The following is a 72,089-nucleotide window of genomic DNA, read 5'->3' as shown; positions in this document are numbered from 1 at the left end:
GCGCAGAAAAAAAAAAGTTCTTCGAACTCCCTTATTAGTCCTAGTAAGATCTCAGCAGGTAATCTCATGGAGTTTAGTTATATGATGGGGTTACGGTTTCCCTCTTCCAAGGAAAATCGTAATGAAACGTTTAGTGGTGTGGCGAAAAATCAAAAGGGTTTTACCATGTAAGAGGTTGATGAAAATCCTACTTAAATGTAGCTTGCATTCTTGATTTAGTTCGTAAGTAATTTGGTTGCTTGGTTTCTAAGGTTTGTCTGGAGGCCTTTGTTGCTTTCAGTATATTCCTGGAACTTTTTGCTTTGGTAGGGGTTGTTTTCCCTTTATTTTGGTGTATTCGCTTGAGCACTACTTGTATGCTTCTTAATACAATTCCTTTTGATCGAACAAAATCCTACTTAAATGTAGCTTCCACTCTTGATTTAGTTCGCAAATAATTTGGTTGCTTGGTTTCTAAGGTTTTTCTAGAGGCCTTTGTTGCTTTATCTACATTCCTGGAAATTTTTGCTTTGGTTGGGGTTGTTTTCCCCTTATTTTGGTGTACTCGCCTGCGCACTACTTGTGTGCTTCTTAATAGCACCTCAAAGGATCCTACTTCTTAGGTATACAAGCCTTAAAATACCTGGCAAAATTGGGGTATACTCAGATTAATTGGAGTATATCCATTTTGTTCCCATCCAAGATAGTGTGTTAAGGGGTATCTAAAAGATGCTAAAAGACCAAACCGTCCTTACTATTTTCAGCCAATGTTAAACCTTGCGGACTAAAACTAAAACCTATCAAAAAAAAATTTCAAAATCTCTTTAAAACTCTCATCTCTTTAAAACTCTAAATGATGAAATTAAAAAAAAGAAAAAAAAAATGAAAAAAAAAACATACTCGGTTTGAGATTGGGTACAAAATCATAACCAATCTCAAATCCTTTATGATTCAACATTTTTACCAAACATCGACATGGTATTTTTTGTAGACCTTGCCGACTAGTATTAGTCTGCAGGGTAATTTTTTGTCGATCTTGCCGACTAGTATTAGTCGTTATCTTCCTAGGTTGAATACCATGACGATTTTTCATCTCTGAAATTAGCATTTACAGGGTCGGCATGGTATTCATCCTTATACCTTGCGGACTATAATTTAGTCTGCAGATTATGGAATTAATACCTTGCCGACTAATCATGCATTTGTAACACCTTTTTATGTATGTCAAAAATCCTATAGTCGGCAGGGTATCTTTTTGTCGGCCTTGCCGACTATAAGTTAGCCGGCAAGGTAAGAAATCAATAAGATGCCGACTAGTAGAGCATTTACAACAGTCTCATGTGTGTCAAAAATAATAAAGTCGGCATCCTCTTCATTCGTCGACCCTGCCGACTAAAGTCAGTCGGCATGTTCTTCATTCGTCGACTTTGCCGACTTTTCATAATTTCAGAATTGAAAGTGTTGATTTCTTCTTTAATTTTGAGTATGTTTTCATACAACAGCTTTGCAATCCCCTTTTTAGAAATGTTTGGGTAGTGTGTTTTCATTTCCATTGCAAAAGATATTCTCAAAACAAAAATTTTTCATCAAAAATCTTCCCACTTAAGTTCAATTAAAAAACAAAATTTCATAACTTAAATTCATAAGTTTTAATCTACTCAATTAATCAATCTAAACTCATCAATTAATTAAGCTAATCAGATTTTTTTTAGTATTAATTAAACAAGGATATATTAAACATTTAGAAAATACATGGTTAAAGGATGACTTCTCTCACTTCAAAATGACCTAGTTTTTGTCTCATTAGGTACAACCCAATTAATGTGAGTATACCCCTATTCGGACGGGTTTAAATATTCATCTTTCCTTAAATTAATCAATTATTTGAAGTATCCAAGACGAAAGATACTTTAGTACATGACAGAAAATAAATTGCTTAAAACCCATCCTCATGAAAGTATAATATTTTAAGCTACGTAAGAAACAGACAATGATACAGACAAAAAAGCTTCAACTGCCTTAACAAAATCCCTAAACTTCAGAGTATCAAGAAACAGAGGTACTTATATTCCTTCCTTTCTTTAATAAATGATGAGATGCTCTGAACAAGATATCTAGATCCAAAAACATCCCATAAACTAATATAACGGTGATTCGCAACACGACACATCTTTGTGTTCAATCGTTTTTGAGATGCGCAAGATCCAAGGGGTTAGAGATCCGTTAAGGGTGAACCGGAAGATCGCACACAGATTTGGCCACAACGAAAGTAGCGAGCAACAACGCTGTAAACTCATGTGTTTTTCAAGGTTTTTGAAGCCAAAATGTGAAGGATAATGTGGGTTGGGGACAATTGTACCACACATAAAAGTTTGAAATGTACTTTCAAGGGAATAACAATTTTTGCGCTTCCTCGGCACTTGAATTTTAATATATCTTCAAAATAAAACACAACTGTGACACACGCACTGTACTTCAACCATCAACCACATAGCCATAGACTCCGAACTGTTTTGAAATGACGAAAACACCCTTTATGTTTCTGAAAGAAACAAACAAATGGAGTTCGAAAGATGTCAAGAATCCCAAGCGTTGGTACAGTTTCACGAGAGTGATACAGTTAATCATGCAGAAAACTTGACCGTCCATGTTTCTTACATCCTCAGGCAGAGTCAGGCTTTTAGTACTTCATTGCTTTTACTCGGTTTGAGTGGCAGAGCCAGCTTTTAATATTGAAGGGGGATAAAAAAGAAATTGTAAACATTAGGTGGACTAAACTCTAAGAATTTTAGAAATAGGTAGACTAAATCTTATAACCTAGAGGATTAAACATAAATTATTAATAATATTAAGGGTGAAATATGGATTTTACAAATTTTAGTGGGGGCTAGAGATAGGATTAGTCGACCCTTTCCCCCTGCTCCGTATGACTGACGGAACTCAGTCGCCGACATAGTTATACAACTAGCTCAAAGAAGATCATTAACAAACGACCAAAATTTACAAATGAAACTGAACAATGCATTTAAATGTATACATGAAAGTTTCGTGATGAAACTGAACCATTAAGATGGGTACATAGCTTAGCTGGTCATCCCCGTTTTCCAAAGTTTCATGTGTTTCAGGAGGTCCCAGGTTCGAAACTCCAATAGCGTAATATTGCAGAAATTAACATGAAAGGTAGAGTTAGTTGTCCCCTTGTGACACAATCTCAGCCCCATCCGCTTCGGCTTCCTTGGTTAGGTTACCCATGAGGCTCCTTGGTAAGCTAGCACGACAACCTGTTCAATTAATATAATAGTATGTTGTTGGAGCTTAGCTTGTTAGGCTTCCAACTAGTTAATGTAATACTATTTATTCAAGAAAATAAAATATTTAAGTGTTATGATTTCATCACTTTTATGACTTTGAGTGGGCCACAAAGTTGGGCCTAACGTTTAGAGATTGGGAAAATTAGGCGCAGGCCCAAAAAAAACAATATTTTCATTGTCAGGCCTAAAATTAATTTTTGGTTCCGTGACACCCATAATTATATGAAATTACTAAAAATGTCTGCATGACGGATTATGCATCCGATGACGAGTTATGCATTAGGGGTATAATTGGCAACATAACTTGGATATAACATATCTAAAAATACGCACTTTGGAATTTTACAAATTTTATATCGTTGGAAATCTTTTTAAGAGAGCTACGCAACGAGTACACACAAGAATATAAAATTTTTGTTTTTCACGAAAAAATCGGAGGTGATCATCATTTTAGGCAAAATTTTCGAAAATTTGATACATAACCATTATGCAGCCACCAAAGAAGATGCATAACACATTCTGCAGACGCATAACGAATTATGCAACCATTTTCTCCACTGCATAACAAAGTTATGTAGCCATTTTATTACGCATATATTGATGCATAATGCATTACGCATATATTTTCTCGATGCATAAAAGATTGTGCAACAATTTTCTCGTTGCATAATGCACTATGCAGCCATATTTTCGGATGCATAACAGGTCATGCAGATATTATTGTAGGTGCATGACAATTTATGCAGTCTTTGTTTTTGTTGGTTTTAATAGTGACAAAAAACTTGTTACATAACGTGTTATACAACCGTTTTCTGGACTCCATAACAAGTTATGCAACAAATTTTGTAGATGCATAATATGTCATTCATCCATTTTCTCGAGTCCACATGACATTTGATCTACTTATAAGGCATATGAAAATGACATTGATCTACTTCTTCCTGTTGGGGAGAATATCACGAACTGAGAACCTCACAAACCATTACCCCATCCATTATTGATGCCACCTCTCCATTTCCCAACCATCCACTTCCATCTTCAGGATGACTTAAACTTCCTAATTTAGAAAGGCCACCCCGACCCAAAATCATTCCCAGCATCATGAATCCATGATTTCTTCTCAGCATCGACTATTACAGCGAGGAGCATATCCAAAGTTCCTTGAAGCTTTCTCAGGTCATCTTTCACACTCCAACCAAAACTAATCTGTTCAGGAACAACAAAAGTTAACTTCTTTAGAATTCCCGTTGCATGAGAATTCTAAAGAAGTAGTATGTTAGCGGTTCTGCACTAATTGTAAATAGATAGATAACATGTCTTTGAAAGTTTGACTTACCATTTGAGATCGAATAGTGTTAGCCGTTTCCTATGAACCCTATCTTTCTATTAAGAAGAAATCGTGGAAGAAGAGGAACACCGATCTGGATTGCAGTCATAATCATACTTGCAGATACGTTCAAGGGTACGTAAGAATCTCGGAGAACCAATATTTTTACTAATTTAATTTTGATCAACTCACCAGTAGATCTAGCTTTTTCAAGTTTTGATTTTTTTCCTGAATTGAGAATATGGGTCTTCTAGTTCTCGGCCTCTTTCTGTGAAAATTGCAATGAAACGATTGCCAATTATCTAGGGTCTCACGAAAAAAAACTTATTAGATCTGGGGTTGTTCTCAATTTTGGATGGTATGAAACGTGAATTTGTAATTCTCATTCTGCTTGTGAAGATTACTGTAAAAAGGTACGAGCTTTGGCAAACTCTTGTGGTTGTAAACAAAGAATCAATAGAGAAGAAAATCACAGTAGAGAAGAAGAAAAGAGAAGGAATAAAAGAAGAAATTATGCGGCTTGTGAAGAAACATAATTTCCGAAATTATGGGTTTGGGAGATATTTTCTCGTAAAAAATAGGTACACGCCTGAGTTTTTCTCGGCATGGGTTTCTTAGTGTAAAAAATCTGAAAAATGGGTGTGTCAGTAGTTTTCACTTAGATTTTATGCTTGAACCTACCTTAAGTTACTTATTAGTTAGTACGTGGACCAAGGGCGCGTTTGGCCATGATTCCGTGGATTGAATTCGGATAAATCATATTTTTGCGGATGGGTGTCCAAAATATTCACTAATGAACTAGATACATATACAATTTTTGACGTCCAACGGATTTTGGGTTGGATGCGGAAATTTGTTGGACATCAGCACCCATTAAATTAAAAAATATGTAGTATTTTATAAAATATTTCGTTAGTTTAGTATTTTGAATAATCCATTATATAAAAAGTTTATTTCCTCATCATTTTCTTTCAACAAAAGATCAGGACATGAGATTGAGATTAAAATTCACTTTTTTTTTTTCTATTTGATCATTGTATCCAGTCATTTTTCTTAAACTTCTAAAATTCATTATAAAACGTATCCGGCAGATTATGCGCATCCAATCCGTCCACCATGCTTCCACTGATGCGAATGCCAAATTAAAAATTCTAAAGAATTAGGTTGGATGGCGATAAAATTAAAACCTGCCATATCGGCCCATGCTAACCCCTACCTGGACCGGGGTGAGAAAAATTGTAGCACCCCCACTAATCCAAGAAATTATACTACAATTTGAGGCATTGAGGATCTAAATCATCTATTTAAGAATTAATTTATAAGTTCTAATCAAAGATTAACCCAAATCTAAATCCTCTCTGAAATAAATACAAGAACTCCTCTCAGATGATACATATTCAATAGTAAGTTGGTTTGCAAATAGAATTTACGTAAATACAAAATAAACATAGCGGAATCTAACCAACTAAACGGACTCAACTCCTTGGAGCTTCCAAAACTTGAACGACCATCACTAAATGTACAACTTGATATTTCTTTGAAACTGAAAGTGGGAATTGAGTGAGCACATCATCCTCTAAGGGGTGCCCAGTAGAAATAACAACTAACTTTCAAGTAATCACTAACATGATTTGAAAATAATGCAGGCTTTGCTTAAAACCGATAAAATGCGTAAAACAGAAAAAACATATTAAAATAATAAATTGTACGAAAAATATAAAGTTCTACCAACCAATCATCCGGCACACATTCACAACAATGATAATAGTTAAGAGACGTAATCATTCGGAGTAGCAAGGGTGACTCTTGCGGATTCTTCAATGGTCGTAAAAGCTCCCTTAGGTTTTCATCTTCGTAGTCAGATAATATTTGGTCCTTACTAGTACTTCATTATACGTGCACTCTGCATAGAAAGTACTCAAATAAACTAACAGTGAAAATATTATATCCGAAAAAAAGAACCTAATCAAGGAGATCCCTATCCGCCCAAAAATTAAATCGAACAATCAAATAGCTTTTTCAAATTAATTTAAAACAATAATAAACATCCATGTATGAGACATGAGTTGCCCTATTAAGATATATAGATAATATTATGTACCCTCCAAGCACCTATTTCTTGCATAAATATAGATATAATTGGGACACACATCTCATACCAATCAAAAGGAAACCTTCTTCCTTTGATGCTAACAACAAGTAAAGTTTGTAACCACTTTCCAGTCAATGAAAAGAATCACATTTTGAAGATAAGTAATGACTCCTAAAATACATATATTAGTTGTTTCTAAAGATCTAATTCCTTCCCAAAATGTAAAAGAAAACTAGTTTGTAGTACATTAATATATACATGCTTACACATATATCATATAGTAGCAAAGATAAGCATGGACTTCACAAAAGATAGATTTGCAAAACAATAATGAAGACGAGAGTTCGTTATCGATTCCCACCTTTTATGATGACAAGACTCTCATACCTCGGTATCCATAATATACCGCTTCATCCTTTGAATCGATCGTTATTAATAAAGAGTAACTGTTAATCGCACAAGCACTCTAAGAATTTAGCCAATAGGTTCATAATAAGTCTATCTAATGGTTCTAAACCCATCTATGGTAACTCATTCTCTACTCTTAGTAGTATAACTAAGAGTTTACTAATCCAATTAGGTTGATTCTATATGCTTATGAATATCTACAACTTTGTGGAAGGAACCAAAGGATAGTTCGGACCATAAAGGTCCAAATCATCAAAATAGGAAAATAAGGTCCATCATAGTCAACTAACAGTCACTAATGGTTAAATTGACGGTCAAAGGTCCACTAACGGTCCACATCCGTCAATAAACAAGACGAGTCCTGGTCAAAGTTGGGTCCCCTGGTCAAGGTCAACAAATCAAGATCCAAGTCAGTGGTCAAGTCAAAGTCTGGTTAACAGACAAGGTTAGGTTAGGTCAACTGGTCAACGAGTCAAACATGAATCGGTCTGTATCAACTCAGTCAACAAGACTGATTCAGCTAAGTCAGATTCACATTTGACTCAAGTCAGATAAACTGAGTCAGCTAAGTCAGAAAACTAACTGGGATGACTAGGTACAGGCCATTACAGTGTCCAAAATTCTAATGCACAAGCGAAAATACAAAAGAAAACACATAATCTATATCAACCTATTTCCCATGATTGAATCAAAATCCAGCCATTCTTTCTACAAAATCATCAAAACTTCACCAAATTACATCTATAATCCTCTTCATTACAAAGATACAATCAATTCATGTAAACTTCATAACTTATTCTCAACAATTAACTCAGCTTGCCTGCAATTGCAGTTGTAAGCCTGCACTGGAAGCACTAACTAATCCTACAACCCTCATTAACAACCCTTTCTTCATTTTATCAATTCAAAGACACATACATCATTGTTAACAACTTCCAGTTCTTAAAACTCAATCCCTGCATCATCTCCCTTGTACCAATTCCTTGTAATTCAATCACACACCTTGTTTTACAACTACGACTACATTATTTATTCCATTGCCACTTCTTTCTCATCCACACACTGTAACACCATCTAATTTATTACATCAACATCCAACAATTCGCTTCACCAATATTTTCATTATATACCTACAACATTTATTCGCAAGTACTAAATTCTCATCCAAACTTAATTCATCCCTTCTTAATTACATCAACAACATCATCGACACCTTCATTAAACTCATCACATTCTTCAACTATATCATATTACACACAAACACCAAATCATACCCGCGATATATCTCAATTTCATGTACCATTCCAACAAATAGTAGTTTTTTTGTAAATTAACACAAACCTAATTACATCTATTAATCCATCAAAGGAATTAAATCACTATATTAATTTGCTGAGAAGAATAATTACCTTAAATTGATCTTGTTGAATAAATTGAAATCAAACTCTTCTTTACCATGATTTAAATAGGCAAATCATCACAAGCTTATCAATTATCCAACACTTTAACTGAAACCCTAACTCTTAAATCGAATCAATCTTCGCTGATAGCACAACCAGCTTGAATCAATAGTCTAATCCACGTCAAACCCATCTGTGATCACTTCCTTAGACCCTAAATTTCATCGTCTCATTCTCTTATGCGATTCTCATGAAACTCTAATTCAAATCTCTTCAATGATTCGCCACTGAACCAAGTTCAAAGATTCAATTAAACATCTACCCATGATTCTTCATCTAAAAATAACTTCATAATTCATCTTCTAAATCTTCAGAACATCAATCAACTCTATAAACCCTAATTTTGCTTATAACAACATCAACTCCTTCTTTTCCCGAAATCAATAGACATCATTTCACCACCACCAAAAATCATCTCTTAACATATCTCCTACGATGATCGATCTCAACGACTCGGAACTCTCCCAGAATCACCAAAAGCGAAGAATAAAAAAAGAGAAAAGAAAGTAGAAGAAGAATGAAGAGAAAGAGAAATGAGAGTTTATCTTCTCGATCTGGGGATAAGGCCAACAAGATTTATTAAGGCACCCAAAAACTTAGATATGGGCTGCCAAGTCTGTTAGACTGCAAAAAAACGATTTTCCCTTCATACCACTCTAATGATATCTTCTTCGTCTGGTATGCCCGATTGACACGTTCGAGTAGTCTATTTCGCGTAAGTTTCCGAGATCTATCCAATGGTACTAGTTAATATCTAAATTATTGTTAAATTAATTTTTATTAATTAAAATCTACATTAACTAATCGAGTCATTCGCGGGTAAATCTTCTCTTTATCATCTCTAGATCGTCTCTTTACCGGTCTAATATCGTTTACGAGATCGAGGGTCCTTAAAAAAATACCCAAATATTCGGATTTTATCCGACCTAATATGCATTTTGGGGGATGGATACCCGATCCATCTTTGGCACACCGAAAGTAGGCGGATTGTTGAAACCCGTAATTTTCACTGATTGGACGCTGATGGAATATCATCCATCCGTTGGACAACTGACCCTAAGGAAAATATTAGTATTACTCATATATATTTAAGTTATTATAGGAAATTGGTAGGTAATATATATAGTTTCCTATTGATTGGGGTTTCAACTTTTCTCTTCAGAGAATTTTGTTCCCCAACTCCCCTTTTAAGCGATTCCCTCCCTTGTTCTCCCTTGGTAGCTAATACAGTAGAAATTCTTTAAATTAATAGCATTCAGACCAGAGAAATTTATTAATTTAGAGAGATTATTAATTTAACGAGTTAAATTTTAGCTTGTGCAAGCCTAATTAGGATCATCAAATTTGATTATTTTAAAGAAATAATTAACTTAACGAGTATTAATTTAAAGAGTTTCTACTGTATATATATAGTTTCCCTAATTATTATTAGGGTTTAATCTTTATATCCTTGAATATTTTAATTTTGCATCGTTGTAGAAGTCTTTAAATATCTTACATATGTTGTAACTACGTAAATTTCATTAGTCTAAGTACTAAAACAAGTTGCATTACCTCTTATTAAACATTTTATTTTATTTTTATTTTTTAAATACATTATGTCACCAGAATCCAATCCGCTCATCCGCCCACTAGAAGATGTCAAACCCAACAGGTAATGGACTAGATTTGATTAAAAATTTCAAGTGTTCAATTTAAATGGATTGGATGCTGGTGGTAAAAAATTCACATCTATTTATCGTACAAAAACATAGATTTTCATCTTTTACTTGAGTTTATCTTAACCTGTAAATTGTATTTCAGAATGCCAGACTATCAACTTCTTCTACATGCTTTCTTAATTATTTAGATTAGGATAAAAGGATTTTATGTTATCTCTAAATTTGTGATTAATTAGCTAGCTTGCTCCACAATGCATTCTCCTCATTCTCATTCCTCCATATCCACTTTGCATGTAATGCTTTGTTCACTAATATTATTTTATTAATGTCAACTCCTCCTTTTACAAACTTTTGGGTGTTTTACAAAAAAAGGCCTTTTTTTTATGGTTTACAAAACTAGGCCTCTTTTTTTATTTCTTACAAAACTAGGCAACTTTTAACCAAAATACATGGATGGAAAGTTACCACCGTTAAGAGGAAGGAAAAAGACTTATTAGTCCTTTGAATCGACAATTTAAGCCTGTATTGCTGATTTCACTCGGGTAAGTCAAGATAGACTGTGTACATGTGGACTTGGATATGCACTGTGGAGTGCTTACATGGGAATCAAGTGGGAATTATTCCATGGAAAAGTTTTGTACATGTCACCATTCACAGTTCCATAATCCACAACAACTTATCATATAATTCCACCATTACTCAAATCTCAGCTAAACTTTCAATACCAGCAGCAGCAAAATCCTATTTCATCACCGTATGCTGAAGAAAATGTAGTATGATGATGCAATTATGGTGGTGGCATGTAGACATAATTAGTACAATGATCAAAACAAATCCAAGGTCATACGTACCCATCCTACTACCATCTCCATTTCCCTGAAATTCAACAACATTCATCTATTTCGGCAACCAAATCAGTTCAAGTACCACCATTGAAGCATAAATTCCTTCTATGTATTGCTTCATTATATGAAGTCAACAACATCACCAGACTCTAGCCAACACCCCATTTCTCTGTAATTAATAACAACTGCTGATAGACACATTTATGTGTCTAATATGTCTCAATTGTATGTATTGTTAGTACTCGATTTTCTATTTATTTTGTTATTTTATGTCTTTATAGGTATTTTTAGAGAAATAAGCTCTTGCGGCAAAAATTGGCTCAAAAAGTGGTGTTTTATACCCTAGGATGAAGTACTAAAGACACTCCATAAATGCACCGGAAGAACCCCAGAAATGTCTCCTGGAGGAACCCCAGAAAAATTACTGTTTCAGCCCCAAAAATTACTATTTCCACCCCAATTGCTAAAGGGACCCCAGGAATGGATTAGGGGGAGGTCATTTTCTTCCCAGAATTTGAAAATATTTTTGGCGGGAAAATTATTTCATACACTGGCAGATTTTACGGGCATGATTTGAAAGGGTTATGAGTAGACTAAAGAGCTGAAATTCAAGGGATAGACTCCTTATGGGTATATGAATATATTTTGAGTGTTGGAATGGCTTGAGTTGGGCCCAATCGCTGGATATTTTTCAGAACAGTTAAAAAAGGAAAATAGGGTTTCAAGTTGATTTATGGAAATTAAAGGAGACTAAAGGCAAGAAAAATAATTCTGAGGATTCATATACATATTTAGAAGATATTGGAATGATCGAAACATTTCAGAAACGCGTGGAGAAAGAAAATATAGAAATTATTGCCCGTGGAAAATATTTGTGTTCAATGAAGATTATTTGGAGTTATGACGAGATTCAATGCGTGATATGGGTATACATAGTCTCTTAGGGTGATGTAGAAGCGGCGTCGAGAGTTGGGAGGAGAAGAGAGGAAGCTGCAGAGGAAGAATCACGAATTCTCTCTGTTGCTGCTGTTCATGATGAAGATGAAGAACGGACCTGCACCAGCAGTCGTTTATCAACAGTGAAACAGACTCACAGCCGTGGGTCGTAGGTGTGGGTCTTAGAGCTACAGTAACAATAACACTTCTTCTTTGTCGTTCATTTTGGACGCTTTCTGTGGGTCGCACATTCACTGTTTTATTATTTCATATCCATTTTCATCCTTGTAAACACCCTTTGAGCAATAAATAAATATTTTGAGCGTGTTTTTATCATGATGAGCTAAACCCAACACTGGGACGACGGAGGAGGTCGAACTTCATCCATGTGGTAATTTCATTAATTCTTTTATTTACTTTTTGCACTAATTTTAATTGAATTAAGATTTTAAATTAATTACTTGTGATTTCATTTGATGGAGTATACTTAGTCCTAGGTATTTTTGATATGCCATGCTTAAGAAATACAAGTAATATTTTATAAAATCTATCTTGGCAATAAACTAGAGTTAATATTTGTTTTGTTTTGAACTATAATCGCCTAGAATTAAATTCTGAACCACTTGAAAATGAAAAATGGCCGAATCTTTAGTCCCAGTTTCTCGCACCAGTGTTAATATTTTTATTGTATATATTTATCTTTTTTATTAAGTTTAAAAAATTATCCTTCACAAGTCCGAGAGTTTGAACCTCATTACTAAAACCCCATCAAAAATCTTAATCATTTTGGTCAACTTTCTTCTCTACACAGTGCACCTGCACCTTCACCAGAATCAGTTACACAACTGCAATCTCAACCTCAAACTGGTAGCATAATCTCAGTCCCACTTGCATCTCAACTCATTTAATCTTCTCTACTGTTCCTAATCACTAACAATTACAACAAACACAATGGTATTTATCTGCAACAGTACCATCTACAAATCAATCTCCATCTCGTCACCAATGACAACAAAAGACCAGATAAACCATTACCAAGTTTTAAGAACACTTCAAATCCGTTAAACTAGTCAGCATAGCAGTTCATCTTGTGATTGTAGATGAATCTGATAAACAACTTCACATCCATTAATAACTCTGCGAAAAACTGATCCCTCGAGCATTTCCACAAACACCTTCTGTACGTCTTGATGATGATACAGACTTGAGCTTCCCATTAAATCCTAATCCACATTTCCACAAATACCTTCTGTACGTCCTGATGATGATTTCTGGCAGCAAACATAATTCTAAACTTGCTTTATTTCCCTGATTTCTCATCTTGGAACTCCATCAATTCAAAACACATTTATCCTAGACTCAATCCCCCTCATTCATTTCAATAAAAACAACGCAACAAACAATGTTCCCCGCCGTTTTCTCGGCATAAACACTGTCCAAAAATTAACCCATAATAACAACATCTGCATCATCTGTAATCTATAATAAACAGAGAGAATCACACAAACGATGAAAAACGTATAAATGGGTTTGTCACTAACCTTTATTTTCTTTTTAGTTTTGATTTTTCGATCCTTACCACGATTAAATCTCAATCAAACAACTTAATTTTGTGCTAAAAGATTAATCCAAAGTACGATTATCCTTGATTTCAGACGAACCCCTAAGTTTTCTATGAATTTTGAAGATGAAGAATACTCTGACTGGAAAAACCAGGGAGATAAAAAGAACTAATGAAATAGGGATATTGTTAACGAGAGGAATTCAGATTATCATGGTTAAACAATAATGATGAGAGTCTTAAACTTCGAATCTTATAGAGATTTCCAAATATTAGATTTGATAATTGATGCAGAAAGTGATACGTGTCGATGTCGATTATTTTAATCGCTGGTTCTATAGACCGTTGATTTTATTCTAGATATATAAATCATTAGATCATTTATAATTGACCTTACACTTGTCAACATCTATACACACGTACAAAAGGGCATTTCAGTAATCTTCACATGTTCATGAGATCTCTGCAGCCGAGATTTTGGTGATATATTGACTAGTCAATATGAGATATTGACTGAGGGAACGTATTTGGATGGAATGCGTTCAACTGGCCTAGATTTGTAAAAAATAAAAAAAGAGGCCTAAAAACGAAAACGAGGGTCCAGAACAGACCTATTTCTCTCCAATTTACTCGACCCTTTTTAGCCTTCTGATTTTAGATGCCCCCCCGTAGGAGTTCTTTCATTATCTTATTCATCCGATTTTCAATAGAAGTAGCTAATTGAAATGATAATAAGTTGTAAATTAGTAGAATGAATGACCCATCCATGATTAACATCCATATTATTCCAATAGCTAGATAAGTACCTTTTATTCCAAATACTTAGCTTCTTTGGGAACTTCTACAGTATCACGTTACATACACCTACTACTTTAGACTTACTCCCTACTAGAATGCTTAAATACCTCATAGGAAGTTATCAAAGGGAAACCATATATAATTAGCAATATTTTCCACAACATTTACAAAATTTTCGACTGCCACAAATGCACTTTTCTTGAAGTTTACTTTTAATCATGATACTAATTCAAAAGCAAGAAGTATATATAATTTTCAGGTTGTTACATTGTCATCAAGGAAAACAATGAGAGTATATGCAATTATAGATGCTCTCATTGTTATTATTGTAGATACAACATACCGCACACCAATCAAGTATGCGAAATGATGATCATCAAGACTGAGCAAAGAAAACCGCATATAGCCCATCCAGAATGACGCACCGGATGACGTCAGCTTAATCACGAGTAAAGTTTGAAGAGCCATGCGATGTTAAGAGTACATGCGAGAAAACTCAATGTAAGCGTGCGTTAATGACGCACATCAGATCCGAAAATAAGGTCTTTATTAGCTGTCATGAACTATGTAAATCCCTATATAACAGACCAAGCGACTTTGTATTGAAGAGAGATCTTTTAGGAGAGTAGAGACAAGAAATTTAGGAGAGAGAAAGATTATTTTCTTCCCAAGTTAGGGTTTCTTCATCACTTTGTATTTGTTCTTAAGATTTCAATAAAAGTTCTTATAATTCTTATGATGATTACTTAATTGTTCTATAGATTTCATTAAGGGTGTAGTTGTAGGATTTCCTATAACTACATTTTGGCGCTAGAAATCAGCTCGGAATGATATACCTAGTGGTGAATTCGTTTACAACGAAGCTAGAAGTTATTCATAGTTTTTCATCACTTTATTAACAACCTTTGAAGGTTTAGAAGTTTAGATCCAGAAAATTCCATCAAAAGTTTCATTTTCTGCTATACGATTATTATTGTTCAAGTTTTTAATTCTTTAAAGAGAAAATTTTATTTTATTGATAACAAGAAAGTAAAAATGGTGAGACAATCAACACCAATAGAACAAGCAATACCGATTAGAAGGAGCAGAAGGATCGAAGGAAGAAGAAGAGGTGACATCGTTGAATCTTCAAGAATGGGAGAAAGGAAAAACAGAAGAAATCAAGTCCAAAGTCAGATCCAAAAAGAACTAGTGGAAAACAACGTCACCGACTACGATAGAGTGAGCGTTCATACTGCAAACACAGATTCAACAGAAGAAGAAGGCCAAAGAACTGGTGATGCAGAACTAATAGAAGGAAATGAAGAGAACATGAAAATTGAAGAACTTAGACAAATGTTGGTCGCAGAAAGAAGGAGATAAGATGAAGAACGTGTGAATTTGATGCGTCAGAATAATGAGTTGAGAGAAGGGAATGTAAGCTTACAGGAGCGTAGATCAAGAAGCACCACACGTGCAAGTTCACGATAAAGGACTAGCAGGAGCTCGTCAAGACGTAGCCAATCCAGTCGAAGAGATACCAGGCGAGAACAACCTCTAGACAACATTGATTAAAAAATTCTAGATAAATGGCAACTTACAGGATCAGCGCGATGAACGACGCGTAGAGAAACAACCACCATATGACTGATACATACATCAGCGCGAACACTATCGCATGCAAGAAGGTCATAGAGGAAATAGACGTGAAGACACAGGAGAACGTCATCGCACACATCATGATCAATATAGTGAAGAGGATGAAGAACAAGGAAGAATTATATTGCAAGGTAGAGAAATGCTGAGAAATCAATATGAACGTGAAGAGGAAGCAGAAAGGAATAATGCCGCTCTAGAACATGCAAGGGATGAAAGAGAAAGACGCAAAATAAGGAGAGAGGAGGCAGAAGCAAGAGAAATACAAAAGGCTATACGTCAGAATAGGCATAAAAACATAATAAGGCAAGCAAGATTAAAAAGGCCCACACAACAAGATCCAGATCAAATCATGAATGAGGAAATTCTTAGAGAATTAGCAGAGATGAGAGAAATGATGATAGCACGAAGAGACGGAGGTAGAAGGCAACTGGATGAAGCAATAGAGGAAGCAGGGAAGACACTATTCGCAAGACAGATACAACTCGCAGCGGTACCGGCCAAATGTGCTTTACCTGTATTTACTAACATTTTTGATGGAAGCACATGCGCAATACAACACATAAGAGTGTATAGTCGGTTTCTATTGTAGTGGTAAGAAAACAATGCGGTGCTATGTCAATATTTCCCTGCAAACTTGACATCCGAAGCCTTGCAATGGTTTGAAGGATAGCCAGTAGGAACCATTCGATCATTTCGTCACTTACAAAACATCTTCTTAGGACAACACATCAACAATAACATGTTAAAACCAGGAATCGAAAAGGTGTTCAGTTTGAGAAGACGAATTGCGCAGTTTAACCACGCGTTGGAGGAGCGTGTGTAGTGAAATGACAGGATGAGTAGACAAGAAAATCTTATCCTTGCCTTTATTAATGCACTTTTTCCTACGGATTTGTTGTATACGCAGATCTTCAGGAGAAAAGACACAATAACCATCGCATAGTTACGCGAATTCCAAGAAGAATACATTTCCCTTGAGGAAAAACAAAGAGAAATGGAATCTTATCCAGTTGCGATAACAAACGCAAGAGAGGGGAATGCAAGTCTACTTCCAAGAATAACAAATGCAGTTGCAAGAACATCCCGAGGGAGTCAAGGAAAGAAAGTAACGGAAGAAGGGAAAAATCTAGTAGACATGGGTAGTAGAGATCAAGAAGAGTTTGAAAGAGAATACAAATAAAATCAGTTCAACAACCGTGGAAGAAATAATAAGATTCAAAGGATTGATAACCAATCAGAAGGATATGGAGTGCAAAAGCAATATTACAACCAAGGTTCAGGAGGTAGAAAAATAGTTCGGGAGCACATAAATATGCCACACTAAACATCGCGATAGACAAAATATGGGAAGCTGTAATTGTAACGGAAGACATCCCAGAACCACCGAATATGGGAAACGAGCCACCACCAGGGAGGAGATGTAAAGAATTCTGTGCTTACCATCGTTTCTACGTTCACACCACTAGTAATTGCAGAAATGTAAAGAAAATCATACTCAGAGTGATTGATCAAGGGAAGCTAAACCACTTTCTAGTGCAACCACAACAAAATCTACCACCACCACCAGAAGGAACTACACAAGGTGTGGAGTCAAGAAGGAATACATATTTGATCGACGTATGAACAAAAGCGAAGAATTTATATCGTAATTCGATAATACATTTATTCAAAATCATAGAATATTTCCACGATAATATCCTAGGTCGAGTTTACGCAAGATATAGTGATGGAAGAGAGATACTCAACCTTGCGAAGATATCGTCATTAAAAGATTGGCAGAAACAACCTATTTCATTTAACGCAGAGGAAATACCAAGAGGAGGAGAATCGCACGAGAGTCCACTAGTGGTAAACCTAGAAATCAATCCAAAACCAAAAGTTTATTAAGACGAAGAGGATAACGCGAACACATGGGCTATAAATAAAATACTGATAGATCCTGGCAGTTCAGTGGATATTTTGTTTTATCACACATGCAAGACTATGGATGGTAAAGATGAGGAGCTAATTCCCTCAACTTATAAAATTTATGGTTTCAACGGAATAACTAACAAGTCAAAGGGGAATGTAATAATGCGAATTCCTCTGAAGAGCATATCAACATAAATCTTATTTTTCCTTGTTGACGTAGAATCAGTCTATAATGATCTGATAGGAAGACCCTGGTTACATGGTATACTAGGAGTAGCCTCAACCTTCCACCAGTGCATCAAATTCCCTCTACCTCAAGGTGTTGGAGTAATAAGAGGGGATCCAATTGAGGGGAAGAACTGCCATGAGATTGATGTTGACAAATGCGAGGAACGCGTAAGCAAGCGAAGAAATTGGAAAAATCATATACAAGAAATCTAGAGAGGCGAAAGGTTAATGGTTGTTGTTGTGTCTAAAAGTGGAGAAGTTATTATGAATAATGAAGAAGCGGTAACTTCCGAACATGAGTGCAACAAGCGAGCTAGAAAGAATGAATTTCAGGAAGGTGAATTGGTACTGAGGCAGAAGCTGTGTTATCAGAAAAGCGGTAAAGGAAACATGGAAAACATATGGGAAGGGACATATAAAATTAAGAAAATCGTTAGCAACGGAATGTATGAATTGGTAGACGAAAAGGAAGGAAATCCATCTGATGAACTCCGGAACCAGGTTTATTTGAAGAAATACGATTTATGCGACAGTCGTAACACATCATAAGATGTGGAACGTATGCGAATCAATATACATCAGTTATCTCAGAAATAAAGTCGTTTACAAAATAGTTATCACGTGGGTAAATAAATAAAAAGAGAACATATCAACATTAAAGAATAAATTTCAAAGACTAAGAAATATCTGATATACAAAAGGAAGAAAAAAAATGTATAAGTGCGAAGAATAACTAATTTCCTCCCCAATCATCTTCATTATCCTCCTCAGCTTCAGAATCATCAACTTCTTCTTCGATCTCCTCATACTCCTCATAATCTCCCTCACTATCAGAAATGTCAGAACTTTCTTCATTAGGAAGAACTTCAGCGAGTTTATAAATTGAAAGAGGAATGGTATTATCTGCACAAATTTTCTTAATTGCCGCATCACGGATGCGAACAACATCCTTAATATTATTAGAAACAGTGACAGTCAGCTTTTTCTTGAGTATGCGGTATTTAGATACACGAGCGGAAAAGTTCGCCTCTAAACTCTCAATTTTCTCAAGATACTTCTTCTCATCCTCTGAAAGAAAATCAGAAGGTCAGTACCACATAAGGATATTTTTCAAGAAATAACAAGTAGAAAAGTAAACAACCTTCCTTTTTAGAAATAATATCCTTAACCAAAGCGGCATGATCAGACTCAAGGCTAACATTCATATCTAAATCATTTCTAGTATTATCTAAGACCCTAGCAGCCCAATCAAATTCAGCATCACTTTCAATGAGAAGTCAGGAAAGAATCAAGTTCCCTTGCTTAATAAGTGCGTTCTTTTCTCTTAAACCTAGATCTCGTTCAATTTGGACTTGGAGGATAGTTTCTTTAAATAACTTTAAAGCTTTAGCACCCTTGAGAGAAACCTCATCCTTTTCTGTAATCAGTGCGTTCTTTTTTGCCTCCAAAATTTGAATTGTCTCCTTATCTTTATGAAGACGACGTTGAAAACCATTATTCACGGATAACATGGTTCTATGATCACTTTTAAGAGCAATATACTTAGATTTTAACTCTTATAGACTAATATCCTCTAATCCATCACGGGGAAAACGGTTCAAAGAATAATTAAGGTGTTCGAGGAGAACCTCCTCATCGTCAGGGAGGATAGATGCTTTGTCGGTTAAATTGTAAATCTCTACGAACATAAACAATCAAAGAAGGCGAAAATAACGCAATGCACAAAAGGGGAAAGCACCAAGGAAATGCATACCAGCTAGTTGATTATTTCTTTCACGGAGCTTGACAACACTATCGGAGTTAAAAGAATTTTCAGCGTTGAGTTTAGAATTCTCCGTCTCAAGCTTGCGAAGTTTTCTTTGATAGTCTGAGGAAACATCATAAGACATGCGGGCCACCTGCGAAGACATAAGGAGAATATTAAATATCACCCAAGATATCAAACCGTCACCAAAGAAAGTGCGAAGATGTAGAGATTACCAAAGAGCCAAGTGAAAATTGAAAACTTGGACTTAACACTGAGGAAGCTCCACGAAGAGATTCATGATCTACAGAGAAGGCATCACATATCTTCGAAACTTTTCCAAAAGTGCGAGCCAGTTCTTCATCACCAATTGCTGACATGGAGTAAAAAAAAACACTAGATAATTGCCCCATGGAAGATGTGATTGAGGGGTCTTCGGTGAGAAGAATGTCATCATCACTAGAATGGGAACTTGAAGAAGAGGATAAAATGCTTTCCGCTTCTTAGACAGACTCTTGGGAGAGCTTGGGAGAGGATTTAGAAGCGGTTTTCTTATATCTAATTTTACCATTACCCTTGTCTTTAACGCCCATAGCTTCCACCTACGCGAATAATGAAAGATAAGAAACAGAGGCAACAATATTTTAAAAATTAACAAAAGGTATTTCTTACTTCATTATCGTGTGAAGGTGACACATGAGACAATTTTTTAGCCTTCATTGATTGTTTGGTAATCTGATACCAAAGAAAGTGGTGAGAAAAAAGTAAAAGAATTAAAAGAAGATAAAAAGGGAAAGTTGAAGGTAACATACCACATCATCTTTTTCAGGCCATTTGAATATCCAAGGATCATAAGCAGGTAACCCCGCAGGAAGGGGAAGAGTTGAGCCATCTTCACTTCTGCCAGTAATATAGGGACCCACTAAAATGATGGGATAATCCAACCACTGGGTATCATTTGATTTGCGTGCGGTGTGATTCGTAGAGTCATGAAAATCGACATCTCGCATCATCCTTTCATTCTCTGAGAGACCATCCTTTCTCGCCAAGCGAATACCCCACTTAGATTACTTATTCTTCATGATAACAACATCATAATTCTTGAAAAAGTTCTCAATGGTGTAATCTGCAGAATTGATTTCCTTATGGGAATGCTCTAGTTTCCATACATATACTGGGTAAAGAGATTTTAATCCTCCCGCCCGACGAGCATATTCCATGGTTATTCTAACAGCATCACCACTTAGCTGATAAATACCTCGCGAGAACCTCGCGTCAGACAAAATTTCATAAAACAAAGGAGTCTGAGGATTATACAGAAGAATAGGAAGACCAATGAGAAGATGTCCTACTGAAATAATAATCTTCTGATCATTCCATTCTTCGAGAGAAAACCATTTAGGTCCAAGTGTAGATAAAGGTTTTGATCCAAGAGGGATGGACAGTGAGAAGCATCTTTCACCAAATTCTCTTTTCAATATTTTGAATTCTACTGCGTTGTTCAACCAGCTGCCAACATCTTTAGAATGGGGATGAGGGATAATGAAAAAAAATCAAAGATGATCAAATAAATCGAAATCAGGTTGATCAAAGCACGAGAAATAAGAAATAAAGTGCGAAGATGAAGAAAGGAAAGAGTGGAGAAAATGATAAAGAAACAAAAGGTGATAAACCTGAAGATTCAATCAAACCTAAAGAACAGCAACAGAATAAAATCTAGAATTGAAGAGGAAAAGGAAGAGAGTAAAAAGAGGAAAGAAGAAGACGATTAAGAGTAAATACGAGATTTACTCCCAAATCCCAAGATATTTACTCCATAAATGCGATGATCGAAAGTGAACGGGTAGGAAGAAGAGGTTACGAGGGATGTGTTAGATAAGGAATGGTTGAAAGGACACGCGTAAGCTAAGATGCCCAAATCGCGGAAACATGTCGGCAGATAAGAATACGAAAAGGTGAACGGGTGCGGCAGAATGAATTAAGAGTTTCTCACATCGCTCTCTTTACAAAAAGAACGACATGAGAAGAGGCAAAATGTAGATACAACATACCGCACACCAATCAAGTATGCGAAATGATGATCATCAAGACCGAGTGAAGACAACCGCATACAGCCCATCCAGAATGACGAACCGGATGACGTCATCTTAATCACGGGTAAAGTGTGAAGAGATATGTGGTGTTAAGAGTACATGCGAGAAGAGTCAATGTAATCGTGCGTTAATGACGCACGTCAGATCCTAAAATAAAGGCTTTGTTAGCTGTCATCTACTATGTAAATCCCTATATAAAAGACCAAACGACTTTGTATTGAAGAGAGATCTTTTGGGAGAGTAGAGACAAGAAATTTAGGAGAGAAAAATATTATTTGGTTCCCAAGTTAGGATTTCTTCATCACTTTGTATCTGTTCTTAAGATTTCAATAAAAGTTCTTATGATTCTTATGATGATTACTTAATTATTCCATAAATTTCAATTAGGATGTAGTTGTAGGATTTCCAGCAACTACAGTTATATAATCCTTAATTATTTTATAGATTTCATTAAGGGTGTAGTTGTAGGAGCAACTACAGTTATATATTCCTGATACTGATCAGCTGCTAGCTTGAAACCAAAGGAGTTGCACTTTTAATCATTGAAGACACTTCCACAATCATAATAAACAAAAATGGGGACATTAGATCCCTTGTGCCTAGGACAACCTAATCCAATTCTTCCAAAATATCCAAAGCCAAATCTAACATGAGTACAGTTTCGACAGCACCTATTAAGATTATCAAATGCGTTTACTAATTTAGCTTCTATTTTATTTGGACCATGTATAATTTGTTTCTGCCGAGTTTCATATTCAGGTCACCTGATATCTTCACCGAATGATTTTATTACTATACTATTTTTACATTAATGTTCTTTTGGGAAAATTAAAAAAAAAAAAGAAAAAAGAGAAAATAGTTGTTATATATAGTTATGCGACTCTCTCGAAGAGAACCTTGGATATATGATAATCAATAGTTTCCCGTGAACAAAAGGCAACATAATAGTAGCTCTTAACGACCATGAGGAACACTTGCTTAATCTCCGGGTTAATACCATCAAATCTTTCATGAACACATTTTACCAGTTCCTGCATTCCTAATTCTATTGACACCATTTCTTTATCTACCTTAGCTTCTCCATTGATTTGAAGTAGTTCATGAGTAAGAAAGTTGGTAAGGGAGACGAGACGAGTTAAGTGGGTATTAGCCGAAATTGCATTCTTATCGAAGAGTTTTGCGGATTGTCCGGCACACAGGGTTATCGTGCACACTAAGACGAATGCTTCTTCCTGTTGTCTCTTTTGCTCGTGGTACCCTTGCTTCAAAAATATCTCCCACTGCAAATGTTATGTAAAGATTAAATCAGTTCTTTACTTTTGGGATCAGCAATATGGTTGTATGTGAATATGAATAGCGCAGGAATTGTGGCGTTGATTTACTCACAAGGCTTCGTAAATGGTCGCGTACATCTGTTCCATGAGAAGCGAGTACACCCAATGAAAGATGATGCAAGGTACTGACGAGAGCCATTATGAGCTGTTGTTGTTCTTCATGAAAGTGATTATCACCAAATTGTTTTCCTTCTTTTATATCACGATTCATTGTTGTCTTCTTTGTTAGTGATCTCATTCTCTTTTGTCTGATCATACTGCAACGAGCAACAAACAAACAAAATGATAAGAAAGTCAATTAAACTATTAGTGTTCTTTGGAATATGGCTTAAAGAGTTCCATGCGGGACTTCTTCCAAGTCATGGAGCCGTGTAAGGCATCCGGGACTTGCTCAAGTCATGGAGATCCAGTCGAAATTCATCATGTCACTGTGTATGTTGTATCTCTTTCCGTCTTTTAGTTTCGGTCTAGGACCACTTGAATGCAGTATTAATGGATGTTTAACTACAAATGTCTCTCTACAAATGGTACCTGATATTGTCACAGCCAATATCCTTAGCGAATTCGCTGACAAATGATTTCTGCTCAGCAATTGCAATTGTTTCGAAGTAAGACGACACTGCTTTCATAAGTACAGCTGTTTGAGTCCATGCTAGTCGCTCCGCTGACCTCTCTGCTGAGAATATGTTCGCGGTGGCTAAAAAATATGACTGCAGAAGTGTGTCTTTCTCTACTCCAAACTGTTCAAGTTTGCACTCATTGTACCACCTGAGATGTGAAGTGCATAATTAAGCTATTAGGAGCAGGATCAGAAAGAGCATCCAACGGAATGAGTTTTGACTCACTTTTGAATTTCCTGACACTCAAGTTGATGTAGGGCTTGGCAATTATTGAAGTCTATTTTTGCGAGTTCAAGATATTGATTGCTATTCACATTAGACATCCTGTTGAACAATAAACAAAACTTAATTAAAAACTTTGCTCAAGGATGATTATCTAATAGCCGCTAATTCAGCTTATGATCAATCATCCATTTATGAAGAAGTTACCTATAAAGTGTTTTCCCTATCCAAACGTCGTTCTCACCTCCATATTGTTCGACGTAAAATCTTGTCTCAATGCGAGGTAGACTAGCATACCATGGAACTTCGAGAGCGTACCCCACCTTATCCACGAACGTCGTTAATGAAGATGTCTCATATAGTTTGTTAATTTCCTTTTTGCATGGATGAAAACATAAAATTATCGCTTCTTACCTCCCCAGGCAAGTCTTTTGTAATTATCCATTTATCAAGAAGTTCATTTGAAACTTGTTTCTTTCTTAAAAAGGTCGTTGAATAATGTTTTGCTTGTTGTAGGATGTTTTCTCCCGGGAACATAACCTGAGATGCTCGATATAAGTTAAACATTCCGGTTACTGCCGATGTTGATTGTCCATGGAAGCAATAGAAATCATCTCCTTTCTTAAAATGGCGAAAAACATCTGCCGAAAGTAGTAATTTAACGGGAAAGGTAAGTAACCAAATTCTATTTTTGATTAGTACATAAATTAGACAAAAGTTTACCACAAGAAACGTCACGCCCATGCAATCGTAAAATCCTAAAACCCAGAGCTGTATCATCTATATCAGCAACTTTAGAGTTTCTTGACCAACAAACTCCATGCTCAGTCCAATACCTTTCGACGTAGTCAACACAGTCTCTAATTTCAGTTTGGAAGTATCGTGAAATTCCAAGGCGATCCAAGCGATCAACAACCCAAATACGCTCAAACATGTCAACCGGATACACATTTGGAACTGGAATAATATGTCAATTAATTGATTGATTAAAGTTGTGCCAAACTAAAACAAAACAATTATAATGTACGTATAGTAATCTATCAGGAATTCTATCTAGCTGCTAAAGAAATAGGATTTTTGATTTTTTTTAATTTACCTCCTCCATTGAATCTTTTTACAGCCTTTTGAAGATAGTCTAAACACTTCTCATTTTTAGTTTGCATGAGAGCAAATGCTGTGGATGCTGGAGAAAACAAAAAGGATCCATCTACGCACTGCAACTTCAGAAGCTTTTCCCAATCTAGGTTTGCCATTCCTTCTAGGCTATGAAGCAGTGTTGTAGGGACTGTATGCATCACTTCTTTTGGTATCCTGTATACATACACTAGTCTTCAAATTACATCAAAAAGATACGAATCCAGGAAATGTCGCACAAAATAAGGTCATCTCAATATTAAAAATGAAGTGAAAATTTGCGTGAACATGTAACTAGGGAAAGTAGCTAGAACAAAAAAAATGGATAACCTCCTACCTCATTAGCTTTAGTTTCCTCTTAGCATATATATCTTTCAAAGCAGGCGAATCTTCATCGGGAAAATCTATGTCTAAACTTCGAGCAATATCGATAAGAGACGGGAATACAACTTCGAAACCTACTGGCATATGGACAGTATTGGCATCTTCCAGTTTACACATATTTTGCTGGATGAACAGTAGTCCTATACATATGCACAATATCAAGATCAATTTTACACATAAAATCAGTAACCCACCTTATAAGTGCCATCTACAGTACATTACCGTTATGAGAGAAGAAGCAAATATGGATCTTCTTCGCGTTTTTTATTTGAATATATATTAAGTGGAACGTATAGGTGTACTTCTTTTCGTACCTTTTTCACGCATATAACCGCAGGTACTCCAAGCTTTTAAAGCAATAACACAAGCCAACGTACTAATGATTCGATCATGAGCAGAGAAAATATGTTGATCACCCCATGAACCGTCAGAGAGCTGATTTTTGATTATCCACTGAAGGCAAGTAGGGAATTGAGGTGAGCCACTTCCATATATATCTTCAACTAGTGCAACCCATGCAGTATCATAAGCTGATATATTTATTTCTCCATCATTCATCTCACTTAACCTTGATTTAATTATTTCCACATGTTCCTTAACAGATAACCTTTGTTCATTTCCTTCTGGTTGTGTAGTATCTTCCCACTTTGACAATTGTACTGCAGCCAGAGCAATGCACAATTGCACATCATAAGAACACAAACCTTTGATTTGGTAGTCATGTCTATTTTTCTTAGTACTTTAATTTTCTTTTTCACGTGAATTATTACGTACCTCGTGGACTCTGACGTTTGGATATCACATTGTATGAAGAACACAGAAGAGAGATGTCCTCTGGATTGGTTCGGACACCACCACCGCCACCACCACCGATAGAACGAACTCCTACCAAAAAATGCTCATGTTTAGTTAATTATAAGATAAGATTCCAACAGATAAACTGAAGAATCTTTTGAAACCCAGAGTAAGAATTTTTTATCAAAATGAATAAAATAGAGACTAATGCTAGTCTATTATTGAATAGGATACATTCTCTTGACCGTTATAACTTACTGGAAGAATATGGGGTGGAATAGAATAGAGATGGCTGTAATATTTTGCTGGGATCAAACGTCGATACTCGTAGGATAATAGGCAGACAACAAGGCATTTTGAAGTGATAATGGATGTTGTATTGAGAAAGTTTGAGAGAATTTATAGGATTGGGAAAGACTGGAAGAAATTTAGAGGACGAGATAAATTCCAAAGAGAGATTCCACGAGAGCTAGAAATGCATAGGATCATACAAAATTGTGAAAGTGAGAGCGCTTTTTCTACTGTTTCCACTCTGTTTTCTTCTACTACTTATTATACACATAATTGGGCATACTGCGTACACATAGGGGGTTCTCAATACTTTGACAAAGTAGCATGTTACACTATTCTAGAAATAATTTTCGTTCCAAATCCTGTTTTGCGAATATTTCCCCTCAGTGGGGTAAGTAGGCGTAGGTCCCTCTAGTATATAGAGAACATTCCCAAAACAGTAATTTCCACAGAAACATTCCCAAAAGAGTCATTTCTAGAAAAATCGTGTCCTAACTCCCTAAAATAACGTATACCTAATAAGGGTAACAGTGAAAAACAATTTGGGGATGGAATGGCATGAAACGTGAGTTTTTGAAGCGGTCTATTTGAATTTTTGGTGGGAGTTTTTCGAAGCCGTCTATTTAGAATTTTTGTTACCAGAATAGAAACGTGAGTTTGACTATGGATTTTATGGTGGCCGGTGGGATGAATAAATTTTTGACAAACAAACTTAAAAAATGGTAAGAAGCAATTGTTATCTGTCAAACTCTTTCTACTTGTTATCTGTCAAACTCTTTCTACTTCACTCCTTAATAACATAGAAATTAATGTTCATGAATAGTGAGATTTAAAAGGTGAATGAGAAGTAGATGACGGGTGGATTCTGCATTGACACATGAAAGGACAAATCCATATTGACCAAACATAAGTATAAAACCAAGTCCTGTATGAACACATGGAATTAGCAAAAATAACTTTGCTGGTCTGCAACTGAATACCCCATTCGCAACACCTATAGATGGAACTGACAGACCACGAGATAATGGGGAAGGCGACTTCTAGATTTGGGGGAAAACCGGGAAAATGCCCAAATACCGGCTGGAGTGTTGGAAATCCGCCCCAACGTTAAAATAATTGGAAAAATGATGAATTGTTACAAAAACAGTTGAGTCCACACATGTGTGAGTTCCCACGTGCAAGAAATAGACAGAAAATACCCACTACCGGTAAGATGCTGCCACACACGCAAATAATCCAATGGGCTAAGATGATGACTCCATGAGTAGCCCGTGACAACATAACGGAGATACCATTTTAACCCTTTAGTCTTTTCTTAACACATGTGTCAACACATGGAATTTGGTGAGATGTATCACCTTATGTTTCGGAATTTTAATAAACCAAGTTGATATAGATTCCAATTTTAAAAGTTGGGTAACAAATTCGGATATTGATCATTTGCCAAATGCAGGTGTTACTGTAGTACAGTTGTAAAGTCGCTGGCTGGTGATAAGTTCAAAGCTCACCGGCATCACAAATTGTATCAATCAAAAAGGAAGAAAAAGTTACCCCTCGAATTAATTAGAAAGTAGAAGTTGAATTTAAAACAATATTTAGTAATGACTTTTAAAAACAAAACAATTGACTCTTAATGAAGCAAATTGTTTGGATTTTGTTTATGTGATTTTGGCGTTGTTGTTAATACAGTAATAGTTTATTAAGGAGATACTAGAATCCATATAAGGCCATATTTTCCAATTTATTTTATATAAGTCTTGGTATCCTTCAGATTAAAGAAGTATTCTCATTAGCGATAAAAATATTGTCTTACATGGATGTTAGTATTCTTCCCACACAACCGTTAATCTCACTAGTGGTGTTGGATCTGGTATTTATATCCAAATATTCTGTAGATTCAAATGTTTTAAAATCGAGACCTGATGAGAAACTGGTAAATCTACTGGGTCAAGGTTCACTGGTTTAACGTGTGGTTCAATCAGTGGGTTGATAGGAGGTTAAAATACATCATTTGAATATCAATTTCTTATGTTTTTCTTTTGTTGTTTCTCTTATATTAGCGGTATTACGCTTAGTTTCCGTTTTGTAGGTGTTTCGGAGTCATGTGGAGTGAAACAAAGAAAATAGGTGCTTAATTCATTGTTTGAAGGCTTTGGTTGTTTACAGACTTGAAGTTAGCACTGCAAGTCTCAATAGTGTCAAAATAAGAATCACCAGATACTATTTACTCAAGGCAGACAGCTGATAATAGTTTTAATATGACCAGGGTGGCCTTTATTAAATCAGTAGGGGCTTAAATCATCATATTTAAACCCGGGTATAGTCCAGTATTACTCCATTCACTGCCCACGAAGATGACGCAGCCATAACTCCATGTTCTGAGCGACTGCTCCAATCAAGTCTACCAGCGGCTAGTTACACGGTCCTTGTGGTCGTGCTTGAAGAGCAAAGGCGTGATTCGGAAGCTCAGTACAACACGACAGAATGAGAGATCGAGTCAGAGAAACCAGTGGAGAAAGAGTTGTTGTTTGCCATTGATTCAATAAAGGAAATGGTGATGCATGAAAGTCTGTTCGAATTTGTAAATCAAATAAGATGGGTCGATGAGGGATAAGTTTCAGTTGAGAAGAAATCCTTCTCTATCAACTCATACATACCATTTCCAACATTCCTCTTTACTTCATATGGTCCAGCCTATGCTGCATTTCCCTTTTTACCTCCTTGTTTTTGGTAGTGTGGTAATTCTCTCATAACCAAGCTTCCTAGCTGAAATTCTTCTGTATTTGTTTGCTTGGTATGTTTATGTTCACTCGCAGGTGCGATCCCCTCCATATAAATGTGACATGTCTCGTCTTTTTCTTCACTCTTCTTCCTGATTGAGATACTTTAATCTTTTGACGGTGTTTTGCCTTCATAATGACTACTCACCTCTTCCTCTTTGGTTATAAAGTCCACCATCAGTCTTTCACCTCGCTTGCTCTCTTTTATTTCTTTCTTCCAATTTCTTCTTTTATTCGCACGTCCCTCGCTCTTTTCCACATCAATATCATTGCATGTCTTCGCTTCTGTTGTACTACCTCTGATAATTCCCACTCCCTAAGGTAATGGAAATTTAATGCATTGGTGATATGTAGAGGACACACCTAAGATGTTGTGTAACCATGGTCTCCCTATTAGTGCATTGTAGGGAGATTCTACATCCACAACACAAAAGGTTATTTCTGTGGTTATTGCTTTAACAGGAATTACCATGGTAACTTCTCCCTTGGGTTTGTTGGCTGATCCATTGAAGTCGAAGATCTTATAAGCCGAATAAATCAGGTCTTCATATTTTCCTCCCATTGTCTTGTAAGCATGGTAGAACAAAATGTCTACAGAACTCCTGATATCAATTAATGTCCTATTTATCGCCCATGTGTTTCCTTTTACATCTTCTTCCTTATACATTTTCCTTTCAGTATTATCTCCAACTTAACCACCAATGGACTCTCATGGAGTTCGCCCCCTCCAGGTACTTCCTCTGCGCTAAACGTGATTGGCTACTTCTGTCATTCCTTGAGTTTTGGTATCTTTGCCAAGTTGGGTACTTCTTTTACTTCAGCATCCCTTGCATACACGCGACTCAACACATTGTCGTGGAAGTTTTCTATACTTTTGGGTAAATGTGTTATTGAATTACAATATAGGTTCTTGACATTCGCTCCCACTTCAATCAGAAAGGTGTTTTTTCCTTTGTCCGCATCTGACGATTGTCCTCCTGTTGTTGGTGGTGGTGGTGGCGGTGGTGTAGCTAGAAAGTGGTTAAGATTTCCTTGACCGATCATTCTTAGTATGATTCGTTTTATATTCTTGCAGTTGATGATAAGCACAAAACTCTCTACTCCTTCTTCCCGATGGTGGTTCTTGCCCCAGGTGTTATTTCCTCCATTAGTATGACTGCCTCCCAAACCTTCTCCGCTATCGTGTTAAGAGGTGGCATCCTGACTTCTTCATGGACTCTGTTGTTTCCTGATTGTAATACCTCATGTATCTCGCGTATCCTTCTCCCTGATTTTCGAACCTTGCGACTTTGTTTTTTCCTCCATGATTATTTTATTTTCTTTCTCTGTACTTGCGTTCATACATCTCCTGATCTCAATTACTCATCGCCACCGTTTTTGTTTATCTTCTGATGCTGCCTTTTCTTGGCTACCTTACGAAGTGCTCACAATTTTGTTTGCTATCCTTGGCAATAGGCTTGCATTTACTTCCTTCGCATTCGCAACTGCAACTAGGTAGGACTCCATATCTCTTTGTTTTTCCTCAAGATCGATGTACTCCTCCTGGTACTCGCGCAGCTCTGCCATGGATATTCTGTCCTTCATCTTGAATATATGCGTGTACAGTACATCAGTTGGAAATAGTGCATTGATGAAGGCTAGGATGATGTTTCTTTCATCTACTCTCCCTGCCATTTCTCTACACATGGTCCTCCATCTTGTAGTTAGAGTTCGCAAGCTTTCATTCGTTCTCCTTCGCAAGCTGAATACCCTCTCGATCCCAGTCCTTAACATGTTGATGTTGATATATTGTCCCAAGAATAAATTCTGCAAGTTCCGGAATGATCTTATTGAACCTACTGGAAATCCGTCAAACCATTTCAAAGATTCTCCTGTCAGGCTTGCTGGAAAATACTTGCACATCACTGCATCCTTATCCTCCCATTGCAGTAGAGCCAAGTTATACGCCTTGGTATGTTGAAATGCACATGTAGATCCATCAAAGATATTAGGGAACGTAGGTAGTGTGCATTTTGTTGGTATGGTCACTAATTGTGTATGTCGTGCGAAAGGCGTCTTTGCTGCTTCCTCTATTGATTCCTATAGTTGTCTTCTTCCTCCATCTTTTCCTCTTTCCATTAACTCTCTTAGTTCTGCTATTTCTCTCATGATTTTATTATTAGGGAATGGTTTCTCTTATTGCTGGATAGGCATTTTCAATCGTGCTTGCCTCAATCTATTTTCATGTCTGCTTTGGCGTACAGCTTCTTCTAGTTCTTGTTGGTCTTCATCTTATCCTCTTCTTCTGCGTCTTTCCCTCTCATTCCTCACGTTCTCCTGTGCGGCATTATCCCTCTCTCTTTGTTTTCTCAATATTTCTCTCCCATGAAGTATCATCCTTGCTAAATCTGCGTCATTATGTTGCTCTGATTCATCCTGCATGCTGTTATACTCTTCATCTCGCTCCGGTCTATCTTCTCTGTGACGTCTTCGCCTAGGTTCATTTTCACCCACCTGCACATATCTATCTTCCATATGATTGCGTTCGCGCTCCTCCTGTAAATTATCACCTACCTGAAAATTTTCCACCAAGTTGTTATCTAAAAATTGTTCTCGTTCATTGTCTCTACCGTCAGATCTGCTTCTCCTGGATGTACTCCTGCTTGTTCTCAGTCTTGTACTCGCACGCGTATTTCTAGATCTGGTTTGTGACCTTTTCTCTTGCAACCTGTGGTTTTCTTCCCTTAGCTCATCATTTTGTTGTGTCAAGTTTGCACGCATCTCTTCTTCTCTTCTTCTTTCGTCTGCTAACTGTTGCCTGAGTTCTCCAATGGTCATGTTTTCCTCTGTTACTTCTACCGTTCCTACATTTGGTGTCCATTCTTCGTTTCTTCGGCGGTCTCTATATCTGTGGTGTGAACACTTACTTCCTCATAGTTCCTGTGGTCGTTTTCCTCTGGTATTGGTTGGACCTGAGACCTAAGTCGCCTAGGCCGATTTTTCCTCGTTCCCATACGCGAAGATTCTGCGATTTCACCTCTCCTTCTTCCTGCAATCCTCCTACTTCTTCTGATTGGTGTTGCGTTCTCTCCTGTGGGTACTTGTCTAATCATCTTTTTTCCTGAAACAATACTTTCTTCACAAACTTATGAAAACAAAAATTCTCCTCCCAGATGAAAACTTTGTATTTGCGAATCGAACCTAAAGATTAAAACTCATCGAAACAATCACAAGCTTTTCTTAAAGACAATATTATCTAGAAATTCTTTGAAACCATTTTTTTTAAAAATTTCAAGCAAGTGTAATCTCGTAAATCCCTGTTTCTGGACGCCAAAATGTAGTTGCAGGAAATCCCACAACTACACCCCTTTGATAATACATAAATCTAACTGTGAAATCATGATGAAGAACACTTAGAAGAATTTTATTAAGTTTAGAAATCAATACAAAGAATAAGATAAAACCCTGACTTGGGAAGAAAATAACTTTCTCTCTCCTAAAGTTCTATCTCAACTCACCAAAGAAGATCCCCATTACTACAATGTTTGTTGGTCCTATATATAAGAGTTTACATAGTGGAAGACAGTTAATAAAACCCCTATTTTCGGATCTGGCGTGCGATGTTCACACTTGTATTTGATCTTCTCGCACGTGTTCTTTAACTTCGCGCAGTTTCACACCTTACTCGTGATTTTGTGACGTTATCGTTCCCGTCATCTGAGATATGCTATGTGCGAATGAGTTCGCCCCTTTGTAATACCACTGCTTCACATGATAACTAATTGTGCAATATTTTACCCCTATGCTATTGGCAACAAACACAGCGGTGGCAGTTAAATCTTCCACCTCCATTATGAGCAGTGCTAAGGAGCCAAACATCGTGTTAGAAAAAACGTAATCACATGATAGATAAATGTACTTGTAAGTTGGGTTGTGCTCTAGGCCCTGTTTAATGACTCATTTTATACTTGTTCATGTCATGCAGTAAAGCTGATAGAACCAAAAAGTCCTTCTGTCAAACTCTTATTAGAAATGGTGTATGGCATGCAGAAACTGGAATTGAGCTATGTTACTCAGCTTAGTCATACAAAATGTTTTTCTGCCAAGATAGAACAGGCACAATCAATGACGTTGCAGATTATTATCTTAGTTATATCTATTTATTAGATTCTTATACGAATACGATCCATTAAAAGATTGTAAGGTTAGTCTGATAAATGAACTGCAAAATAACTACATGCAAAATGGTGGATACGGAGCTAGCTAGATTAAATTTGTCTCCTTTATGAGTTTTGTTGCCATTTAACGGACCAAATTTTGGACCTCCCCATCCAGAGCCACAAAGACTGTGGCGCCAACGTGGTCCTCCAAGAGAAGATTAATCTTGGGATGCAAGGAAGAACCATTTTCCGGTTCGTTAGTTAGATGACGAAGAAATTTCATTGATCTTGATAATGAAAATCATAGTTTTGGGTGATTACCTTGCGATTGAAATATCAACTTTGCCATCACATTTAGTGACCAAAGGTTACTATCGTCACCAAGATTTTCTTTGCTACACCTAGGGCAGGAAAGATAGTGCCATCCACCATCGGTTAGCACGTCAGTGGCGATTGCGTTCAAAGATATTTCTGTCCTTGGTTAGAGATGGAGTTGAGTCACAATCAATTGGGTCATTCCTAACTTGATTAGCGGCATATTCCCATAGATCGATCTTCATTTTTTAGCCCCTGACTGAGGAAATAACCATTAAATTACATAGTGGATTGCAAAATGACAAACTAAGATGCTAATAGTAGACTGTGAATATCTCAGTCCGGGTATTTCAAGTATGCATACCTGTATACATACTTGAAGATTAAAGTTCTAAAATCGGTTATGTACATAAACTAATACATTTATATAATAAGGAATGCAATATTTGCAAACCGTGGCTATACTGTTCATGAACTGAATCAAGTGAATCAAACCGATTTTGTTTCAGTTGTGTTCTTGTATACTTTAATGAGAATATAGCAATTGAACAACTCTTTAGCTAGTTTCATTTGAGTCATTTGAACTAGTTATGGTTAAGATGAATAAGGTTGATATTAGAGTATTCATATGGCTAACTTCGATTAACTATTGTTGAGCCACCTTGGTGTACACGTTTAGGTACGGTTATTCAAACCTAAATGAAGGTACATTTCATTTGTGTATGACAAGCTAAGTTCGATCTGACGGTTGAAAGATATTAGCTTGGGTTTAATCAGGTTTTCATCAAACGGTGAATATTGAATGCTTTGTTACCAAGGTAACTAAGATTGCACACCCTGATTCGAAAACTATATAAAGGAAAACTCTAGCAATTGGGAAACCTAATACCCACACCTCCTGTGTGATACTAGTTGCATAAGCTTAGATTTTTCACGAAACCCTGTAGGTTAACGACTTGAAGACTTCATTGATATTGTGAATCCATACCCAACTATTTTCTCTGTAGTTGCGTGTTCTGATCTTGCCCTGTTTTATTATGATTGAGTAATATCTTCTCTAAGATTTTATCGAGAGTGATCTCCGATAGGCAAGATAAAAAAAAGTCACATACATCTTCGTCTCATCGTTGTTGATTCCACAATATCTTGTTTCGTTTCCATACTATTAAGATTATTGTGAGGTGATTGATAATACTAGGCTACTCTTCGGGAATATAAGTCTGGTTTATCAATTGGTTCATGTGCACCTTGATTTATCAAAAGACGGAACGAAACTCGTAGGTATTTTTGTGGGAGACAGATTTATCTATTCCAATAGACTTTTTGTGTGAGACAGATTTTTTTTATCAAGTCTTCGACTTTGGGTCGTAGAAACTCTTAGTTGTAGGTGAGATCAGCTAAGGGAATCAAGTGTGTAGTTTCCTGCTGGGATCAGAGACGTAAGGAGCGCAACTATACCTTGAATCAGTGTGAGATTGATTAGGGTTCAACTACAGTCCAATCTAAAGTTCATTGATAGTAGGCTAGTGTCTGTAGCGACTTAATACAGTATGGTGTTCAAACTGGACTAGGTCCCGAGGTTTTTCTGCACTTGCGGTTTTCGTCGTTAACAAAATTTTGGTGTCTATGTTATTTCTTTTCCGCATTATATTTTGTTATATAATTGAAATATCACAGGTTGTGCGTTGAATCGAATAATTGGGAAATCCAACCTTTGGTTGTTGATTGAAATTGATTGACCCTTGAACATTGGTCTTTGGTACTTTTCAAGTTATATTTCTTATATTCAATCGGGCTCGCAAATGCTTATTTGTTTGATTGCGGATTGAATTGAGAAATAGAGATATCGCTCTTTGATATACTTTCCTATAGATTGAGTCTGATTGTCTATTTGATTCTCTTGAAAGTATATTGGAGTAAGTCCTCTCAGATTTCCAAACGAATTTTTGGGTGTGGTTGTTAGACCCCCGTTTTTTCAGTTGGTATCAGAGAAGGAGAACACATTAAAGACCTCATAAGTCTTTGTTTGTAGCGATCTGAATATGGACAGAAGTGGTATCTCTGTAAATGTACCACCAGTCTTCGATGGCTCAAACTACTCATGGTGGAAAATTGTTATGCGTGCTTTTCTTCAAGCTCGTGATTTTCAAACATGGGTACGTGTTGTGAATGGCTATGATCCTCCGGTTAATACAGAAGGCGATATATCTATACCCAAGGATATTGGTAGATATAGTCCGGAAGAAATCCTTGCTGCGAAGAAAACTCCGACGGCATAAATGCTATCATACATGCCATTTCCCAAGATCTTCAGCACCATGTTACTACATGCACTAAGTCTAAAGAAGCCTGGGATATCTTAGAAACTATATTCGAAGGGAATACCTCCGAAAAGGAAGCTAGGCTTCAAATATTATGTTCCGTTTGGGAAAACCTTCGTATGGTAGATGAAGATTCATTTGATGAGTTTAATCACAAAGTGTGTCAAATTGTTAACGCATCTTTTGCGTTGGGTAAGACTATTCCTAAAAAAGACATTGTGATGAAAATTCTCATATTGCTGCCATCTAGATACGATTTTAACACCTTGCAACTCTTTCCAGAATTAATCTTGTTGGAAAGTTAAAAATACTTGATCATGATCAGAATACAGTCAGAACGTCTGCGTTCAATGCTGTAACTAGGGCTGTCAATGGGTCCGGGTCCTCCCGGGTACCATACTACCGGAAACCGGACCCTATTATTTTTCACGGTTCCGGGTCTTGATGGTTCCGGATCCGGTTCCTAAATTAGGGGTCCCAGAACCGGACCCAATTAAATACGCGAATACCCACCGATTCCGGGTATTAAACGGGTATTTATTCCGTTTTACTACAAAATAAAAATGTGCATCAATGCAAATTTCCACAGTTCTACAAAATTAGCACGATATTGGTGATACTGCCATACAACCTAAAGCAAGAAAAGATAATATCACTTTCCGAAAACAACAGAATTATAATCTAAAAGCAACTATGCTTGTCCAAAAACATATCCAAATGTAAACTAAAAGTAATCGCAGTAATGTTCCAAAAACATTAACATATAAACTAAAAGCCTCCTTCTATAGCTCTATCCCTGGTGGTTGTTATGGAGTCACCAAGTGTTCATGCTATCCTTCACTTCCTCTCTTCTTCCCTCTTTGGAATTCCCAATTCCTCGTAACTTCAAGAAAAGCATGTAATGAAATAAGGGTTATCATATAATAATAAATATTAACATTAACCAGCAAGTAAATGTGGTTGAAATTTTTGGAGTACTGTAATCTGTAAACATAAATTTAAATTGAGTTTCCAAATCGGACAAAGACATTATTTCACGATGACTCAAAACGACATAAATTCGGAACGATTGGTAGAAACTATGTTAGACAACGTCTTTTTGATATGCCTAGCTACATGTGCACTACATATCAATATAGATGCAAGCACAAGAAGTTATTTCGATCATAAACCTTATAAAATTTAATGAACTGCACTTCCATATTCTAAATGATAAAATTAATCAAAACCCAACAACAAATCACCCCTATAATAACTAAAATGAGTAAAGAATGAAATAATGATCTTTACCCTTTTCTTTCCCACTCTGGATTTTCATAGAAAACTCTATGAGCAATTTTGTTGGCGTCAAGAGGTGTGTTTACCCTTGTTGTATTGAGATCCTCTTATGTTTTCTTCACCTGCAAATTCATCATTGAATACAGCCCAAAAATTTCAAGCATTCCCAAACACCGAAACATTTAATATTTCAACCGTTCACCTCCCATAAACAGTAGTGTTCTTGAAAGGGATAGTCATCGTCAGCAGTACAATGAAGTGCTTGTTCTGATAGAAAAGAGGTGGAAGTTAAGGGCTAAAATCTGTTGGCATATGGACGGGGAAAGGAACTCTAAGATTTTTAACAAAATTGCAAATGGGAATAGAAGGAAAAACACGATTTTTAAATTGAAGATTGGTACGGAGGAGGTTTGGTGTCAAGATCGAATTGCAAAAGAAGTGACTGAGTTTTATGAAAAGCTTTATTCAAGAGATCAAGAGGAATGTGTGGACCTGGGGGAGCTGTCTTTTGGTAGTATTTCCGAGGCGGAGAGAATATGGCTTGAAAGAGAAATTACTGAAGATGAAATTCTCTCGACTATCAAATCTTTCAAGTTGAGTAAGTCGCCAGGGCCTGACGGTTTCCCGATTGAATTTTATAGAGTTTCTTGGGAAGCTATTAAAGACGATTTTATGAAGGTTGTGGAGGAATTTAATGTGAATGGGGGTGTCAACTGGCGCTTAAATTGTACTTTTTTATCTTTAATTCCGAAGAAGAATGATGTCGTAGAGTTGAAGGATTTCCGGCCTATCAGCCTGGCCAGTACCATCTATAAGATTTTATCTAAAGTTCTCGCCAACAGATTAAGGTGGTTATTCCAAATCTAATTTCTGAATCGCAAGGTGCTTTTTTAGCCAGGAGACAGATTCAAGACGGAATTTTGATTGCAAATGAGTTAATTGACTCAAGAAAGATTGAAGGAAAAGAAGGGATTATGTGTAAGTTAGATATGGAAAAGGATTATGATCATGTTCTTTGGGGTGTTGTTGATGTTGTGCATCAGAAGATGGGTTTCAGATGGAAATGGAGAAGATGGGTTCGAAATTGTATCTCTACAGCTAGGTTTTCAGTAATTCTCAACGGAACAACGAAAGGATTCTTCAAAGCTTCTCGGGGACTCCGACAGGGAGACCCACTCTCTCCGTTCTTATTCTTATTGGTGGCTGAAGTTTTTAATAAGCTTATGAACAATGCAAAAACTGAAGGTTGTCTTAAAGGGTTCTATGTAAAGGAAAATGGCATGGAAATCTCTCATCTTCAATTTGCGGACGACATCATTGTGTTTTTAGATGAGAAGGTAGAAGAGGTTCAAAAACTTATGGAGGTGTTAGAGAGTTTTAAAGCTAAAACAGGCCTAAAAGTTAACCTTGCCAAAAGTTCTATGATGGGTATTGGTGTTCAACAGATCTGTATTCAAGAATGTGCAGCAGTAGCAAATTGTGCAATTGGCGAGTTTCCAATTTCTTATCTTGGGATTTCTATTGGGGATTCTACTAGGCTAAAATCAGTTTGGAATTTGGTGATTGAGAGAATGACTCTAAAGCTAACTCCATGGAAGAGAAGGTATCTCTCGAGAGCCGGAAGAGTTGATCTCATTAATAGCTCTTTAGCGGCTATTCCTTTATATTATCTTTCACTTTTTCAAATTCCTATTTCAGTCGCGAAGAAATTAGAAAGACTGATGCGGAACTTTCTTTGGGGAGATTCCACGGATAAGAAAAGGTTACATTGGAGGTCGTGGAAAAAACTTTGTATCCCTAAGAGTGAAGGTGGCCTGGGCATCAGAAACTTGAAGATTACTAATGAGGCTTTGTTAACCAAATGGTTGTGGAGATATGGATAGGAGAAGACTAGTTTGTGGAGGAAAGTTATTCTTGAGAAGTTTGGTGGGGTCGAAATGGCTTGGTTACCTAAAGATTCAAAGAGAACTTATGGATGGGGGTTATGGCGGGGTATTCTTAATCATTTTGCTTTTCTTAAAAACGGGTCAAAATTTTCAATAGGAAGAGGAAACAAAACTAATTTTTGGGATGATCATGGTGTTGTGAGAAAACTCTTAAAGAGTTGTTTCCAAAACTCTGGAAAGTGAGTAAAAAAAAAAGAAGCAACAGTTGAAGACATGTACCATGAAAATGGTAACGGGCCGTGTTGGAATATTGATCCTTGTAGAAGGCTTAAGGATCAGGAAATTCAAGAGGTAATGGAGTTTTCAAGACTATTAGATGATCAAGGAGAGCTTGTGGCAGATGACGATATACGGGAGTGGAGGTCCAATCCAAAAGGTACTATTTCTATTAGTTCTTACTATGCTTGGCTCATGCATGATCAGGGACAAATTATACCTCCAAAATTTCCTTCTAAATACATTTGGAATAAGACAATTCCTCCTAAAATTAGTTTCTTGGTTTGGGCTGCTGCAAATAGAGCTGCTCCTACTCTGTCAATGTTGTCAAGAAGGGGCATGACATTAGTAAATAGCTGTGGGTTTTGTGATAATAGCGAGGAGTCAGTGGAGCACTTATTTCTTCACTGTCCTTTTATTGGGAAGATTTGGAACCACTTCTTACAGCAGCTAGGCTTGATTTGGAGGCACCCTAATACAGTCATCGAGTTCCTATGGAAATGGAAATTGAAGTTCTCGACTAAGCCATTTACTTTTTTGAGATATTGTTTGTCGTTTGCGATTTGGTGGTCAATTTGGTTGGAAAGAAATGATATCCTAATAGGGAAGAAACAAAGTAAAAAAACTTTAAGTTCTCTTATTTTAGATATCAAGATGTTGTTACTTAGCTGGACTATCAATGTTGATTCGTTTAAGAATATTAAGCTTGATGATTTCGTCTTTGATTGGGTGAATTCGTTTAGGGAGTAGTTTGTTGTAAACTCTCTATTCACCTCTCTTCTTGTATCTTTGGAGGGTGCCATCTTAGCACTCTTTCTTATTTACTTCAATCTTGCCTTTTTCAAAAAATAGTAGTGTTCTTCAGTTGTTTCCTCCCTTAAAAACACCATCTCACTCTATATAAAACTCATTCAGAATTGATTTTTAGCCACAACCCATCCTTAATTAAGCCAAAATTAAAATAACTTTCACTCTCTCTATTGACTACGAATGCCAACGGAAACAACGTCAAACAACTTATAAAATGATATATAAATATATAGGAACATGAGATGAATCTAGAAAAGGTACGAACTTAAACTACAAAAGGAACGAGCAATTTCCATGGAAATAGACTTTCTCTTTTTACATCAACAGTTTAGGTTCTCAGAAAGAGATCTGAGACAGAAAGAAAAAAGTGTTAGAGAGTGGGAAACAGAGTCCAAGGCGGAATTATCAAGAATAGTATTTTATTTTAGGTTTTATGTAAAATTGGGTCGGTGAACCGCGGGTACCCGTCGGGTATACGCGGTAAGGATCCTGATTTAACCGGTTCCTTAATGGGTCAACCCATAGGGTATCAAAACTACTAATGGGTCTACCCACCGGGTATCAAAACTACTAATGGGTCTACCAATTGATATCCCTAGATGTAACCATTATAAGTGAAGCTTCTAACTTGTCGTGGGAGGATGAATGTTGTTCTAATCAATCTGATTCTAACAGATCGCTGATTATACAAAAGATCAAGGATATTGTAAAGAGAAGCAAGAGATTCGAGAGACTGGGGCTGCACATGGGCGGGTATAAGCTAAAACCAACCTCGCACCCACAGACTGCAGGTTTTTATTTTTATAACCAACCACGCACCCACAAACAACGGGCGGGTAACACTACGGGTTGGGCGGGTTTAGGTTTACACCCTCTTTATATTCAATAATCATTCACACAGAAAATAAACTACTTACTTAAGTTCTTGATAACTTAAAAAAACAGACCATAAACATAACTACATAAGTCTTCATTGTCTTAAACTAGTACTTCCAATAAAAACAAGTTTAAACAGTACGACTACTTCAAAGTTCAGATTAAAACTTAAACAATAAAAGTTTCTAGACCAACAATAAGCGACTCATGTATCTTCCATCATCTTAAAGTCTCTCCTACTAGCATCATCAAGGATCAACGACTTCCTATCAGGATTCTTAGGACATCTTGTCGCATGATTCTTCAAACTAGTTGTCCCATTCCTAATCTTTGCATCATAAGTATTCTTACAGTGATTACATCTTGGTTGAAGAGGATTTAACCTAGTAAAGTCTTTCACCCATACATCAGAATACTGTTTTGACTTCCTGTTACCTTCATCTGGAGTTGTAACTTCAGTTTCAGAGCCAGCAGGTACAGATTGAGGTGTCCCACCAGGTTCAGATTGAGGTGCTGCTGAGGCTGGTGCTGCACTTGACATTTGGATGGAAGTAGCCATATCCAAAGGTTGAGTTGATGAACCTTCTTCCATTAACCTCCATAAAAAATGTTGAACAACCATTTATATTTTACCCTCTATGGCTACAAAAATAAAGTTTCAACTTCATTTACATTATTTACTCTTTTCTGATCTAACAATATTGTGGTATTAGCAAGTCTCGACATAGAAGAAAAATATACAGAGATTGATTCACATCAAAGCAATGTAAGAATCTCAATTTCCATGTAACTCAACAACCAACTCCAAGTAGATTGATTTTTTTATGCTTAATATCATTACACTGACAATATCAGGTTATATTAAAATGTAAAGATACTTAGTGACTATAAATCCAATCCCACGTTATCTACATGTTGTACCATTAGTACTGTTGAAGACTAATTAATCAATGATTGTAGCAACAGTTAATAACTCCATAACCATTTATATTCATATGAAATTATAAAATCTGGATGTACCCCTATTGAATCAAAGCTTAATTTATTATCTAAACTCACAGAGGATGTACTCACTCTCACTTTCAAAACTCAAACTATTGAAGAACTATTGATCAAAATCTGGATCCAAATATAGATACATCGACTGATTCCAGAAAATCAAATTGAAACAAATCAAATCAAAACAAAAAATAAAAACAATATAATTAGAATTCACAGATGAACATTAACTGATTAAGTGAGAAAAAAAACCAAAACCCTCAAAATTTTCATACCTAGGAAGTTCATAGATGAAGATTAAGTGTTGAATCTGTTGATTTTTCGATTATTGTAGATTTATGGTGAGGATTCGAAGTTGTTGTTGTTGAACTGTTGGTGAAGAAATAGACAGGAGAAGCTGAATAAAGAGAAGAGTGTATAAAGTTAATGAGGGTTATCAGTCATCCTATCTACTAGTATTAGGGTTTCATAATGTACGGCTAAAATTAATTTTATCTAATGGTATATAATATGCGGGTTTTTTGGGCGGGTATGGACGGGTATAAGCTAAAACCAACCTCGCACCCAAAGACATCAGGTTTTTTCATAACCAACCCTCCACCCACAACGGTCGGGTTTGGACTAAAAACCCACGGGTTTAGCTGGTACGAGAGGGTTTGGGTATGATGGGCGGCGGGTCTTGTGCAGCCCTACGAGAGACTGTTTTCTCTCTCCAATGTTGTTGATGATTCAGTTCAAGAAGAAATATCTCAGTGTGTCATACATACTCCTGAAGTATGCTCTGGGTTTTCAGCCCTCTCGGCGGAAGTCTCCATTACCTCAAATTATGATTCGAAAGGTGAGTCTGACACCGAGATTTTAGATTTCTTAGATAAAAGTGAAGAAATTCACAATGAAAATATTCAGCTGAAGGTTTTGTTGGAGAAACTTGAATCATCACTTCAGGTGAAAACTCTTGAGATTGACTTTCTTAATGATGAATTCACCAGAACCCTATCTCTAAAAGAAAAAAGAGATTAATTCTGTCAAGTGTGACCTACAAAGGTTGACATGAAGCTCCGACAAGACTGCATCAATGTTATTTGGTCAAAATACTTTTCGGAACACAAAAGGTTTAGGGTTCAAAAACAATACTGTGAGCACAATCAACTCAGTTGTTCCGGCCAGCCCTGGAACAACTTAACTTGTAAGTTGTGATAAACATAAGTCATCCCTACAAATAAAAAATTCTTCGTTGTTTTGCTCATTTTGTGGAAGTTCTATTCATGTTCAAAGTAAGTGTTGGAAATTCAAGAAGAACAACAAAAGAATTTCCAAACTTCAGAATGACATGCAAAGGATGAATCTGACTCTGGAGAAACAAAAAATGCCTGAGTACAAGAAGAAGGTATCTAAAAGAATCAGAGTCAAACAAGGTAAGTCTTCTTACCCAACAAACCTTGATATGTCACCTTGTGACATATGAAGTGAATATTTTGTTCACTCCATTATTATCTAGTTTATAGTCGTAGTAATGTGTTGATTCCTTATTGTTGACTTGGAATAAGGATCAGATCAAGGTTGCTCAAGTCCTGTAAAATATGTTGGTTATTTTTTTTTATTCTATTTATAACTAAAAGTTATTTTGAGAAAGTGAATATCTTGTTATTAAGATAGATAATGGAACGTGGACTGTGGAGACTTTTTCAACAGTTCTTTAGGGTTAGTTTTTCTATAAATCTATTTATGTTCACTTGTGATCAGAATTGTGCTTCAATTTTTCTCTTTGAAAGATACAGTTTCATGGAACCTATAACTAGAGGTAATACAAAAAGAGATACAGTTGAAGCTGTCAACGTGTATCTATGTGAAGGAATCTTGTCCTCAAGAAAGAAAAATGTGAAGGATACGATCGGTGATTCAGGTTCTTCCTCTAACTTCCTTTTGTATATTTGTCATTATGATAATAACTTCAAGGCTATTGTGAAAGACTTCATCAGAAAAAGAAATGATTTAAAATCTCAAATCGTTTCATCTTTAGAAGAAATATGTCATTATGAACAAATGTTGTCTCTAACAAAGAACACTCTGCGTGAACTGAAAAGAGAACTTAGTGAGTTAACTGATATTTCTGCATATCTGGAAGAATTTAATGATCCATTATCAATGGGTTTTTCAATAATGAGAAGGAATTCTCAGTACATGCCCTGAGAAAGCTCTACAATGTCTAGGAAACTTCTTATGAGAATTTATTCTTGTGTTTTAAGAAGGATGACTATGGTTTGGAATATCCATTATTGTGAGTACACATAGCTATTTCCAACGTTTTCATCTTGCACTGTTTTTATATTTATTTTTTTGAATTCTAAAGTTGATTTGGAAGATGATTTTTGCAGTATTAATTTTTATGGTTTTATATATTGCAAACTGTTATGAGATATGTTGTTTACGTCCGTGAAACTTGACTATCCCATATATGCTCAAATGTTATCTCTATTATATGTCAGTATGAAAGTATTGATAAAAGATAGAATAAACTTTTGACAACAAAAGTTAAGCCTATTATGTCACTATGCAGATATTGATGGAAGATAGGATGAACTTTTGTTTACAAAGATTAAGTCTATTATATGTCATTGTGCAAATAATGATGAAAAGTAGAACGAATCTTTGTGTATTCCACCGTATTGGTCCTTCACTGATCCACATCATTGTGCATATACTGTGTTGCTATGTAAGTTTTCTTATGTTGAGCATGGCAAATTGCATTGATCATTTTCTCTTATGGTTAATTCAATTGAACACTTTGGATACAAGTTCATGTTCTCATGTGATTTTATTATGCCCAAAGAAATCCTTATTTTCTTGTAAAAGTAAGGTCACTCTTGTTGTTCTTTCGGGAATGACATGTTATGGGAGAGAGTTCTTATTTGAACTTGTGCTTAATTGGAAAATCTTTGTGGGGAGTGTCGCTGTGGAATATTGTAGGAGTTTTCTTGTATCTTTATAAACCTCTTGATGAATGCATTTCACTTCGGCTATATGATTGCATCTAAAAAGTTGATATGTTGTTCTCTTTTGGTCATGAAGTATCTCTATGAAAATTTCATGAGAATCTCACTAGTTTTCGTACCTTTGCCAATTTATATTGACAAAAAGGGGGAGAATTAATGTGTAATTTCATACTACAAATACGTATGGTTTACGGATCATTATGTAAGGGGGAGTGGTTTTCATGTGAGATGAAGTATTGACTAAGGGGGAGTGATACATATCACCATAGTATTTTTGTCAAAGTTGTGATACAATAATGTTGTATAATAATACTATGACACTGTATAAAAATGGTTGAGAGCAATTGTTTTCTCATTGTTATAGCTACGGATCTTCGACAACAATGATGTTGAATTGAAAATCTGTGGAATCATTGGAGTACTTGGAAGTGACGAAAATTTCGAGTAACATTGAAGAACCAAGGAGATCAAGCATTTGGATGAGAATCTACAAAGTTTTATTTATTTTGTAATCCATATGTATTGATAGTTTTGTCACTAAAATTGACAAAGGGGGAGATTTTTAGAGTACGACTCGGTCGAACTCGCAAGCGTTGCTATCTCAAGATTGTTTGTTAATGTTAGTAATCAAAATTATAAGTCTTGGTTTCTAGTCTACTTATAGATGTCTCAGACTAGGATAGATTGTGTAGTTGAGCATTAGACTTCACGGCATTCATCATTGAAGAAGAAGAACTACTAAGGAGAGCGTGTGGAACTTCATCAACAAAAAGGTATGTGGAGACTGAAACTCATCTATCACTTGGAAAGTATATTTATACTTTATCTCCTATCTTGAGACATAAGTCATTTTACGATATGGTTTTAATTTATACACATTTGAGATTTCGAGCTGAGTTTCACTCGCTTACATATTTCTCGAAATATGTGTTGGTAAGCTTTCGATTCAACCAAGTTCATCTTATATTCTTGACAAAACTCAAAAGATGATCATGTGAAAATTTCCGAGTAACATCTTACATGGTTTGTGTGATATAATCATTTGATGTAGGCTTGGAATGTTTCGTTATGATTATTTCAATAACTTGAAAATTGATTTGATGCTAATAGTGTGTGAAAACGGCTATTGTCATCCTCTAAGAAAATTTCAATGATTGAAATAAGAGTTAAGAACACTTAACCATGATTGGATTGTGACATGTACATTCTTGCGTATGTGTAATCCATGTCTGGGAACCATAGTATGCATACATGTTGGTTGAGAAATCCGGGAACCTAAGTATGCGTACCCTTATGCGTATTGGCGTGAGATAATTCATGTCCGAGGTTTTTTGCTGGGATTTGAAGTATGCGCACCCGTTTGCGTACTGGCGTAACCCAATCTCAGTCCGGGTATTTCAAGTATGCGTACCCGTATGCATACTTCAAGGTTAAAGCTCTAAAATAGGTTATGTACATGAGCTAATACATTTGTGTATGACAAGATAAGTTCGATCTAACGGTTGAAAGATATTAGCTTGGTTCTAATCAGGTTTTCATCTAGCGGTGAATATTGAATGCTTTGTTACCAAGGTAACTAATATTGCAAACCCTGATTTGAAAACTATATAAAGGAAAACTCTAGCAATTGGGAAACCTAATACCCACACCTCCTGTGTGATACTAGTTGCATAAGCTTAGATTTTTCACGAAACCCTGTAGGTTAACGACTTGAAGACTTCATTGATATTGTGAATCCATACCCAACTATTTTCTCTGTAGTTGCGTGTTCTAATCTTGTCCTGTTTTATTATGATTGAGTAATATCTTCTCTAAGATTTTATCGAGAGTGATCTCCGATAGGCAAGATAAAAAAAAGTCACAAACATCTTCGTCTCATCGTTTGTGATTCCACAATATCTTGTTTCGTTTCCATACGATTAAGATTATTCTGAGGTTATTGATAATACTAGGCTGTTCTGAAGGAATATAAGTCTGGTTTCTCAATTGGATCATGTGCACCTTGATTTATTAAAAGACAGAACAAAACTTGTAGGTATTTCTGTGGAAGACAGATTTATCTATTCTAATAGGCTTTTCGTGTGAGACAAATTTGTTTATCAAGTCTTCGACTTTGGGTCGTAGAAAATCTTAGTTGTGGGTGAGATCAGTTAAGGGAATCAAGTGTGTAATTTCCTGGTGGGATCAAAGACGTAAGGAGCGCAACTGTACCTTGAATCAGTGTGAGATTGATTAGGGTTCAACTACAGTCCAGTCTGAAGTTCATTGGTAGTAGGCCAGTGTTTGTAGTGGCTTAAAACAGTGTGGTGTTCAAACTGTACTGTGTCCCGGGGTTTTTCTGCACTTGCGGTTTTCCTCGTAAACAAAATTCTGGTGTCTATGTTATTTTTTTACCGCATTATATTTTGTTATATAATAGAAATATCACAGGTTGTACGCTGAATCGATCAATTGGGAAATCCAACCTTTGGTTGTTGATTGAAATTGATTGATCGTTGAACATTACTCTTTGGTATTGTTCAAGTTATATTTCTTATATTCAATCAGGATCGCAAATGCTTATTTTTTGATTGCGGATTGAATTGAGAAATAGAGATATCGCTCTTTGATATACTTTCCTATAGATTGAGTCTGACTGTCTATTTGATTCTCTTGAAAGTATAGTTGAGTAAGTCCTCTCAGATTGCCAAACGAATTGTTGGGTGTGGTTGTTAGACCCCATCTTTTCCATAAACGGATACATTAAGAATGACCTATAAGATGTATGTTTTGAAGATTCAATTCGAGTGCTTCGAACAGAATAATCGACACAGAATAAGGATCCAGCGCGGAGAATGAGGTGTTCCACCGAAAGTAACCCCTCTTCTCATTGTCTCCTGACCTGAATATTGGTTTAGTAGCAGTCAAGTGTAATTTCTCAATAGCGTGAAACCACACTCTTGAATCTGCTTATCAAATTTCCAGATAATATTTTTGGCTATGATGGCATGTAACTTATCTCCCTGTATAAGCAAGTGATACATAATTATACTGTAAATTTATAGAAATATGGGTATCAATACCTGCTCGTCAACAATAACCTTATTGACACTGATAACGTCGTTGGTGTAAAAAAAGACCAATTCTTCCCATTTCCTAGTAACATTACGCTTGATTTTCCTTCATCAAGGGATCTCTATCTTGGGTAACTGGGGATGGTACCTGCTGGGGTTGGACATTAATCTGCAATTCCATATCGTCTGTCATTTGGGCAGCAACTGCAAATTAAAGAAAAAATTCATGACATACCTAATTCAAACATAGAATTAAGTGATACAATTTAGATTTGATGAAGCATTATTTAAAAAAAAATGGTTATAGTAACATTAGGAAGTGAAAATAAAAATTCACAACACAACATTGTCGGAGGAATTGAAGACGTCTATTTAAGCAACTTTGCATGAATAAAACAGAAAAAAAATCACCTGATTGAAAGTGGACTGAAATCGTAATGGGAAGAAATTGAGAAAAAAAAACTTACAAGTTCAATTGGAACTGATGATGTTTTCGATTGGATTTTGACATTTTATCGAGAGGATCGAATTAATGCAAAGATGAGCGCTTCTTTTTTGTAGTAGCCAAAAATAAATCTTGATTGGAAATACCTTCTTTGGTTGAGGGGAGAATACAAAGGCATCCTAGGGATTCTGATCCTCTATTGAATACGGAAGTAAGAGAAATAAATAAATGACCCAAAACACGATGAAATCACCATTAATCGGAACATTAAGAGAGTGTAATGGGGTCGATTAAAATATCAATCTGGTGTTGAAAAGAGAATGCCACAGCTGTGTCGTAACTTCCATTACATAATGGAAAATCCAAGTTCTGAATCGGCAAATGAATCAGCAATTAAGAAATAAATTTAATACACCTGGCGACGCCTGGGAAGGACAGCCATTGGATTAACTAAATCCAGTAAATTATTCTAGGAGGGGAAGGAAGATCACAACCAATAATTAGAAAATCCAATATATCATGTTTGTTGGGTGACACAACAAACACTACTTTTCACTACACCAAAACAACCGATTTGGGACGGATATAAGCGTTGCAATGAATTTAACCAACGCCGATATCAGTTGGTTATATGGCGTAACAAATTTTGGTGCAACGCCAAAATCCGTTGGGCAAATTAATTTGTGCAACGGATATATAAGTTGCACCAAAATTTGCTACGCCATATTACCAACGGATATCGGCGTTGGTTAATTTCATTGCAACGCTTATATCCGTCCCAAATCGGTTGTTTTGGTGTAGTGAACAATAGTGTTTGTTGTGTCACCCAGCGGCCAGGATATATTGGATTTTCTAATTACTGGTTGTGATCTTCCCTCCCCTCCTAGAATCCAGCAAGTTATTCTAGGAGGGGAGGGAAGATCAAAGCCAGTAGTTAGAAAATCCAATATATCCTGGCCGCTGGGTGACACAACAAACACTACTGTTCACTACACCAAAACAAACGATTTGGGACGGATATAAGCGTCGCAATGAATTTAACCAACGCCAATATCCGTTGGTAATATGGCGTAGAAAATTCTGGTGCAGCGTATATATCCGTTGCACAAATTAATTTGCCCAACTGATATATACGTTGCACACCATGTTCAACAACGTTTTATTTTCCAATTTGTGCAACGGATTCTTGAATTTGTGCAACGTTTACACTAATTTAGGCAACGTACTAGACAAATTTGAGCAACATTTATATACGTTGTAAAACTATTTGTTAGAGCATTGCTCGGTCGAACTCGCATGCGTTGCTATCTCAAGCATGTTTGTCAATGTTAGTGATCAAAACTATAAGTCTTGATTTCTAGTCTATTATAGCTAAGTCTCGGACTAGGATAGAAAGTGTAGTTGAGCTCAAGGACTTCATGACGATTCATCATACAAGTAGAAGAACTACTCAAGGAACCGGTGGAACTTCTCGACAAAAAGGTATGCGACGACTTGAACTTATTTATCACTCAAAAGTCTATCTACTCTATCTCCTAGTCTTTGAGACAAGAAGTCGTATGCTATATATATATACTTGGATTAGACACATTTGGTGTTTCGATCCGAGTATACCTCGCCTATCGATATCTCGAAATATTTGTTGGCAAGCTTTTCGCTTCGATCAAGTTTATCTTTACCATGTGATGAAAGTCATGAAATGTTTCAATCATCTTGAAAATTGCTTTGACGAGAAATGATGTAACAACTATATAACGTCCTCTAAGAATGTTTCAATGACTGAAAAGAGAGTTTAGATTACATAACCAATGGTGGACATAATCATTGTTGTGGAAACACATTTATGTACAAGTCCTTTTCCTTGAACCAAAGTTTGCGAACTTTGTTGATCAAGAGTACCGGAAGAATGGCGTGAGCCAAGTCCGCGAACTGCCGAAGTTCTCAAACCCGAGAATTTCTGCTGGAGTTGACAAACAACTTGCGTGAAGCTCAGTTCGCGAACCGGCGAAGTTCTCATACCCGAGAATTTCTGCTGGATTTTGTAAACTCTGCGCAGTAACTTAAGTCCGCGAACCTAGTCTGCGAACTTGAGAAGGTTATATATCTTAAAATGATTTCTGAACTTAAACTTAAAAAGACTAAGGAATGCAGTTTGCAAACCATGGCTATAAAAGTTCATGAACCGATTCAAGTGAATCAAATCATCTTTGCTTCAATTGTGTCTTGTGTAGCACATAAGATTTCCTTACAATTGAACAACTCTCTAACTAGTTATTTGAAGTCATTTGAACTGCTTATGGTGAAGAAGAACATGGTTGATATGAAATGCTCATATGGCTAACCTTTTGGTTAACTATTGTTGAACCAACAAGTGCAAACGTTTGGATACGGTTAACAAACCTAGAAACGTGCATTGTCAAGTGTGTGTAGCAAGCTAAGTTTTCGATCTAACGATTGAGAAATATTAGCTTGAATCTAAATCAAGTTTTCATCTAACGGTGAATATTGAATGCTTTGTTACTAAGTTAACATTGATTGCAAACCCTGACTTGAAAGACTATGTAAAGGAGACATCTAATATTGTGCAAAACTAATCCCCACACCTTAAGTGTGATACTAGTTTGCGTGCTAGAGTCAATTCTCCTTTAACCTTTGGTTTTCTTCTTTAAAAACCAGGTTAATAACTTAAAGACTTCATTGAGATTGTGAAGCCAGACCGATACTACTGTTATCGTAGTTGTGTGATTTGATCTTGCATCTGCTATCGTACGAGTACAATCAGATTGATTGGCTTGAGATTGATATCTCCGATAGGAAAGATATAAAAAGTAATAACAAACATCTTCGTCTCATTGTTTGTGATTCTGCAACAACTTGTTTCGCTACCATACGATTAAGATTGTTGTGAGGTGATTGATAATTCTAGGCTGCTCTTTGGGAATATAAGACCGGATTATTAATTGGTTCTTGTTCACCTTGATTATTATCAAAAGACAGAACAAAACCTTTACGGTTTATCTGTGGGAGACAGATTGATCCTTTGATAGACTTGTGTGTGTGAGACAGATTTGTTTATTGCCAAAGCCTGCGATTTTGGGTCGTAGAAATTCTTAGTTATGGGTGAGATCAGCTAACAGAATCAAGTGCGCAGTATCCTACTGGGATCAGAGGCGTAGGAGCATAACTGTACGTTGGATCAGTGGGAGATTGATTGGGGTTCAACTACAGTCCAGTCCGAAGTTAGCTTGGAGTAGGCTAGTGTCTATAGCGGCTTAATACAATGTGTGTTAATCTGGACTAGGTCCCGAGTTTTTTCTGCATTTGCGGTTTCCTCGTTAACAAAATTTTTGGCGTCTGTGTTTAGGGCTGTTCATGGTCGGTTTTGGTTCGGTTTCTAGCCAAACCAAAACCGAAACCAATACTATTGGTTTCTAAAAATCTAAACCAAACCAATCCATTAACCATTGGTTCAGTTTCCAAATGGTTCCAGTCTATGTAGTCGATTTCGGCCATCTCGGCCGAAATTTCGGCGAAATTCCGGATTTCGGTCCAAGAAGACGAGATTTTGTTAATTTCGGCCGGAAACGCGTTTTTCGGTCGGAATTTTGGCCGGAATATATATATATATAAATTTTTTTTAAATTGAGTGGATTAATCTCAAGTACAAAAATTAAACAGATTAATTCACTCTCTAGTATTATTGCTTGTTGTTGTGTTTGAATTTCTTAACCTAAATTATCATTTGGTGTTGATGATGAGGAAGGTGAACAACCAGATTTACTAATACTATGTTTCTTTTAAGTGGGTCAATACTCCCTCAATCTTCTAGTCTGACTCAAACTAGGATTGGAATTAATTGAATCTGGCAACAAACACTTCTTATTATAAAAGTTGGAACCGAAATTTGAAAACGGAATCTCCCCGAGACAATGTTGTACCAGTGTCTTGCTCGGGACCGAGATAAACCGGTTAACTACCTTGGTTCCAGTTGGTTTCGGTTTGTCCCAGTGTTTTTTGGGTAACCAATAATTATGTAAAACCAAAAAAAAACAACACAAATTTACAGATATAAAAATCATAGTTGCCGATAGTACTAGTTTACACAAATTTACAGACAAAATAAAAATAAAAAAAATATCAAGAATAGTTAAAGCTTACTCTAATTCTAGAGATCAAAAGAAGATATATAATATATCTTAATTTAGCTATTGACAAATAAAAAAAAAAGAAAGACCGGAAGAAAAAAGTCGAGTAGCAGCGGCTGTAGTTGGCGGTGGAAAAGGGAGACGACTTAGAGAAGGAGAAAGAGAAAGAGGGAGAGTATCATAATGAAATATTAGATTTAGGGTTTCTATTTATCCTCTAAATCAATAGGTATAATCTAATACTTGTAAATCAACGGTAGAAATTAAGTTTAAAAATTAATCGGTTTTCCAATGGTTTTTGGTTCTGTTTTAGAGGTCAAACCAAACCAAAACCAACACTATCGGTTTTTCACTTTCTACACCGTAACCAATCCATTAGGAAATGACTCGGTTTGGTTTCTTTCTAATTGGTCTGGTTTGGTCCGGTTCCAGTGGAAAACCGAAACCATGTTCAGCCCTATCTGTGTTATTTCAATTTCCGCATTATACTGTTTTATCTTTATAATTAAAATAATACAGGTTGTGCGTTAGATCATTAATTAGAGTAATCCAACCTTTGGTTATTGATTGTCATTGATTGATCATTGGTATTGGTCTTTGATACCATCCAAGTTATTGGTCTTTGATATACTTTTAATTGATTGAGTCTTGTTGATTCTCTTAAAAGTATATTCGAGTTTGTTCGTACAGATTGCTAAGAGAAATATTGGGTAGTGTTGTTAGACCCCCGCTTTTTCACTATTTACAGGTAAAAAAAAAAGAATTCCGGTGATAATTCTGGCGGATTTCTGCACCTGAATATATATATTCTTCACCTTCATATACCATTGTAGATCAACTAAAAGACCCAATTTTTCATATGAACATACAGTTTGTCATCACAATCCATCAAGATATATCAGTTTGTAACACAGATACGAATCCTATGAATTCCTCGAGTTGAATCATGTAACATATGAACTATAATAAACCATACAATTATTTGGTTGATTCAATGATAAATACTAACAATGGTCACGAATCCAAGTTTCTGATTTTGAAAATATGAATTAGTTCATAAGAATACCTGTTGTTTACGCATACCTTTTAATCAGAAGTACCAATAGTGGAAGAGTATTAAAATCAATATCCTGTAGAGTACAAGACAAAATTATAATCCAACTGAAGTTGATACAGAAGCCTCATAGTTTATTGACGAAACCAAAATGCTGACGCTTCAATTCATAACATATGAAATAAAAAAAATCTCGATAAAAAACTTACTTCGTAAACAATGTTCGTCTAAAATTTAAGTTTGAGGCCTGAAAAGAGGTACAAGTTAAGGTTAATGGTAAAATTCAATGTGTTAATGAGTGATGGCACAGATACTGGGGTTACTATTTGCACCTTATATGGAAACATGACCTGCAATTGCTTCCCATAACGTCTGGGCATCGCCATCATCGACTGAGCACATCTGTATAAGTATAAAAGAGAAACAAGCTTGTTATAACCACCATCTGAATAAATGGGCACTCCCAATCCCCCCACCACCACCAGCTATGAATTATTATTACTAAGCTTTGAAGACAAAAAATCTAATTGAAAACAGTAATGTTCACGCTAGTATAAAACACGGTTCGGAGATAAACACAAACCTTGGTCCTTGAGATTCTGATAGCATCGAGCAAGCTCAGTGTAGTTTGAGACAGTTAATCAACTACAAAAATCGATTCAGAAATAAAATCAGATACGAATGGCTGATCAAGTGTAATTGGATGTTGCTTCAATACTCATTGGAATGATTTATGCAAGTTTTCATACTGATTACCCTGGACAAAATAAATCTGAAAAGCAAAACTAGAGGATAAATATCTGCCAATTAGAACTGAAGACCCATCATGAACATCTGCTGGAAGATGGATATCAGATAAGTTGGATTTAGCCTCAGGTTTGAATGGCCTAAGCCTATACATGACTATAATTGTGATTTTATTTCAAATAAATATAAGGAGTTGAGTACTAGTAGGACCTGCCAAGGTAAATAACGTCTCCCAGGAAAATCTTTGATAGAAAAGCAGGTGCAAAAGGTTGAAGTGGCATATAGAGAGCCACCAGTGCTGGACCATGTCGTTGCTGTTAACAGCAGATGCAACAATTCCCTGGCAAAAAACAAAGAAGAATGGAAAACAATAAAGACCTGCAGTTTCATTTACCGTAGCATTAAATTAAATGCGCGAAATCACATGGTTCCTGCAAGCTTACCGACAGATTTTCGCACCTGAATATATATAATGATTTTGCACCTGAATATATATTGATTCTGCACCTGCATATACCATTCTAGATGAACTAGAATACCCCATTTATCATTTGGATGTAATCTCAATATCATCACAATCTATCAAGAACATTATTGATCATCACAACCGATCAAGAAGAATTCATACATCAGCATGTAATAGATGAACATATCATAAACCCATACAAGTAGAGTAGCACCTTCTTGATCCTAATAAGTGTAGACACAATCTCATACAATAAATTGGTTTGATTTACAAAATAAAAAACAATCTATTGGAAACCCCTAGATTTCAGATTATCTAACTTAGCTAAAGAATCCTAGTTTCTGAATTTGAAAGATCATAAAGCACTCACCTTAAGTTTTAAATAAGCTATATAATGAGCAATCGACACCGCATTATTAATGACCTCATGATTCAACCTGCGAATCATCATTCAATTAGCTTAAGTCATAACCAAATCAATGGGAACTTCAGTTTCAGGTGTGTGGTTGTATAAGTGGAGGGGGGCGTTATTCAGAGCATCCAAGACGGAACCAACTTGATCTATTTCTCCATCACTTGCAGGAGGTGTGGCAGCTGACAAGAAGAAAAAACAATGAATTAGCTAACTAGATCAGTATGAGATTACGTATACTTGAACCTAGTTTTACTGGTTTACTAGAAATTCTATTTCCATTGCCGTGCATTTATGAGGATATTTTGTGGATCCAAGAAACTACCAATCCAAAAACATTATGGAAACATATGCCCAGGAATTAGCTCAGAGTTAAAAATCATGAGATTAATAAGAATTTCTTAACCTGCCAGTATTCGCGGTCTTGAAGTCAGTAGCACATCAAATTTTTCTTAAAAAGGGTATGAACAATATGAATCAATCTGATGAACTGTGTATGCTCATAACCTAGCAAAACAAATTTAGTCTGTTAGAATCAGGTGACCACAATTGAAATATCTCGGATAAATCACAGGAAAGAAACACTAGAAAGCTGGTGAACCAACAAATTCAAACTACGATGAGGATAAGATATATGAATATATATGATTCTGCACCTGCATATACAATTCTAGATGAACTAGAAGCAATCGATGCTATCACAGAAATGATGAAAATGGCCTTCATCTTATCCTATGGCCTACGCACCCCTATAGTTTGTGGTAGCATCAGAACTTCCACTTTTACGAAATATTAGTGGGACAAATCATTTTGCAGTCTAATAAGTTTTACAAAGACTAATAGATGACACTGTAATGGGTTAGGATATCATCTATGTAATTAAGGAACCTGTAGTTGTAAATTGGATCCAGAGAAATAGAAGTCTGTCAAAACCTGACCTTTTTCTCCGCCTCTTCCTGGAAGAATAAACATCATTCTTTTCCCTTGCCGCTTTCACATCTGTTACGAGTTTGTTGTGTAAGGCACTTAACTACTTCTAAAGCACTCTTAAACTTGTATGGTGCTTCACCAAGAACTGCAGCATCCCATCCTCTTTTTACGACACCCCAGTCATTCAAATAATTTACAGAACTGTCAGTTCCCCAGCTGAAGTCATTCTCAACAAAAACATACATTTATGTCATTCGATAATCGAGCAGTTGGAATCACAGTATTTAACAAATACATCCAAACACAGTATGAGTTTGGCAATTTAGAATGTACCAGGGGTAGCCCTAGTTTATATGGTTCTACGAGAAAGGATACCTAACTTTGAGAGGTATTATTTTACGTGGAAATATACCAGCACAGAAGTTCTACTTACAGCTATATTTGGTATATTGCTGCAAATAAAGCCTTAAGGCTACAATTGCCTGGTCAAGAGATTTTCTAATACCTCTTACGGTCCATGGTGACATTCATGCGACCCCCACCAGATGCAATTTGTGCATCAACACCATTTGCTCGCAATTGTGCAAGGTCGTTCTCAACGGTTTCAATAGACACTACACTTGAACCATCCAAAACATCACGAACATCAGTGAGAATATGTTGGCGGATTCTTTTGGCACCCCTCTCGCTAGCTCCTTTTAATAGCAGCTGCACACAGAAGCAAACAAATAGATATAGTGCATCAAGTAACAAAGATGAACCAAATCACAAATAGAACAACTAACAATGGCATTTTCCTTGGGTTATAATAAAAACAAGGACACATTCTTCAAAAGTAACTGTACCTGAACTTGATCAATTCGGGAGTGGACATCATGGTTGAATCCAGAATTTCTACATCATATTGCTTGCCGCCTCGATTCCAGCTCCACTACTTCCCCCCTAAAAACAGATAGACCTTTAGTTTTATGTCCTTTTCTCGTTAAAAAAAGATAGCCAGTCATTTTGAAAAGAAATGATGCAAAGTAAAACCAGTTGTTTCATTTATACCCATAAAATATAAACTTAATGAATGATTTGACTAAGCTCCTTGAGTCAGTGGCGGAAATAAAATAGTAAGATGCATACATATATGTTGGAACTGGTAACATGATCATAATAACCGTGATGGGTCAAGAAAAAATAATATATTTGAAACAAATCAGATTAAGAAAAACAAATAAGTGTACTTTAAATATATCATTCCGCCTCCACCCCATTTAACACAAGTTACTGCAAGTGTATGTCCAGTAAGAGCAATAACACATCTTCCTAATGAAATGTCCTAAATACTTACATCCCCATCTTTACTTGAAGTTGCAAAGCGGCGACATGGATACTCAGGTGTACAGGCTCCCATGAAGTGGCAGTAATCCATTTTTTGTGGCCCTGATATAAGGCAAAGAGTTTGAGAAGCTTCGTTAAGAAATAAGGAAAAGAACCCAGTTTCCTGAATCCAGAGTTGCTAACTTACAAGATGCTTACCATCAGGTGAGCATGAAATGCAAAGAACTCAGTTTCCTGAATCCAACCTCCATCAACAACATCACCAACCACTACAACCAAGCAGCAAAACCTAAAACCTTCAAACAATTTCCACATACATGATTTGGAATAAACTAAATCATAAACAACTTCAACAAAACAAACTAAATTAAACCTAAGAATTCACAAAACTGAAATTAAAAATTACACATGCTTTGAAGCTACGGAAAAACACAAATAACATCCACAAAATTGCGAAATCTTCACCGAAATAAATGCTACCAAGATAAAACCATTATTTCTGTGAGGCATTATTCACAGAACTAGGTCAAAATCAAACAACATCATCAAAAATAATCGAAACTAAAATTAGGGTTTATACCTGATGATAAAGTAGGTCAGAATCAACCAATTTTTAGTTAATAGAAGCATAACCTATTATAAGATTGATGGGTTTTTTCGGATTTCATGAAGAACATCAATTTTCTAGGGTTTCCAAGGAATTTCATGTTTGTATAGTTTCTAAGAAATTTCAAGTTTGTATAGTATAGATCTAGATTTCTGATATATGGGTTTTGATTAGGATGTCAGTGTTTAGAATAAATAGTTTGGATTTTTGGTTTTTAAGTTGAAATCGCAGATTTCAGTGTTCTTGGTTATGAAAGAGGGGTTTTGGAAGAGAGACTGAGAGAGAAACGAGTTCTTTCTCGGAGAGAGAAAAAAATAAGTTATGAGAATTAAATGAAATAAATTTTAATATTCAGAAATTAAAAAGAAAATAACCCGTATATTACTGAAAATGCCATAAAATGTACAACGGCTATGCGTTCAAAAACGTTACTCCGCTGGTTTTATTTTAATAAATCATAATTACAGAATTTTCGCAACGGATATTTTGACGTGCACATGTACCAAACTGTTGCAACTTCTATATCCATTGCACACTTTCGAAAACGAAGTGTGCTAAAACCAGGATATGGTGTAGTGGTTGTATAAGCATTGATATATATGCACAAGGTCGTATTAAGCCCGTGCATTTGCTTGACTAAGAAGATACCTGGCATGAAAAAACTCGATAAATGGTTAGTTGTGATGTCGTGGTAGGATGGACCTTTTCATGTATGTGTTCAATGTTTTATAAGTGAAAAAAATATTAGAGGAAGTGCGTTGTTACTTATGTGACCCAGGAGTCGTTGCCAAAGGAAACTTTTCATACTGAGAAGTCTAATGTGGGAAACCTGCTAAGAGGATTTTTTTTTTTTTTGGCATGATCAGCGAGGGATTCGACCCCTGGCCATCTGGACTATTCCCCATTGGTTAAATGTGGGAAACTTGCTTAAACCTAAAGGCACATCTTCTCGGATACGAAAGGGAAATTTTGATTTCATAGCAACATAGCAAAAAAAAGTAAAAAAAAAATAAAAAAGTGAAAGGAAAATAGAGCAAAAAGATCATCTTTTAAGGTGGATATATGCATTTAACTCTTTGTTCTTAATTAGTTAAAGATCATCTTTTAAGATCGTCTGTTGCTTCGGATTAGTTAACACAATTTTTATGGTTGACCCGGGTATCATTTTAGAGGTAAGTGTTGACCAAAACCGTTGTTATCTATCTTTACACCATCCAATACGTATTAAGGTGGATATATGCATTTAACTCTTTGTTCTTAATTAGAAGTTGGCGATTTCTTTACAATGGTTATGGCAGCATACTTAACAGTAGACAACAACAGGAAAAAGAGAGGAAAAAAACCTGGAAGCTTAATTTTGTAGTAACTATTGAGAGCACCAAATACATGGTTGATTTACCAATGTTGTAAGGAATCCGCTAGCTAATTTTCAAGCTGCAGAGAGAAAAACAATCAACCAATTTTGGGGGTTTGATGGCCCTCAAGAAAGCAACCAGAACGCATGATTTCGTATTATGATACTAATGGGTTAACGATTTAGCGTTGGAGTCTTGCAACAATGAACAACACGTTAAATGTATCAAAATTAATATCTAAAGAACTGAATCAAAATAACTCTACCGAAACCATTTGAGATTAGCCTAGTTGGCCAGGAGTCTGATTCTCAAATAGGAGGTCAGCAGTTCAAGTCTCCGCTCAAACATTGGGAGATCTCGTGTAATTACTACTAACTTACTGTGGGGAAGGGGACCGGGTTTACTCAGGAGGAGTAAGCCGGTGGCTACACTGCCAATGGGCAGGACGGGGCTTACTGAGGAGACAAGAAAAGAAGACATAAAATAAGTCACTTCTTGTGTGTTGTGTAAAATAATTTCGAGTTATATTTATAGGAGATGATTTCTGGAAAATCAAGTTAGGTTTTGGTTTTTCGATAAAACAAGTTTTCTTGTAAAATAATTAAAATTGGAAAAGGGATTATCCCATAAATAAAAACTCTTAAGAAAATATTTTTGGAATTAATTTCCTAATTAAAAACTTACAAAAATAAATTCTAGTACACACTGGACTTGGTGCATCCGTTCCACCCTAATTTGTCATTATATCCATAAAAGTATGGTTATATAGTGGAACACCTCTTTAGTTTTCCACGTTCATTCACCCAAAAAATGAGTAAGTATCCCAAAACCCTTAGGTCATTAGATCAAACCTCACCAAGACCAAAAAATAAACCTTTTACTAAAAACTAATTCTCTCCAACAGTAAGTCTATCATCATCCATATTAAACCCATTTACAAATCACAATAATGCAGGTAGAAGGGTATCCGACCTTAGCTAATCACTATTATTGGTGGGATGAGAGTGCATGGTTCCCTTGTGAAACATTTGCAGACTCGGCTCGCACTGTCCCTTTATGTTTTCTGACTGTTGGCTAAGTTTCTCCAGCCTAAAGGCAGGATCAGCACCTTTGAATTTCGCTAAGTGAGCCAGCTCAGTAATGGACTCCGCAATATCTTCTATGCATCCAACGATATCAACCAGCAGTGAAGCCACCATAGCTCCCGACATGACATCCTCTAAGACGTTAGCATTTTCTAACGTAACCGTCTTTAGGACTGTTTTCAAGTTAGAGGCTGTCTTCTTCAAGTTATTGATATGACTAGGAACAGCCTTTGGGTACGTCATTTGTTTAACAGCTGCCGAGAGTTCCTGCAAAGTAGTGCCAGATTCCTTGCTCAATTCCATGCATGAAGCTTGAACTAACTTTAATTAAGAACTCTGATTGCGCATTCTGCAAAATATAAGAAATAAATCCATTTCCCTGTTAACTATTGTTTACAATTGTTTTTCTGAGCAGCTATTGTTTACAATTGTTAACTACTTAAATCTACTACCCAGAGGATGCCATCCTATTTATACCATGCCTCACAAATAAGAAATACACTTACGATTTTAGATGTGATGCAGTTGTGAAGTTCTTCGACTCTATATGCACATTGCCGAGTTACTTTTCCAATAGCTAGATAATTCTTCCACGGATAATTGAACTGAAAAGATCCGTGAGGTAGCTCCCATCTTGCAAAATTTGTCTACAAAATAAAGTTCAAAAATTGGAATGAACAGATGTTCTGGAACATCCATTGGGTTGGGGATGCGATCACTATTTCATATACATATTGAAAAAACAGGAAAATGTGGCTAGTGATGTAGTTTGAAGGTGAAGATTATTCTCACCAGTGCCTCTTCCTCATTCTTAGAGGTGCGATCACTAAAATCCAGACCAAATTTGGTCTGCGACCAAGACCAAACCCAAATATAGTCGGGCGTTTATATAGTCCACGCCCCATAACCAGGCGGACGTATAGTCCACGTCCCACCCCAGGCGGACGTATAGTCCACGCCCCACACCAGGCGAACATATAATGCACGCCCGTCTTTTTTTTTTTTTAATCTTTTGTGTGGGGCGGGCTTAATACCTCCGCCCCACTCTTTACAAACTTTAAATGCATGGGGCGGGCATAATACCTCCGCCCCACTTTTTTTTCTTTTTTTTTTTATTTTTTTTTCTACACCGGGCGAACGTATACTCCCCGCCCCACACCAGGCGTTGGTATATTCTACGCTCCACACCAGGCATTGGTATAATGTCCGTCTGACCAAATTTAGTTTTTCCACCGTAGGGTCACACACCAGATTAAATCCAAAATTTGGTCTTTTTTTTTCCTCTTTGGTCTTTGGTTATACTCGCACCACTGCAGTTGCTCTTACTGGGGAAGGGTTTGGGCCCACCAGAATTTGGGATTTGGGGTCGGGTCAGAAATTCGGTGAGTTGATCATTTCCCCGTTCAGAATGGTATTTTTTCCTAAGCAGAGAGCTAATATTCGTTAGCAGTTTAGTTTCTTCACCTGGGGACTACTTTTGCTTCACCTTGTCACAGATTATAACATAAAAATTCTATTCCAATGTGATTCGGCTTTCTGACAAAATGCGATTGTGGTCATAGAGGATCAGGAGCTGGTAATTAGGGAGGTACTAGAATTTTTGCAATTAGTGTCGTAATAGTTTAAGAAATCACTGTAGTATAATGGCTATATACATTTGTCTCTAGCTAGGTGAAAGGTTTTGTTCTAATTTTTGTGCATTTTACTAAAAGGACTCAAGACTACCTCTCGACAAGAAAGCCAGATCCAAAAACATCCCCATAAACTGATAGAAGCGTCACGGAAATCACAGTACACTCATATACGAACCTACCCCAAATAAACATCCTCCGTACATGTCCTTCAGAGCGACCTACCTCATGTAAAACAATCGCAATCATGACGGAAGAATACACAAACCATCTCTCGCCACGTCTAAAGTGGCTACCCATTGCTTTTTATCTCCACATTCAGTTAATTGAGGTTTGAAATGTACCTTGTAAATGAATAACAAGGACGAGAATTCTTGAATATGCATTTTATATACTCGGGAATCACATAGTGGCAACAGAAACAAATAGAAAAGTTAAATATCTGTACTTCTAAGTGCATATAACACAACCTCAGATAAACTTGAGTATCCATTATTATACATATGCACAACCTCAGATTAAATTGGATATCCATTATATATATATTCACAGCCCTAAGATATGCACAACCCCAGATAAACTTGGATATCATTATGTATATTCACAACCCTAAGATATGCACAACCTCAGATAAACTTGGATTTGTATTATATATAAACGTTATAGAAGTTAGGTCCGGCTGTCTACCACTACCCACAAAGCGATAAGCTTTATCAAATTGCTTGTTTCTATGAATTCGCAACATAGTGCCAAGTTTACAGACTTTACAGCGGTTTAATACATTTTGTTGACGATTGTGTTTGGTAGGTTGTTGAAAAGCAAGTCAAGAACCAAGTGGTGCTTTTGTTAGATACACATGCACAAGACATAAAACCAAGGAGTAGATGTATACTATAGAATTTAGCCTTAGACTCTAGAGGGACTACATGTGGATTTACGGCCCATTAGTTTATATAGTAATCATATACGTCCTGTTTTTTTTTCTGATCGAAAATAATTTGTTGTTCATTTCGTTATCGATGAGTTTCCAACTCAAGTGTTGTTATGTATGTCATCACCGAATACTTTAGCATTGTGCTATCGTGGCATTCCTTTATTAGTTTATTTCGTTGTTACCAACTCAAGTCCGTGCAATTGCGCTAAACCCGCGGTAACGATTTGCACAACTATATAATGGTATTCTGAATATTGTAAAGAACACAAATCAGAAACATAAACGAGACACGAATTGAACGAGGTTGAATTTTCGGGGAAAATAAGAGATTTTATGTGTTATCATTTAGGAGAAAGATAATGCATTCATGCATTTAAGAATTCTCCACCTCGAATGATGCATTCATGCATGAGACGATCATCATAAATGACAAACAAAGAACGTCATTAAATATGACGAATAGAATTTGTGACTTAAAGTCACATACAGAACCTGTTATTAAGTACCACGCTTATTGTATGTAAAATACAATAACATATGATGTGTGTCATGTAGGAAGCACTTAGTACCGCGGTTATTGGGTGATAAATACGATAATATGTGCTATGACAGTTTCATGCTATTGATTCAGATTTTGTGAATCTGAAATTCAGTCAGATTCGTATTTGGCGTATCTGATTTTCATTCAATCGATTCAGGACGTGAAAAAACTTCTAACTAAATATGAAAATAAAATAGAATCTTAAAGGAAATAGAATTATCTTTATTAATTACCAAAGTAACATCAGACGCACGTCAAATTGTCAATTTATTACAAATATGAAACCATTCATATTCATTGCTCAATACAAAATTATCCATCCAAAAACCCAAGAAACAAAAAAAAAAAGACTTACAAAGAAATATACAGTATGAACTAAAGTTGTACAAAGATCATAAGCTTCAAAATTATGACTGAACAAAAGCACAATTCAACCACACCGAGAAATAACCTTGTTGCACTTGTAAACAGTATCTCTACGCCTGTGCTCCCAACAATAACCTTATTGCAAAACACTTCAATGCCTCCTTAAGCGCCTGAAAAGCAAAAAGTATGAAAGGTTAAGAAGATCATTATGAGATATGAAAAATTCAACCAGGAAAACTTTCTCAGTACATAGATTGTGGAAAAGGGGGCATCTGTTAAAGCACGATGTCACATGGAGCCTAAAATTTTCATGCAACTCAATTACATTATAAACACCTGTAAACAGAATGAGTTTTATTTATAGTCGTCATTCATTAACTAAACCTACCTAACAGGTAGATTTCGATATAAGTAATCTGCTAGATGTCCAATTCTTAATCTAGTGGTCTTTGGCATGTAACTTTCAAAGAAGTTATCTCCTTACCGTTTAACCTGTATGTGTATCTTTGACAATTTATGCAGGACTGCAATTATTGTATATAGATAATCTGAGTAACTAAACATATGCAAAAGAATATCAGGGATTGCTTACAAACATCTCTTCTAATAAGAAAAACCTCACATACAAAAATAAGATAGCTGCTTCCATCTGTCTTCATCAAAACAAAGTAAAATAATAAGAACCACAAACAAGAGATGAACCAGTCTTATAACATATGTGACCTAACTCGCAATCACATGTTACTCTAATAACAAAATAAAAATTACAAATTACAGGTGTAAAGAAAAGATATTATATATCGTTGAGAGATCCAGCAAAAGAGAACAATCCATAATATTGGTGAACTGACCTTAAATAAGATGAACTTTAAAACAAAGAAGCAAAATAATCCACAATCGTAGAAACAAGTTCTATTCCATGCTTTGCAGGTCTCAAGTGGATCTTACTCAATTTAAAACCAGTCCAAGCAGACAACTTAATTATGTGAATGGTCGTTCGCCCTTAAAGAGTTATTTTGGATACATAACAAGCTACAGTTTCTTCCTACAAAAGAAAATGTATCGTTTAAGATCAATGATTCTATGTACCTCAATAATAGCAGTATCCTTCCAAGCTATCAGTATAAAAGCAAGTGAATAATGGATATCTTTAGAACAATAACTTTTCCTTTGAAAAAAACAGAGAAACATATCACCAGCTCTAAGAACCCCGAAACTTGATCTCAGATCTATCACCAGTTTTAACAAAAAGAACAAACCACACAAGAACAAATTGAAGAGACTTAAAATAATGGAAGCTAAATTTCATCTGAACATAATATTGTAATAAAATGTGACCTAGTTTTAACTAAACTCAGATCAAGAGGGTTCCAATACCAAAATGTCATTTGAACTCAATATTAAAGGTATGAACACATTAATATACTAGAAACATATATCCATTTACTGAGTATAAAGCATAAGAAAATATTCCTACTGTCACTTACAAAGCTAAACATCAAAAGGAAGCAGTTGCCAAAACTTATTAAGGAACTCAAAAGGTTTAAACAGCGACGAAATTTAAGTAATATGCCGGAAGACCTCAAAAATTGAACCTATATCTAATCACAACAACCTCATTCATATTAAGATTTTGAAGAAACTCACTTCTTATGCACAACTCGAGCAACGGATTAAGCAACCACTTCTTGCTTTGGTTTCAATGTCATTCCAGCATCTTTCTTTGGCTTCCATATAATTGCAGTATCTTGAACTTTAGGATCAGTTACGATCTCACATTCAAGCACAGGAGCACCTGAAGAACTCAAATTAATTACTATCACCGTAATTAATCCCCCATAGAGCATATAATATAGAGGAAACGGTCTTAATTTTCTTGTGTCTTTGGAATGATTTGTATGACGTGATCCTGAACAAGGACGAGGCCAAGGTTTTGCAATTGTTCTGAATTGCCATCAGATGACATATAGGATGGAAGCATTGCGTAGAGTTTCATCTTATAACCCCTAGCCGTGAATCTGAAAATCATCGATGTACAAATTTCTAAATGAAACCACACATAAAGATTGAAAACCAAGATTCTAAATCTTCTCAGATTGAAGACTACAAGAAAACAGTCACTACAGAGCCAGAAAAACTGAAATCCTATCAAAGATAGAAAAAGGCTAGATGTATCAAATTGATTAAAGTCAAAGAACATTTTAAGAATCACATACCATAGAAACCCCTAAAAGGTACATCTTAAACAATAATAATAACTGTTCAAAAGGGAATTTACCAAAAAAAAATCCATTTTACCTTGGTAAGACCTTCCACATTATTGAAATCACAAAGAACATCGTGAATCGATTCAGATCGACGTGCATTAACAAACATGAAGAAATCATACGTGAAGTAAGGGGTTTGTTTAATTAGAAACAAATTGTTGTTATTGTCTTTGGGTTTGTTGGAGAATTTGGGTTTTTAGTTTCTGGTTTTGGAGATGCAGAAGACGGAGAAGAGAGAGGTGCTGAAAGGTTAGGGTTAGAATTAAAAGATATGAAAATGAATACAGTAAAACTTCGATAAATTAATAGTTTTCGGACTGCTAAAAATTCTATTAATTTAGCGAAGTATTAATTTATCGATAAATTAATAAGTTATTATTATATCGAAACGTACCAAATTTAACATTAAATTTCTAAGATAAATGTGTATTATCAAGTATCCAGTGATTTTATTTTCAATCCAATTTTTTTTGAATTATTTTATGGCAAATATGTGTATAAATGTATATACTTTAATGTTATAAAATTAAAATAAAAACAAAGAAAACACAATAAAATCATTTCGAAACTTTTCAAGAGAGTAAAAAAAATCAAAATGAAGTCCAATGTATTATAAATGTGAACAAAAACAAATAACCGTGAATGCATATTTTAATAAGCACCATAATATAATGTTATCACACTGATTATTAATTTATGTATAAATTTAGCGAGGTTATTAATTTAGCACCTGGCCCAATTCGAGACTGGCAAAAAATATTATCTTAGCGAAGTTATTAATTTATCGCGGATTAATTTAACGAAGTTCTACTGTAAAAATAGAAATAAAAAGAACTAAAAAACTGGGCCTACGGAAACTAGATGTTCTACCTCCACGAGTGACCAATAGGTCCAATACCAAACCGTAAGAAAGGCTCACGGAAAATTACTGGTGGGCGGCTAACCATTTAGTAGTATTGTCGCATTACTTGTGGCTAGCCACTTTTAGGTATGCATTAATAGAGTAGTAGTGGGCGTATAAATCATAAACATATGTGTCGGACTTATTCTGTGATATAACGGCTTCTCAATTAATCACGCACCTAGTAAATTACCACGTTTGAAAATGACGGTTTTTTTATGTTAAATGATGGGCCCAAGCATTTTCTTGTTATATGACGGAATTTGTTTGTGAAACTCTATTCACGTAATTAATTCGTCATTTAAAAGCGTGATTGATAGCCCTTTCTGGACTAGTGGGCCTTGATAGAAGGCCTCCACCAGGTTCTGAAGATCCTCCGCCCAAAATGGTTTCACCAAATAGGAAGAATGTAGATCAATTTCGAGCAATGGCGAATCTTGACCCCAGATACTACTTCCGTTAACATATCAGATGGATTGTCTTTGATGTCTATATTCACAACTAGAATGTCTTCTTTTTCCATAACTTTTCTAACAAAGTGAAATCGAACATCTATATGTCTGTTTGTGGCATGATGCACTTGATTCTTGACCAAGTAAATTACACTAAGACTATCACGATGCACAGACAGTCCTGCACAACACCCAAGTCATCTAGCAAACCCTTTAACGATATATCCTGTTTAATTCCTTTGTCACTGCCATATACTCCGCTTCAGTAGTTGAGAGAGCCACAATAGATTGCAAAATCGATCTCCAACTAACCGGTGCTCCTGCCAAGGTTAATACATATCATGTAGTTAAACGCCTCTTGTCCACATCACCATCATAGTCGCAATCCACATAACCAACACACAGCTGATTGTTATCATCATCCTTCACAAACTTCAAGCCAACATCAACAGTACCATAACGATACCTCAAAATCCAGTTCACAAGTTGCCAGTGTCCTTTATCAGGATTATGCATATAACGACTGATCATACTTAATATATATGAAATGTCCTAAATTGTACATACCATGGAATACATAAGATACCAACGATACTTGCATACTGGACTTAGGCCATATAGTCACGCTTTTCTTCAGTAGTAGCAGGATTATAAGAACTCAACTTAAAATGAGCAGAACGAGCAGTACTTACAGATATAGTTCCTCCGCATAAACGAAATTTATGTAATACTTTCTTCAATTCCTTCTTATACAAACAAATTATACCCTTTAGTTAGAGAATAGATCGGTTAAACTCACCAAGCGTTGGTATGTCAAGTTGGGTTGTCATATTAGTATCAAAACTCATCTACAGTCGCTTAATTAAATACTATAGTCAACTTCGTTTAGGTTAGATTATAAAGTCTAGGAATGTTGAGACATAAAAGTATTACTCCCGAGGAGATGAAGAGGTAGCGAATTATAACGACGACATCATCCTTCCACTTGAGGTTAGTAATATTGACTTAAACTGTTTCATTCCTAACGTATATTTCAAGTTGTGCTATATTGAAAACATAATTGCGAAGCTGTACATATTGTATAATGCTCTAGTGATATGACATGATCATTATAGTATAATCATGGTATTAAGGAATTAGACTACGAAGTATAACGCCTATCTTTTGAACTTCATAGATATGAGATCGGCATAATCTTGTATATATTTCTATGATTATGTGAATGGGTTATGGTGAAGATTTCATCCTAGAAAACAATTTCTTACATTTGTTTAAAGGAAATACATTCATGAACTTGTTTTTATGAATCGAAAGAGAAATCATTAGGCTTATTGGTCCGGTCATTCATCGCAAATCTTTGGATGACCAATATGTGTGAGATGGTAGAACCGATCTTAACTTATGTTATGTATATTGGTATAACTAATCACAATGTCGGACTTATGATTTGGTATGACTGGTCTTTTTAAATTGTTGTAACCGATCCTAAGTAATCACCATGTGATGGTGTGATCGGTCCTTGTTATTTGTAACCGGTCCTGGTAATTGGTGTGACCGATCACACTTAATACCATGTCTAGATGGAACTGATCCTTTTAACTGGTGTAACTGATCCTAGTGATGGGTGTGACCTATCACAAGTATTTCCATAATTAGGTATAACTGATCCTAGTGATTGGTAGAACCGATTGAACACATGTATGTGATTTGGTGTTTAAACAATCAGATAGTAGTCTTGGAATACAGGTAAACCAATTCTAAACTTGTTTGGAAGTGTGGTATAATCTATTCCAAGAATGTAAATCAATGTAAATATGAAATAAGGATTTACAGTGAAAAGATGTCAAAATACTTTGAACACGAACAATAACTATTATCATTTATTGTTCAAAGATATTCCTTAGTACTCAAGGTGATCCTATGCCGAAATAAATTGAGAATCTTTTAATTAAGGTTTTTGGTTTTATATGCTTTAATTACCAGCAATTAAATGCATATCTCTAGAGAATATTGGACAAGAATTTATTGGAATTATGAAAATCGAATTTTGCCAGTCATTGCATGTCTTGAGAATACTTTCGGTTTTGGAATTCCTTGGTGGCCAAACATCCTTAGTCTATAAATACCTAAGTTTATTGCATTTCTAGCAAACTATCCTAAGAGCCAGGCAAACTATATTCTTGTTGTTTCTGGTGGATCCATCTATTCGGAAAGGAAAGTATCCTAATAGGTGAAATCTCTTACGACCGCTCATTTAAAGACATATGCGGGATCAAGAAGCCATACGAATACCGTTGGTGGGAAATTAGATAATTGAAGTTTTATTAGTTTTTGATTGATTTGATTGACCAACGGATGTTGAAACTTTCATCGCGCCTAGTTTGTATATTTTTGAGAATCTTCTCTTCTGATATAAGATTCACTCAAACTAGATCGAAGTTTCGACGGGATCTTTAGAACTGTTGTTAGATATAAAGACATCTTGTGTTAATCTGTTGTTACCAGACTGCGTTTTGTGCGTGATTTATCACAAGATACTCAAGTGGTATTGTGTAGGTTTTTGAAGATTAAAGAAGATTTGAAGACGAAGAATATTTCTTATTGGTTTTCGTATCTTGTGATTTTTGTATGCACAAACCTTGATCGGCTGGGATCCAACTAAAATCATATTTATTCAATTGATTAGTTGCGTGAGAGCGGCATCGCTTTACAGTTTCTCTTTGAGATCTATATTGATTGATCGATTGCGAATCTATACTTGACTGTTTCGGTAGTTAAAGTTAGATTGATCTAACCAAACAAAGGAGTTTATTATATTAAACATATGAGCTTTTGTCAACGACTCATCTTATCTTGTAGCAAAGATTGATTAGAGTGGTTACTGTTAGTGTACTGCTCGGTTGAACTCTCAAGCGTTTCTATCTCAAGCTTGTTTGTCAAGTTTAGTTTCCAAAGCTATAAATCTTGATTTCTAGTCTACTTATAGCTAAATGTCGGATTAAGATAAAAAGTGTAGTTGAGCTTTAGACTTCACAGCGTTCATCAATTGAAGATGAAGAATTACTAAGGGGAGCTTGTGGAACTTCATCAACAAAAGGTATATGGAGACTTGACCTCATCTATTATACAAAAGTCTATCTATATAGACTTCGATTATACACATTTGATATTTCGAGCTGAGTTTAACTCGCTTACATATTTCTTGAAATACTTATTGGTAAGCTTTCTCTTTAACCAAGATCATCTTATATTCTTGACGAAAGTCAAAAGATGATCATGTGAAAATCGCCTGGTAACATCTTATATGATTTGTGTGAGACAGTCATTTGGTGTAGACTTGGAATGTTTCGTATTGATCATTAGATCACTTGAAAATTGCTTTGAATATAATAGTTTGTGTGAGACAGTTATTCCCGCCTTCTAAGAATGTTTCAATGATTGAAATGGGAGCTTAGAACAATTAACCATTGATTGGATATAGCATAGTATGCGCACTTGTATGCTAACTATTACAATTTATTCCAAGTTCGGCAACCATAGTATGCATCCCGTATGCGTACTGGTTTGTTAGTTGAAGTCCGGGAACTTAGTATTCATACTCGTATGCGTACCGACGTAAATTTAAGTTCGGGAATTCAACTGAGTTTAGTGGTGTACGACAGTATGCGTACGCATTCGTATGCGTACCCGTTTGCATACTTGAGTGGGTTATGTTCTAAAATCGGTTTGTTCATGAACTAATATATTTATAAAATAAGGAATGCAATCTTTTGCAAATCGTGGCTATAATGTTCATGAATTGATTTGAGTGAATCAAAATCGATTTTTCTTCAGTTGTGTCTTGTATACTTCTATGAGAATCTAAACAATTGAACAACTTATAACTAGTTTCATTTGAGTCATTTGAACTAGTTGTGTTAAGATGAA

General features: G+C 35.9%; 2 protein-coding genes and 1 long non-coding RNA gene across 14 annotated transcripts; 1 reads left to right on the top strand and 2 right to left on the bottom strand.

The window, feature by feature from the left end:
• Positions 1-22,864: 22,864 nt before the first annotated feature.
• LOC113350926 (ent-copalyl diphosphate synthase, chloroplastic-like) lies at positions 22,865-31,226 on the bottom strand. The gene is made up of 12 exons (XM_026595029.1): positions 30,970-31,226; positions 26,427-26,571; positions 26,001-26,280; positions 25,640-25,826; positions 25,265-25,479; positions 24,892-25,125; positions 24,583-24,809; positions 24,376-24,491; positions 24,172-24,270; positions 23,858-24,094; positions 23,379-23,583; positions 22,865-23,272 (listed from the first exon to the last, which is right to left on the bottom strand). The coding sequence occupies exons 1-12, from the start codon at positions 31,224-31,226 to the stop codon at positions 22,865-22,867; spliced, it is 2,610 nt and encodes an 869-aa protein (XP_026450814.1).
• An 8,538-nt stretch (positions 31,227-39,764) lies between these two features.
• On the top strand, positions 39,765-40,517 carry LOC113350925. Its single transcript, XM_026595028.1, has one exon. It carries the CDS (start codon positions 39,765-39,767, stop codon positions 40,515-40,517), a length of 753 nt encoding a protein of 250 aa, XP_026450813.1.
• Positions 40,518-53,959: 13,442 nt separating this feature from the next.
• Positions 53,960-58,915, bottom strand: LOC113347552. 12 transcript variants are annotated; one of them, XR_003359060.1, is made up of 14 exons: positions 58,604-58,915; positions 58,222-58,292; positions 58,034-58,125; positions 57,543-57,639; positions 57,203-57,405; positions 56,706-56,913; positions 56,174-56,274; positions 55,333-55,949; positions 55,100-55,229; positions 54,899-54,976; positions 54,726-54,787; positions 54,475-54,544; positions 54,352-54,389; positions 53,960-54,218 (listed from the first exon to the last, which is right to left on the bottom strand). It is a non-coding gene; the product is annotated as an uncharacterized LOC113347552 (long non-coding RNA). The 12 variants fall into 12 exon arrangements; XR_003359053.1 differs by lacking the exon at positions 54,899-54,976 and having other exon boundaries at positions 55,333-55,468; positions 55,726-55,949; XR_003359058.1 differs by lacking the exon at positions 54,899-54,976 and having other exon boundaries at positions 55,349-55,468; positions 55,726-55,949.
• Between the last annotated feature and the right edge of the window lie 13,174 nt (positions 58,916-72,089).

The sequence above is a fragment of the Papaver somniferum genome, chromosome 2 (genome assembly GCF_003573695.1).
Source record: "Papaver somniferum cultivar HN1 chromosome 2, ASM357369v1, whole genome shotgun sequence".
Lineage (NCBI taxonomy): Eukaryota > Viridiplantae > Streptophyta > Magnoliopsida > Ranunculales > Papaveraceae > Papaver > Papaver somniferum.
Note: the sequence above shows the minus strand (reverse complement) of the source record. Positions and strands in the feature narration are given on the sequence as shown.

Coding starts and splice junctions, on each gene's coding strand:
- LOC113350926 (XM_026595029.1), bottom strand. CDS start 31,226: ATGGCAGGGAGAGTAGATGAAAGAAACATCATCCTAGCCTTCATCAAT. Junction 25,480..25,639: donor AGGAAACTAAAGCTAATGAG/GTAGGAGGTTAT, acceptor GTATGTATACAG/GATACCAAAAGAAGTGATGC. Junction 24,492..24,582: donor CAAAAGACTTGCCTGGGGAG/GTAAGAAGCGAT, acceptor TTCGTGGATAAG/GTGGGGTACGCTCTCGAAGT.
- LOC113350925 (XM_026595028.1), top strand. CDS start 39,765: ATGTACCATGAAAATGGTAACGGGCCGTGTTGGAATATTGATCCTTGT.